Here is a 60,948-nt window from a genome sequence, read left to right as displayed (position 1 = left end):
AATGACCAGATTTTATCTGTATAAATGGGGCTGGCATTGGGAACTAGTGAAGATGTATGTAACCCTGGTCTCAGCAGTCTGGGCACCAGCTAGCTCGTCGCAGGTCAGGGGCACCGAAGTCCATGGCCACAAAGAATGATCCAAATCCAACAGCAGTTTTTCTAATCACACACACTGAGCTGAGATGGGCGTGGGTGCACTACTCGGCGGCTCTTGCCTTAGCCTGGGTCAGCACACAGCCAACAGCGGCGAACCCCACGCGTCTCCCGCTCCGGGAGGTTTAGTCACAGTTAGAAGTTTACTCACAGTTAGAAGTTCAGAAGAGCTGCCCTGGGATGCAGAGACTCCGTAGTTCTGAGTGTTGCATTGTTGTTTGGAAGTAGAAGTCTAGGTCGCAGGTATAGCATACACAGTGTGGTGTTTTGATGAAGAGCCTCTCTTCAGTCGATAGCAGCAGGTGACACTAGCGAGTCCGGATCAGGATTTTACTGAGCCCGGGAAGACACTCAAGCTGGAACCGGCGCCCGATCGACTGTACGCAGCGTACTCCAAGGCAGTGGGACTACATCTGCGCCCAGATCTTGGGGTTTCGTCTGCCTCCTGGGCTGCACTCACTGTGACCTCCGTGGATGGCGTAGAGCCGCGGCGTCAGTCGCTCACCGTTCAGGTCCTTGTGACACGGCTCAGGGACCCTATGGTTTCTCCCCTCGGCCGTCTCTCCGATCCTCTGCCTCGCGCGCGCCTCTCCTCTCTCTTCCCCACTCCGTCAGTCACGGCAGGGCGCCAGCTGCCTGGCGTTCACTCCGAACGCTGTCTGTGTAGGGGCACCGCCGCTGCTGGACTGCAGGTGGGTGTCGGTGTCGACGTTCAAGCAGTGCACTCCAGGGCCCCGGTCTAGGAGGGAGCCGCTTTCGTGCCGACCCGACTGTGAGGCCCGTCATGGGACAGTTTCTGGATGCTCATGCTCGGGTCGCTCCCAGGTTTGGGCCGCCCCCAATCCCGCTCCCAAATGAGGCCGGCGGGGGTCAGATTCGATCAGGCTGGTCAGGCCAAGATGCAGGGAGGGATCGTCGGTCAGCCTCCAGCGCCGATTCGTTCGGAGGTGCCCGCCGGCTCAATGGAGAAGTCAGCTCCTTCGAGCAGGGACTGTCCTTCTTTGTTAAACTGTACAGCGCTGCGTAACCCTTGTAGCGCTCTAGAAATGTTAAGTAGTAGTAGTAGTAAGTCCCAACGGCGGGCCTTCGTGTGTGGGTCCGATGGCAAAGCGGTCTCGTTCCTGGCTGCGTTCCAGCCTGGGTCCCTGGAGCTGCCTCAGCTCCGTGACCCTTAGTCGGCAGCCATGCTACTAGATGTACACAGTGCTGTACACAATATATGCAGGCACTTTTCTCTGTCCATAGAGGACTCACAATCTAAGTTTTTGTACATGGGGCAATAGAAGGTAAAGGGGGGACTTTTACGAAAGCTTAGGAATAAAATGGGCCCTGCTGCAGATAACTCGAGCTAAGCTTTAGTAAAAGACCTCCTGAGTGACTTGCCCAAGGTCACAAGGAGCTGCAGTAGGAATTGAACCAGATTGCCAGGATCAAAGCCCACTGCACTAAGCATTAGGACGTTGGTACATGTGGTCAATCCAACCTTAGTTTTGCTCCTCTGATCGCAGCAGGATTTGCCTTGGGACAGACTTTAAAAGCCATTTTCACATGTGATTTTGGGTGCACAACATGGGCAGTATTTACCTGTCAAATTATCCAGAGACCTTCTTCTTTTTCCCAATGAAATATTATATTCTTTTATTTCAGGCTATAAACTGGGGGCTGGTATCAAAATAATGGAGTCCCAAGATCCTAAGAACTACTGGTTGTGTTACAAAGTATTATTGGAAGTTGATTCCAAATTAAGTTGCTGGAATCTCTGATGTGAGGCTTTTCATATTTATGAATTATGCTTACTTTAACAAGCTTAGGGGTCCTTTTACTAAGGCGCACTGAAAAATGGCCTGCACTGGTGTAGACGTGTGTATTGGACGTGCGCAGGTCCGTTTTCAGCGCACCTGCAAAAAAGGCCTTTTTGGCCAAAAATGGACATGCGGCAAAATGAAAATGGGCGCACGTCCATTTTGGGCCTGAACCCTACCGGCACCCGTTGACTTAGTGGTAAGGTCTCACGCATTAACCAGGCAGTAATCGTCAGCATGCATACAATGCTGATTACCACCCGGTTAGTGCCATGCGCCAGAAAACTTTCTGGCACGAGTAGTGGGTGCGCATAAAATATGAAATTACCGCCCAGGCCACACGGTAGCCGGGCAATTCAATTCTGACACGCGTAGGACGTACGTACGCGCCTACGCAGCTTAGTGAAAGAGTCCCTGAGTGCCTGGTCCAGAGGGCACTCATAACTCCCTATGGAATGAGTTGATTTTACTTTAAGCTCTGTGATTTATCCTGACACAAAGAGCACAGTCACATGCTGCGTGATTTCTGCAACTCCAAGCTATAAGGTGGAGTGCCACTTGCCCAACCAGCTGCTGCTATGCATTCCAAAGTCATTCGTATTGCACAAAGCGCTTCGGGCTGTATTTTTGCTGGCTTCCTGTGTCACCCAATTTGCTTCTGAAGTGTCTTGACTTGTTACACTGTAAGTTTCATGCTTGGAGGTTCCAAATATTTTTCTTGGTAAAGAACACTTGATTTTCATAGGTTTGCAATCTTTAGAATGCAAACTCAGTAGATTTGCTGATGATACTGTAGGAGTGAATAGGGAAGGGAAGCACCCTTGTGACCGAACCCAGGCAACCAAAGCAAATTCATGACATGTATATTTCCGTGAGTTTTGTTTTTTTTAAATAGGAGGGGAAGAAGAGCATCCTGAATCTCTGGATATGTTCTTAGAGTGTTAGGTTCTTTCCAAGCAAAAGACGTTTAAAGTCTTCAACAGTCATTTTTTTTAAATAATGCCATTTATATACAAGCAAATGTGATATCTAATAATCAGATCATGAACTCTTGTGTCAGGAAAGGACCTGAGAGAGAACCAAATTAGGAAGTTCCTTTACTTCTTGCAAAACATATGAGGTTCCATTGAAATACCCAATCAAGTAGGATCGTTTCTTACAGTCTTGACTTTTAAACTTAAACTCCAAATGAGTCTTAGTTTTACAGTTATACGCTAACTAGAAACGTGAGAGCTACACATTCTAGAATTCCTTGGAGCCTTCTTCCATATGGCTGATGACTGGGAACAGCAAGGGCAGAAAAAGCAACACATTAATTAATGTATTTTAAGGTTTTTTTTTTAAACCAAACTGATGATATCCAGCCAGCTCATTTTCAAAAGTGATCGCCGGCCATCTTCCGACACAAATCGGGAGATGGCCGGCGATCTCCTGAACCTGGCAAAATCGGTATAATTGAAAGCCAATTTTGGCCGGGTTCAACTGCTTTCCGTTGCGGAACCGTTGAAACATCAAGGGGGCGTGTCAGTAGGGTAGTGAAGGCTGGACGGGGGCGGGATGGGGGCGTGCTAACGAGGTGGCCGGCTTCGCCAAATAATGGGAAAAAACCCAGGCTTGACGAGCATTTCGCCGGCTTTACGTGGTCCCTTTCTTTTCACGACCAAGCTTCAAAAAGGAGCCCCAACTGACCAAATGACCACCGGAGGGAATCGGGGATGACCTCCCCTTATTCCCCCAGTGGTCACCAACCAACCAAAAAAAAAAGTAAAAAACATTTTTTGCCAGCCTCTGTGCCAGCTTCAGATGTCATACCCAGCTCCCTGACAGCAGTATGCAGGTCCCTGGAGCAGTTTTTAGTGGGTGCAGTGCACTTCAGACAGGTGGGCCCAGGCCCATCCCTCCCCACCTGTTCCACTTGTGGTGGTAAATGGGAGCCCTCCAAAACCCACCCCAAACCCACTGTACCCACATGTAGGTGCCCCCCTTCACCCCTTAGGGCTATGGTAATGGTGTAGAGTTGTGGGGAGTGGGTTTTGGGGGGATTTGGGGGAGGGGCTAAACAACCAAGGGAAGGGAGCTATTTTTAATTTTTTTTTAATTTTTAGAAGTGCCCCCTAGGGTGCCCAGTTGGTGTCCTGGCATGTCATGGGGGCCAGTGCACCACAAATGCTGGCTCCTCCCATGACCAAATACCTTGCATTTCGCCGGGTTTGAGATCGCCGGCATTATTTTCCATTATGGCCGAAAACTGATGCCAGCCATCTCAAACCTGGCGAACTCTGACATTTGGCCGGGCCCAACCATATTAGCGAAGAAAAAGATGGCCGGCCATCTTTTTCGAAAATACGGTTGGCTCCGCCTGCTTGCGGCGCCGGCCCCGGAGATGGCCGGCCAGCTATTTGGCCAGCGCCTTTCAATTATGCCCCTTCAGGTCAACTAAGTGGATGGCTTCAGTCTCTCCTTAATGTCCAAAGTCTAGGGCAGTATTTTTGATGTGGTCAGTTTCACTTAATAAATAATACTTATTATTTGTATAGTGCTACCGAATGTATTGTACACAGTGCTGATAAATATTCAGATATTCAATCCCTTCCCCAAGGAGTTTAAAATCTAAGGGCTAGACTCAATAAATGGCACCTAAAATTAGGCGCTGCGATAATCCGTGCTAAGGTCATATTCTATAAAAGGCGCTCTGTGTGATGCATCCTTTATAGAATGCTAATTTAGCATGTATTTTGCGCCTAATTTGGGGTGCAGAGAAGGGCGATGAAAATGATAAAGGGGATGGGATGACTTCCCTGTGAGGAAAGGCTAAAGCGGCTAGGGCTCTTCAGCTTGGAGAAAAGGCGGCTGAGGGGAAATATGATAGAGGTCTATAAAATAATGAGTGCAGTTGAATGGGTAGATGTGAAGCGTCTGTTCACACTTTCCAAAAATACTAGGACTAGGGGGCATGCGATGAAGCTACAATGTAGTAAATTTAAAACGAATCTGGGAAAATGTTTCTTCACTCAATGTGTAATTAAACTCTGGATTTCGTTGCCAGAGAATGTGGTAAAGGCGGTTAGCTTAGCGGAGTTTATAAAAGGTTTGGATGGCTTCCTAAAGGAAAAGTCCATAGACCGTTATTAAATGGACTTGGGGAAAATCCACTATTTCTGGGATAAGCAGTATAAAATGTTTTGTACATTTTTGGGATCTTGCCGGGTATTTGTCACCTGGATTGGCTACTTTTGGAAAAGGATGCTGGGCTCGATGGACATTTGGTCTTTCCTAGTATGGCAATACTTAAGTACTTATGCACTTACCCCTGCCAAAGGCTGGTGTAAACGCTATCGCCCAAATGAAGGCAGTTAGGTGTGCAAATCCAGGTATTCTATAACATCATGCCTAAAGTCTGGGAACAGCCCTGAGCCATCTATGCCCCTCCCCTGGCCACACCCCCTTTAGATTTACACACTATGAAATTTAGGCATCCATGTTACAGAATATGGCATAGAGCAGATCTCTGCATAACTCCTAATTACTGCCAATTAAGTGCTTAACGCCAGAAATTGATTGTTAGCAACTAATTGACTAGTTTTGTGAAAATCTGGGATCCACGCCACCTCTATAGAATCCAGGGGACACTGGGCACGTGAGGCCATGGTAGACAGAGCAAGAGTCCCATTTGCTTACAGCTTCATTAGCAGGGAGTCCAATAAATGATCTGCAAAAATCTGCCCTTTCTCCTAGTCACCCTGACAATTATCACCAATTGGGTATTTTAGAGGTGGCTCCCAGTTGACTGTAGCCATGATGACTAAGAGAAAGAACGATGTCCACCAGCTCCATGATAATAGAAATCTAAGGAAGTTTTTTTTTTTAAGGATTGATTTCAAACTAGCACAACTTACAGTTGTGAGTGGTGGATTTTGGAAACCTGCCTATCTGTGGAAGGCTGATTAAGGAGCCTTCATCCAAAATTCCATTTTCTGGCAATTCAAGCCTCCTCAAACCCTTTTCCCAAGCTCAGGCTCACATAAGCTATACATAACTTATCTACTCGTGCCACCATTAAATCTTGGTGCGATTTAACCCTCATGGAAGGCAAGGCATTATCCACCTTTTATAAAATATATAGAGAGAAGAAATATGACTCTCCTATTGATCTACATGAGGTATGCGATGCAGATCTTACTGATGCGTCTCTACAACCCAACTGGATAACTCTACAGAACAATGTCAACCGACCATTATTATCAACAGGATTAACTCAGACCCTATTTTTCTTCATTCACAAGGCTGTATGGACTCCATGACAAACGTGGAGAGCAAAATTACTACAGCAAGCCACTTGCTGGCACTGCTCAAACTCCATCGGCACTCTACCTCACATGACTTTTGAATGTCTTTCAGTTCGTACCTTCAGATTGGAAATCTGGTCAACAATTAAGCAAATTACTCAATGCTCTTCCAACATCTCATTTGACATTATCATCCTATGCTCTCTTCATCCCTGCATGCCTAAACTAATTGATGTTCTCCTTGCAATTGGTATACAACAAATTTTCAAACATGGAAAAATGCTACATTTCTCAAAGAAACATTTTGGTGGAATACAGTCCGCCTTTACAGATGATATGAGCTGCATGCTGCTGAAAAATTGAATACATACAGGACCTTTTTTTACTAAATGGAACGGTGAATTTGCCGCACCGGGAATCACTAGTGCGGTTTAGTAAAAGAGGCCCTCAATATCTTATCTATAACATGGAAGCCAATTGAAGATTTTCTTCATTCCTCCTTGAAAGATGGCAAGAACATTGATCACTCCAACTCCTCTTAAGAGTTAATTATTTTGCTATTCAGTTATATGACAATTTGTCATTTTTTTGCAATGTTTTACATCACTTTATACACTTGTAATTCATGTTTACTTATCTCTAAATACCAATAAATAAAGGGAACTAAAAAAAAAAGTGTAAATGCTGATAAGGAAATTTTCAAGGATATATGTATTGTTTTAAAATACAGAATATGTGATTACATTGAAGCAGAGGCAGTGGAATGTCTTTTAGATTGGAGGACCAAAGAAACCAATCCCTAGCTCTTCCCCGAAGATCTTTAGCTGCTGTTATTGTATTGGTCAAAATATTTTGGGCCACGGGCCTAGTGGCCCTTCCCATTTGACCGCTTATGCCTTGAAGGTTCACCTAGCACAAATGTAATACATAGAGAGGCATATTTTCAAAGCACTTTGGGAGGCTAAGTTCCATAGGTTTCTATGGAACTTTGGGAGGCTAAGTGCTTTGAAAATGAGCCTCAGAGCCTCCTACAGGTCTAAATCAGTTTTTTACACATGTAAATGGTGCCCAAACCCCCTACAATCACCTCCTGTATCACTAAGCTCTTGTTAAGGTCTCTTTCATTGATCATCTCTTTGGTCCAAACCTGAGGCCTTGAGCATACAAAATTGGTATTAGTGATCATAAATGAACATGAATGTTGAGTTCATTCATGTGTGATTTGGTTACCTGAAATTCCTTAGGAATTCTGGTTCACAGACTAAATCATCAGACATTCTTATGATCTTGAAATAAAAATATTGAATGTAACTAAGGTTACCTTACTTACGCACCATAGTTCACACCCAGCCCAGTATTTCCCCACTCACTTCCATCAAGGGTTATTATTGCTTCATTTAAATACATCATAATGAGCGTGAATACCAGATAGATGTCTGAACATGTCTTTCGTGTCCCTGAAGTATTTTTTAACTCAGTGGTTTTTTGAGTTCATTTTAGAAGGTCTGTGCAGGCATTTGTTTGTGTAAAGAGCAGGTTTATAGATGCAAATGATCCTACGATTCTAAACAATGATTTTAGAAAAGCCATTGCATGTTGGGATGGGTGACCAAAATGATTACAGGGATGGGACGCCTCTCATATGAGGAAATGTTTAACAGGTTAGAACTCCAGCTTGGAAAAGAAATGGCTGAGGGAGAATATGATACAGGCCTACAAAATACTTATGGGATCTTTTACTAAGTTGTGCTGGCATTTTTAGCATGCACTAAAACAGGCATGCGCTGAATGCTAAAGATGCCAATGTATTCCTATAGGTGTCTTTAGCACAAGCCTCTTTTTAACGCATGCTAAAAACGCCAGCAAGCCTAAGTAAAAGACCCCCTAACTGGTGTAGAATGGGTAAACGTAAATTGATTGTTTACTCTCAAGAAAGATATAGTAGAACTGGAAAAGGTGCAGTGAAGGGCGACTAAAATGATAGCGGGGATGGGACGACTTCCCTATGAAGAAAGACTAAGGAGGTTAGGGCTTTTCAGCTTGGAGAAGAGACGGCTGAGGGGAGACATGATAGAGGTATATAAAATAATGAGTGGAGTGGAACAGGTGGATGTGAAGCGTCTGTTCACGCTTTCCAAAAATACTAGGACTAGGGGGCATGCGATGAAACTACAGTGTAGTAGATTTAAAACAAATAGGAGAAACTTTTTCTTCACCCAACGCATAATTAAACTCTGGAATTCATTGCCGGAGAACGTAGTGAAGGCGGTTAGCTTGGCAGAGTTTAAAAAGGGGTTGGATGGTTTCCTAAAGGACAAGTCCATAGACCGCTACTAAATGGACTTGGGAAAAATCCACAATTTTGGGAATAACATGTATAAAATGTTTGTATGTTTGGGTAGCTTACCAGGTGCCCTTGACCTGGATTGGCCGCTGTCGGGGACAGGATGCTGGGCTCGATGGACCTTCGGTCTTTTCCCAGTATGGCATTACTTATGTACTTATGTACTCTTTCAGACAGTACAAAGACTAGGGGACACTCAAGGGAGTTACATGATACTACTTTTAAAATGAACAGGAGGAAATATTTTTCCACTCAATGAATAGTTAAGCTCTGGAATTCGTAGCGAGAGGATGTGGTATCAGTGATTAGTGTATCTGGGTTTAAAAAAGGTTTGGAGAAGTTTCTGGAGGAAAAGTCCATAGTCTACAATTGAGATAGACATGGTGGAAGCCACTGCTTGTCCCTGGGTTTAGAAGCATGAATTCTGCTACTATTTGGGATTCTGTCTGTGACCTAAATTGGCCTCTGCTGGAAGCAGGATACTGGGCTAGATGGACCATTGGTCTGACCTAGTAAGGCTATTCTTATGTATAAGCAATGCAGAGACAGCTTACATAAGTATTGCCTTATTGGGAAAGACCAAAGGTCCATCAAGCCCAGCATCCTGTTTCCAACAGTGGCCAATCCAGGTCACAAATACCTGGCAAGATCCCAAAAAAGTACAAAACATTTTATACTGCTTGTCCCAGAAATAGTGGATTTTCCCCAAGTCCAATTTAATAATGGTCTATGGACATTTCCTTTAGGAAACCATCCAAACCTTTCTTTAAACCCCGCTAAGCTAACTGCCTTTACCACATTCTCTGGCAATGAATATTGGGTCCTGTTTACTAAGCCGTATAATAGATGCGCTAATCTTTTAGCATGCGCTAATTCTAGAGACACCAAAGTTAGTGCGCTTACAGCGTAGCTTAGTAAACAGGGCCCATAGTGTTTGTACACTGTGCCCATGAAAGTTAAATTACTCCTTTCTATATGTAACTTTAAAAGGCTGGTTCATTACAAACAAATGCTTCTGAAGGTATGGACAGCTGTCAGTCACAGCAGCCTAAGCCCTATTTTCAAGAATAAACCACCCAGTCATTAACAGAGCCTAATCAATTGTTCAGTTGCTGACAGAAAATATATACCAATATACAACCTCCCTCTATGGAGCCCAATTTCTGCCAGTTTCTCCAGCTGTAACTGTTCAGGCTCGGGCCTCATTCTAAGCGTGAATAGCCTGTCAGTTTCCAATTATGAGCCTTCCCTGGTCCTCTGCCCAGTGCAAGATTCACACATTGAGTTTTGATTTAATTCCATGGTCAGTGGCAGCAGTAATTACTTTTGGCAGTTTGCCCTGGTTCACTGATCAGTACCTCCCCAGTCACTCACCCGAGGGAGCAGGATGCCTTCCAAAACCACCCAAGCTGGACCGCAGGACCAGCATCCCAGACATGCAAGTGCATTCCCTAATTCTCACTGGTTGATCTCCTCTGCTGCTGTTGCAAACCATGTGGTCCCACAACCAAAACCCCTTAGCGACAGCAGCAGTGACCCAGACCCACTCCACTGGCAAGATTCCCAGCACAGTGACTGGACTCTCAACAGCATTCCCTGACTTCTGCACCTCCGCAAGCCTACCCAGCCCAGCCTCCTCACTGAAAAACAGCCCTGGAACACCCAGTAAGCTTTCTAAAAAAACATGTTACATATACAAGTGATTTTCCATTAAAGCTTTCATTATCCCTAATCTTGACTGAATATACATATTTCTCTAGCTAATGACAAGTAAAACATTTAGGGGTATTTCAGTACAGGCTGCTTAAAGTTAGGTGCTGAGGTGCTGCTTGCTAAGCACAAATTCTATATGCTCAATGATGTGCAGTGCAGCGGCCCTACCATTAGGCCAACTAAGGCAGGGACCTCAGGCGGCACTCTTCTGAGGCAGAATCACCCTCACTCTTCCTTCCCCAACCTCCTTCCTCGAACTTACCTTTGCTTTTCTTGTTTTTTTTTAAAGGTAGTGGTGACAGCGGCAGCGATTCCCATAGGCTGCCCTATGCAGGTCCTGGTCTCTTTTCTCTACTGCGTCCCGCCTCTCAGATGTAACTTCCTGTTTCCTCGGAGGCGGGCCACAGTAGAGAGAAGGGGCCAGGACTGGCAGCAGGGCAGCCTATGGGAATCGCTGCTGCTGCTACCACTGTTGCCGCTGCCTTTTTAAAAACAAGAAAAGAAAAAGTAAGTTTGGGGAAGGAAGAGGGGCGATGTCAGATCATGGCATGGTGTGGTGGGGAAGGGCAGGGGGGTGATGGCGGAGGAGCTGGGGTGGCAGCTCATTCCTCGCCTCAGGAGGCAGATTGTTTTGGGCCACCCCTGATGATGCGTGTAATTACAGAATACTAATGTCAATTTTACGAGTCAACATTTAGATGCGGCTGCTTATACCATGTCAATGGCTGGTGTAAATGTCCATGACTAAATGTTGCAGTTGCTCGTTTAACAGTCAGTATTCTATAACCTTAGAGCATAAATGCTGGCTGTACCCATGACTTGCCCATGCCCCTCCCACATCCACACCCTCCCTAGCAGTTAAGCACTCACGGATTTCCATGCTAAGGTTACATCTACGCATGAATATAAGAACATAAGTGTTGCCATACTGGGACAGACCGAAGGTCCATCAAGCCCAATATCCTGGTTCCAAAAGTAGCCCCAGGTCACAAGTCCCTAGAAAGATCCCAGAACTATAAAACAGATTTTATGATGCTTATCCTAGAATATGCAGTGGATGAAACTTGGATACATGACTCTAAAGACCCAATAATCCTAGAGCTTTGTCCACCAGGATACAAAATCACTCATTGGACGAGAGAAGGAAAAAGAGGCGGAGGGATAGCTATAATCTATAAATCCCAATTTACAATTACAACTACAGCCGAATCGATCCTCCCTCAACTCGAAATAGCCTCAGCCAGAGTTACACACCCGAACTTGCATGATCAACTAAATATAATCCTATTTTACAGACCCCCGGCTAAGTGGCAAGAAGCACAGATACACTTCATGGACTTCATATCCAGTACTTGTCTATCATCCCAGAATATCATTATAGCAGGAGACATTAACCTCCATCTTGAAGACACCAACTCAAACAACGTACACGAATGCAAGGAATTCCTCCAACTTTGGGAGTTCCACTGGCCTAATATGCAGCCCACCCACAAACATGGTCACACGCTGGACATCATAACTCACAAATTTTCATCAGACGCGAACCTCACAATCAAGGACACGAAATGGACAATCACACCATGGTCAAATCACTATAAAGCAAATACTTCCCTCCTCTGGAAAACAAAAGAGAAACAACAAAAACAGGAAAAAAGAACCTACACAACGAGAGGCAAAATAGACCCTTTAACATTTTGGCAACAAATATTTACTGCCGAATGGACAACAACCACAGAATCACCCCAATTCTTACAAGAATGGGATAATAGATGCAGAACAGTCCTAGACAATATAGCCCCACTCCAAACCAGAACCTCGCACAGGATCAGCTCAATCCCATTTTTCAACGAAGAGCTGAAAGAACTAAAAACACAGGTCAGAAGACTAGAAAGAGCATGGAGCAAAAAAAAAAGATGAACACACATTTAAAGAATGGAAACAGTTACAAAGAAAATACAAATACAGCATCAGACATACCAAAAGAACGTATTACAAACCATAATAGGACCAGATTACAAGGACACACACAAACTCTTTTCACTCGTAAACAATCTCCTAAACACCACACGGGTCACCTCGAACAACACAGACACCCCATCGGCAGCCGACCTAGCGAAGTATTTCAATGAAAAAATCACAAAGCTCCGACGCATGATACCAAGTAACACCATTGAATATTCAAGCATCCTTGAATGCTTAGACCCAATACCTGGGGAATACCCAGCTGATCGATCATGGACCAACTTTGCCTTAATTTCAGTAAATGAACTCACACACTGGCTCAATAAATACGCCAAATCTCAGTGCAAACTCGATATTTGCCCTACCAGCCTAATAAGAGCTGCACCCAAACAATTTAAAAAAGACCTCATGAACCAAGTAAACTATAGACTCCTACATGGACTCTTACCCACGGAAAATGGAAGCATACTACTCACTCTGTTGCCAAAAGATGCCAAGAAAAGCACAGTGGACTTAACCAACTACCGACCAGTCGCCTCTATCCCACTCACTACAAAGTTGATGGAAGGCATAGTGACGAAGCAGCTCACGGATTATCTGACCAAACACTCAATACTACACGAGTCACAGTCAGGATTCCGATCAAATCATAGCACCGAAACCGTACTAATATCTGCAATGAACTCTTTCAAAAAAACAATTGCAACCGGCAAGAACATACTCATATTACAATTCGACATGTCTAGTGCCTTCGACATGGTGGATCATGGAATACTATTACACATACTAGAATACTTCGAAATCGGAGGCCCAGTTCTCAAATGGTTTAAAGGATTCCTCACCACTAGATCCTACCAAGTTATAACGAATACTGCCAGATCACTGCCTTGGACACCGGAATGTGGAGTCCCTCAAGGATCCCCCCTTTCACCCACAATCTTTAACCTAATTATGATACCACTAGCCAAACTCTTGGCCAATCAAAACCTTAACCCCTACATATATGCCGATGATGTCACAATCTACATCCCGTTTAAGAATGACTTAAACGAAATAACCAACGAGATCAACCAGAGCTTCCAGATCATGCATTCATGGGCGGACTCATTCCGGTTAAACCTCAACGCAGAAAAAACCCAATGCCTAGTTCTCACCTCCCAATACAATACAAACAACTACTCCACTATAACCACACCTTACTGCACACTTCCTATCTCAGAAAACCTGAAAATTCTTGGAGTCACCATTGATTGAAACCTCACACTCCATACCCACGTGAAGAACACAACGAAAAAAATGTTCCAATCGATGTGGAAACTCAAAAGAATTAAACCTTTTTTCCCAAGAAACGTCTTTCGCACCCTGGTACAGTCACTAGTAATAAGCCACTTGGACTACTGCAACGCTCTGTACGTAGGCTGTAAGGAACAGGCCATTAAAAGACTCCAGACAACCCAAAACACAGCAGCCAGACTCATCTTTGGAAAACCTAAATACGAAAGTGCGAAGCCCCTAGAGAGAAACTGCATTGGCTTCCGTTCAAGGAACGTATTGAGTTCAAGATCTGCACAACCGTGCACAAGATCATTCACACAGACGCCCCACTCTATATGCTAAACCTAGTGGACCTACCGCCCAGAAACGCCAAAAGATCGGCCCACAAATTCCTCAATCTGAATTTCCCCAGCTGCAAAGGAGTGAAATACAAACAGGCTTATGCTACAACCTTTGCATACAAAAGCACACAGTCTTGGAATGCGTTACCTAAGGCCCTGAAAACCATGAACAATCTAACCAGCTTCCGCAAAGCTCTGAAAACTCACCTCTTTAACAAAGCTTACATAAGTCACCCTCAATGATACAAATCATTCCAAACCACGCAAACACTCCTAAAACACTTCTTACACAACCGATCCAACATCCGCCCATCTAAATTCCTCTTTCACCTCAGCTTATGATCAACTGTATTTAAATCATGTACCGACTTTATCATAACCTTACTCTGTAAGCCACATTGAGCCTGCAAAAAGGTGGGATAATGTGGGGTACAAATGCAATAAAATAAAAAATAAATAAAATAAAATAAAATTTTCCCAAGCCCATCTTAATAATGGCTTTTGGACTTTTCTTTTAGGAAATTATCCAAACCTTTTTTAAAACCCAACTAAGCTAACTGCTTTTACCACATTTTCTGGCAGTGAATTCCAGAGTTTTACATATTGGGTGAAGAAATATTTTCTCCAGTTTGTTTTAAATTTACTACTTAGTAGCTTCATTGCATGCCCCCTAGTCCTAGTATTCAAATTAGTGCCAATTAGAACCAATTAACTCGAATTATAGCTGATTATTATTAGTTGGTGCAAATTAGCGCTATTCTGTAACCTGCATGCACAAGTTTGCATGCTAAGTGCAAAAATATGCATAGAAGATTATAGAATGAGGGGATTTAAGTGTGAGTGTGTGTGTATACATATAAGACTTTGGCCATTCCCAGTGTATTTGGTGAGTGAGATTTGCTCTGTTCTAAACTCCACAATGAAACAACAAGTCAAGCGGAAGATATCCAGAAGGACCAGACTGAAGTCGCAGATGTTGACAGCCAAAAACAGATAATATTTGCCACCAGCCCCAGTCCAAGCACCCTACAGGTGCTGGGCCAAGAATGGGATATGGGGACTAGGGGTAGGACAAGGGAAGAGAACAGAGGTGGATGGGTAATCAGAAAGTGGCAGAGCAGCATAATATTATGGTTTATAATGTGACAGGAAAATCAGATCCTTGTTAAGCACTATCAGGTGGACGTCAAAATATTTCATCGTCGTAACTTCAAAGGTCTTACATTCCTAGACTGTTAAGTTACTTCTTAGTATTCTGACCATCGAGCCATTTATGCAGTGTCCAGGTCCTGAAAAATGTTCACCGTCAGGAGTGTCAGCTTTATCTGCTTTGTGGGTTATGATGTTGTTTATGAGTTGATGCTTGTCTTTAGCATCTGTCCGTTTTCTCTGATTTATATAGCACCTTTCTTCACATTTGCTGCACTTTGCAATACATATTATATTTGAGGAAGAGTATGAATATGATCCCTTTGTATTGAATGTTTTTATCCATGTGAGCAACTGTGGGGTCCTGTGATGGGTGAAGAACAATTTGCAGTTTGCTATACTGCGAGGACTCTCATCTTTTTGAGCTTCCGTTGGGAGTTTGCTTTTCACTCATTTTTGCTCCAAATTGGGTGCTTGTCAGACACCCAGCATTGGCGGAGCTGGGAATATCTCTTTCAGTAATTCATCCTCCTTGAGTAGTAGCTGTACCTCTTTTATGAGGCTTCTGTTCTTCCAGCTCTGGACAGAGACATAGCCCAAAGTGGGTGGGTATGACAATCCCGCCCACCACCTGGCATCATTTCTTCCCTCCCCCCCAGGGCCGTGCCAACACAGTAAGCGCGGTAAGCACCGCAGGAGGGGGCACCTGCCTTCAAGGGCGCTGCGCCATCGAGCTGTATTTTAAAAAAAAAACTCACTCCTCCGCTCCATCCCCGATTCTCCGGCGCTTTAAATTTACCTCGCCCCGCCTCCGACGTCTGCGCAGCGTCAGTGAAAGCGCTGCCTATCTGATGTCTCTCCACCAGCTTTCCCTTCGCTCGTTTGTTCCCTCTGTGTCCCGCCCTCAAGGCAATGTCAGAAGAAGGCGGGACACAGAGGGAACGAACGAGCGAAGGGAAGGCTGGTGGAGAGACGTCAGACTGGCAGTGCTTTCACTGATGCTGCACAGACGCGAGGTAAATTTAAAGCGCCGGGGAATCGGGGATGGAGCGGAGGAGGCTCAGGCCAAACCCATTTCCTCCATCGTGCCCCAGACGTGCCTTGGAGCCAGGCAGGTCCGGGGGGGAGGCGCCAACTGATGGTCTGCAGGGGGGCACCAGAGACCCTAGGCACGGCCCTGCTCCCCCAAGGCGGGATGGTCACTTAACTCACTCCCCAACCCCTTGGTAAGTTTAAATTCTTCAGGTCTTCGCCAGCAGCGAGTAGCAACTCATTTCCCTTGCTCGTGCCAGCTCCAAGCCTTCCCTCTGACACAACCTCCTGGTCCTACTTCATTGGCAGCAGTTACACGTGTAGGTTTGTAAAACGGGGCAGCTATATATGAAATTGTCAGCTCTTTACACATGGAAGTTGCAGAATTACCAGTTCCATGTCTAAGTGCTGACATTTCCACATGTAAGCTGCCAGGTCTGTGCCATTCATTTTTTTCAACGTGTATATTTATAAAATGACTGCTGCTGTTGCATGTGCCGCCAAATACACAAGCAGTCCTTAACGTGTTTTAGAAAAGACTCTACATTGGAAGATCATTTTCTAAAAAAACAAGCAGAACTGAGCATGTCCTGATCTGGAGGTTCCAATTCTGGTCTCTATGTTCTGTGGCTTCACAGATTTCTGGGTTCCTTTGTGATGTCACTGCCTGCATTTCATTGGTCAGAACTGGACAGTTACATCATTACATTCCAATATTATAAATTTCTGAATCATTCTTAGATTTGCTTTAATGGTTACTCAAATAAAGGTTGTTATAAGATGGTTAAAAAATCTAGCATAGGCCCATACATACTTGCACAGTCAGTGATCCCATGTAAAACTGGGTGTGTCTCAGGATAGCAGTATGATACAGATCAAAATAAAAAAAAAAAAAGATTTAATTTTTGTGGCTATAGCTTTAAAGCAGATGCTGAGTGTCAAGTCATGTTTTGTTAAGAACATGCTGTATAGTGTCTGGCAATGTTATACTGGTCGCAAACTAATTCTCAGTCTCACCACGCCCATAGCATTTGGTGCTACTGCAGGCAGAGACATGTCTATGAAAATGGAAATAAAAGAACAACCTTCCTTTGTCTGGAATGTTCAAGTTCTCCATGTGACATAAGAGCTTCATGCCAGTTATGTGCGTCTCCTTCACGTCGTTTTTTTAAATGCTAGTTAGAGGGGGGCTTGTTTTACAGATTTGTTGGTGGTAGAATGCATTGTATTAGGATATATTTTTGCATGCTATCACCTACTAAGGCAAATTCAAAGGGTCTAGGCTTCTAATTTTGAGAGTTAGGCTCTCTTTGAAAAAGGAGGCAGTGATTACATCCATGCTAATTACAATAGTGACAGTGTGTGGTAAAGTACAGATCCTTCTACGCATCCAATTTTTCCTTTCTGGGTAGCCAACTTTGGAATGCTCTTCCAAGACCAATCCGAACAATCCACGGCCTTTTGCCCTTCAGTAAAGCTTTGAAGACTCATCTGTTTAAGAAAGCCTACCCTAACAATTCAACTAACTAAAGCACGTCCACATGATCCTTATCAACATTTGTGTATACCTATCATGTTTTCCATACCCCTTATTGCTGTCCCTAATCTTCTCCTCTCCATCTATTCCTCTCCATCTTCTTACGCCTACCTCCTAACGCCCATTTCCTTCTACACCAATTCCTCCTATGTTCTATTTAATTCTACCCCTAATTCTCCTATGTTCAACTTACTTCCGTCAACCTCATGATTATTACGTTCACTACAAATTGTATGTTCACTCTTACAGTGTAAGCCGCATTGAGGCTGCCATGTGTGGGAAAGCGCGGGGTACAAATCTCTATATATAAAAGGCACCACCAACGTTCTAAATGAAGCCTCCAGCCGGAAGTGTGAAGGGGGAGAGATATCCGGTTTCCCCATGAGTGTCTGCCCCGCCCTCGCGCTCTCTGTAACACAAACAGTGAAGGAAAACACAGCAAAGCACGAAATCAAATCGCTCTCTCTGTAACAGTGAAGGACTCAGAGGGGGGAGGGGAGAGAGGGCAGAAGCCCTCACTATCTCTGTAACACAAACACAGCACAGCAGGAAACTTAACACTGAAGGACTCAACTCCGAGGGCGGAGGGGACAGAGAGGACAGACAGCACAGGGGAAGGGAGAGAGGGCAGAGGGCAGGGACACACACACTCCCACATGCACACAGAAGAAAACCTTGCTAGCCCCTGTTTCATTTGCATCAGAAACGGGGCTTTTTTACTAGTGTAATAATAATAATACTGTATATTAACTCAATGGTTATGTTTATTGTTCAATTGATCTACTGTGGTTTACAATACAAAATCATGCACACATCCCACCTGCTAGGGTAACACCGCCTGTAAGGCAACCCAATCAATGATGGCACCAATCTCTGTGTTGTGCCCACCAAGATCAAACATCTAACAGCTGTTTTTACTTTTTTATTTTAATGCCCCAGCAGCAAGCTGCATGACCTTCTCCAGAACCCCTGGCAATGCAGGTACAGACCTGGCCCCAACATCCCAGGACCAGCAGAAGCCCCTGAAATGCCCCTATTCCAACTGGAAGACTGACTGCTGGGGGGGGGGGGGGGGGGGAGGACAGAAATCAATGCTGGACCTGCACGGTGGGGTAAGGGGAGCAGCTGCCACTGGCACCAAGAAGAATATTCAGCTTTCTTTAGTGTTCTTGAGACGTCTGAAGCCAGCAACTCCTGAGATCTAGCTTTCTTTGTGCAGAACAGAGAGTTCATTTATGTATATTCATTTGTTATACCAGACAAAAGTATCAAAGCGGTGTACAAATTAAGGGGCCCTTTTACAGAGTGGCGGTAAGCCTAGGGTTACCATATTTTGTCCTCTGAAAAAGAGGACACATGTCACGCCCACACCACGCCCCTTTCACATCCTCGCCCCACCCTTTCTCACTCTCACCCTGCCCCCTGTCACATATTCCCCTCCCCCGGGTCACATATTCTCCTCCCCTGCCCCCGTCACGTCCCCTCCCCTGGGTCACATATTCCCTTCCCCTTACTTACTATCTACTGCCCTGGTGGTCTAGTGACCTCGTCGGGGCAGGAAAGAGCCCTCTCTTTCCTGCCTGGAGTGCTGCCCTTGCCCAGCATCCTGTTGATGTGACGGTCTCGGGATTCAAAATGGCCACCGAGAGTTGAAGTCTCGCAAGGCTGCTTCAACTCTCAGCGACCATTTTGAATCCCGAGACTGTCACACAGCAACAGGATGCAGGGCAAGGGCAGCACTCCGGGCAGGAAAGAGGGGGCTCTTTCCTGCCCCGAAGAGGTCACTAGACCACCAGGGCAGTAGATAGTAAGTAAGGGAAGGGGAGGGGAGGCTAGGATAGGTCCGCCACCCGCCCACCCGTTTGTCCAGAAATCCGGACAAACAGGCGGACTGGCAAAACCCGCCCGGACGCCCAGACATGTCCTCAAAAGAGGACACATCCGGGTAAATCCGGATGTATGGTAACCCTAGGTAAGCCCAACGTGGGCTTACCACTCACTCTTCCGGGATTGCTGGCAGCCCAACGCAGCTGCTGGCGGTTGTCCCGTCCCAAGTAGAAACCATTTGCAGGGGAAAAAGAAAACCCTTGGAAATGTTTTGCGCGGTGGTAACCCGGTGGTAATTGGGCATCACCATTGCCCTGCCCAGTTACTGCTGGGTTAGCGCAGGAGCCGTTATGAATGGTGGTAAGGGCTCCCCGCCAAATGGCCACGCGGTAAGAGTTCTCGAACCCAAGGAGGTTAGATTGAGAACAAGAGACGGTATGAGGCTATCTAGCCCATTAAATGGGTTGAAGCTAGTGGGCATAGCTTGCTGGTAGTAGGCGGCGTCACAAGTAAACCCCAAATAATAGCAAACGCTATTGAAAGCAATAGTAAAAGATTATTAGAAATAATGGACTGTCTATGTGTGGTCCATCTGTAAAAACTCAAAAGCTGTTCCAGTTGGATAGACAGTGCCTTAAAAGGTGGAGGACAAAAGATATATATATATTTTTTTTTTAATTATTTGACAGCTTTTTAATTTATTTTAAAGTGTCCCATATGTAGACATAAAAATCATGAAATCAAAACTGAGTATCACTAAAACAGCTTCAAAAATTATTGTAGCTGGTGGAAACAGCAATAATAAACGCTGTATTTTGTGCTAATTTTTCTACACTGTTATATACAATACATTAATACACGGCTACATTTCAGTGAGGATATCCCGTGTACTGATGAGTTCATCTTAACTGTTGTTGTAATCTGCCTTTTCATTGGGGCATGTGGAATCACATTTTCACCTCATCTCTGTTGTACAAATAGATTATTCTGTTTTGAGAATCTTTCTGAAACAAGTGGTTTTATAAGCCAAAATAATTAAAAAAAAATATTTTCTTTCATGCATATCTCTCATTTGTTGAAACATAACTAAATGGGCTATAAGCTCCTAATAAAGTCCATTGGTTTTCTTATATTTTGTCCTTGTGATGACTTATACTGTGCCAAAACTGGAAATACAGTTTTGGCACAGTATAAGTCATGACAGTATAAGTATAATAGAATTCAGTACCATCCAAAACGTATTATCATTATAATTGTGTTCGCATTTGGGTAATAACTGAGAAAATGCTGTTGAAAACTGACTTGAAGAAATAAATATATATCACACATATATGGCACATTTAGACTGACTTTGGACTTCTGCATGAAGGTAGCTCTGCCCTAATTATTTAATATCTTTCTTTAAATGTATTTATTTGTTGCATTTGTACCCCACATTTTCCCACCTATTTGCAGGCTCATTGTGGCTTACATAGTACCGTAATGGCGTTTGCCAAGTCGGTTGATAACAGATACAAGGTTATATTGTGGTCTGACGAGGTAGGTGTTTGTCAGACACCATGAGGGTCAAAGAGAATGTAAATTGTGTATTGTCTCGTAGGATCATTGGTTCTGCAGTGTTGCTGGGAATAGTGATTTACGGTGGATCGGTGGGGTAAGCCTTTTTGAAGAGGTTGGTTTTTAGTGATTTCCTGAAGTTCAAGTGGTCGCGGATTGTTTTCACAGCTTTTGAGAGTCCATTCCATAGTTGTGCGCTTATGTAGGAGAAGCAGGATGCATAAGTTGTTTTGTATTTATTTAAGTCCTTTGCAATTTGGGTAATGTAGGTTTAGATATGATCGTGATAATCCGATTCTGTTTCTGGTTGGTAGATCTATGAGGTATGCCATGTATGCTGGGGCTATGCCGTAGATAATTTTGTGGGTCGGGGTGCAGATTTTTAAGATGATCCTTTCTTTGATTGGGAGCCAGTGCAGTTTTTCTCAGGGGGGGGGTTGGCACTTTCGAATCGTGTTTTACCAAATATTAGCCTGGCTGCTGTGTTTTGGGCGGTCTGGGGTTTTATTGTGCCATGGCGCACTGGTTCCCGGCTCTGATTGGGCTCGGGTGAGGCTCGTCCAGCTCCGTGTTCTGGCCCAACAAGGCTCGATGGGGCGGGGAGTCCTTCCGCAACAGTCGGGCGCTGCCAGCCCGATCTCGGAAGGTCAAGGGCACAAACAATATTAAGTGCATATTTGTAATATACCACTGCATTCCACAAAACATTCCAGGGCTCTGTCCTTTCCTGGTTCTCTTCCTACCTCTCCCTCCGCACCTTTAGTGTTCACTCTGGTGGATCCTCTTCTACTTCTATCCCTCTGCCTGTCGGCGTACCTCAGGGTTCTGTTCTTGGTCCCCTCCTCTTTTCTATCTACACTTCTTCCCTTGGTTCATTAATCTCATCCCATGGCTTTTCCTACCATCTCTATGCTGATGACTCCCAAATCTACCTTTCTACCCCTGATATCTCACCTTGCATCCAAACCAAAGTTTCAGCGTGCTTGTCTGACATTGCTGTCTGGATGTCTCAACGCCACCTGAAATTAAATATGACCAAAACCGAGCTTCTCATTTTCCCCCCCAAACCCACCTCCCCGCTCCCCCCGTTTTCTATTTCTGTTGATGGCTCTCTCATTCTCCCTGTCTCCTCAGCTCGAAACCTTGGGGTCATCTTTGACTCTTCTCTCTCCTTCTCTGCTCATATCCAGCAGATTGCCAAGACCTGTCGTTTCTTTCTTTACAACATCCGTAAAATCCGCCCCTTTCTTTCCGAGCACTCTACCAAAACCCTCATCCACACCCTTGTCACCTCTCGTTTAGACTACTGCAATCTGCTTCTTGCTGGCCTCCCACTTAGTCACCTCTCCCCTCTCCAGTCGGTTCAAAACTCTGCTGCCCGTCTCGTCTTCCGCCAGGGTCGCTTTACTCATACTACCCCTCTCCTCAAGACCCTTCACTGGCTCCTTATCCGTTTTCGCATCCTGTTCAAACTTCTTCTACTAACCTATAAATGTACTCACTCTGCTGCTCCCCAGTATCTCTCCACACTCGTCCTTCCCTACACCCCTTCCCGTGCACTCTGCTCCATGGATAAATCCTTCTTATCTGTTCCCTTCTCCACTACTGCCAACTCCAGACTTTGCGCCTTCTGTCTCGCTGCACCCTACGCCTGGAATAAACTTCCTGAGCCCCTACGTCTTGCCCCATCCTTGGCCACCTTTAAATCTAGACTGAAAGCCCACCTCTTTGACATTGCTTTTGACTCGTAACCACTTGTAACCACTCGCCTCCACCTACCCTCCTCTCTTCCTTCCCGTTCACATTGATTGATTTGATTTGCTTACTTTATTTTTTGTCTATTAGATTGTAAGCTCTTTGAGCAGGGACTGTCTTTCTTCTATGTTTGTGCAGCGCTGCGTACGCCTTGTAGTGCTATAGAAATGCTAAATAGTAGTAGTTGATCTAGGCACAGGAAAAAAAAGATTTTTAATAGTCCCAGTTTTCAACCCAATTCATGTTTAATGTGGGATATAACTATCATAAATAAGTAAATGAATACACAGTAACTCTGAATGTTGAGGACCTGATTCTAATAACATGATGTCTGTTTTAGTGGCCTTTTACCAGGGAGAAAAAAAAAAACCTCTGCAAGAATATATATAACACATGCTAGGCTGTCCCTATAACTAGCCCCTCCAAATGATTACGATTTACAACAAATTACTACTTTACCTATGAAAAGTTATTATACTTCCTCTTGTACATCCGTATGCTGCACAAGCTGGAACGTTTGAAAACATAAGTGAGGTTAAATAAAAACGCTACTACCAACAATAAAGAAGTTTTGTTTGCTTTGTTTTGAGTGTATGCAGAACGAAGGACGGCTGCGAGGGGAAGGGGGAAACAGAGACTAACCTAAGTGGCGTCAACGTTTTTACGTCATGCCTCCCCCCCCCCCCCCGTTCGCAATGTAACCTCCTTGTTCTCCAGTGTCCCTCCCTCCTCTGACATAGTTTCCGGTTGGGCGGAACGCGCCGGAAGGAGAGAGTTGTGCGTGTCAGTGTTTGGCGGGTGTGACTTTTTCAAGCATGAGTTTGAAGGTGAGGGAAACTGCCGGATCGCCGACGGGAGCCCCGTCTCCGAATGCGTCTGAGGGCAGTCACTCGTGTGACTTGGTATCTGTATAAATAAATGTCTGGGTTGCCTAGCAAAACACTTCTTCACCTTTTGTGCATGTTGGGGGTCTTTGTTTTGGTGTTCTGGTTACCATTGCAAAGGTATTTAGAAAAGGCAATGGCCGGTTAGAGTGGCTGTCCAACGAAGAAAAGCAGATTCTTAAAAATGAACCAAGCAGAGGAAAGAATTTAAGCCACATTTACCTGCTTGGCTAAATTTCCTACTTTGCTATTCAAGATCTTTAAAAACAGCAATTCAACACCTCAAGAGATGTGAAGGGGAGTCTGCCTGGTCTGACAAAGACTGATGGTCTAAAAGACTTAGAAAAAAAAAATCAGTTTTCCCTACTATGTAACATTGTTCACGTATTTATTTATGTATTTATTGCATTTGTATCCCACGTTTTCCCACCTATTTGCAGGCTCAATGTAGCTTACATAAGGCGGTAGAACGAGAGGACATGAAATGAGATTGAAGGGGGGCAGACTCAAGAAAAATGTCTGGAAGTATTTCTTCACGGAGAGAGTGGTGGATGCTTGGAATGCCCTCCCGCGGGAGGTGGTGGAGAGGAAAACGGTAATGGAATTCAAACATGCGTGGGATAAACATAAAGGAATCCTGTTTAGAAGGAAAGGATCCTCAGGAGCTTAACCGAGATTGGATAGCAGAGCCGGTAGTGGGAGGCGGGGCTGGAGGTTGGGAGGCGGGGATAGTGCGGGGCAGACTTATACGGTCTGCCAGAGCCGGTGGTTGGGAGGCGGGGCTAGTGCTGGGCAGACTTATACGGTCTATGCCAGAGCCGGTGGTTGGGAGGTGGGGCTAGTGCTGGGCAGACTTATACGGTCTGTGCCCTGAAGAGCACAGGTACAAATCAAAGTAGGGTATACACAAAAGTAGCACACATGAGTTGTCTTGTTGGGCAGACTGGATGGACCGTGCAGGTCTTTTTCTGCCGTCATCTACTATGTTACTATGTTAACATTGACATTCCAGGATATCAGAAACAGTTAGTATTGTGCAGAGATTAAGTAAGGGAAGAAGGAAGGAAGGAAGGAAGGAAGGAAGGGAGTGATTAGGGTAATTGTAGAAGGTGGGCTTTCATAACTGACTGGGTTGGTGAGGTGGATTAGTGAGGCTATAGGTTTTCATTGTAGGCCTTGTTGAAGAAATATGTCTTCAGAGATTTGCGAAACAATAATTGTCTATTTTCTAAGCTATTTCCATCAAGATCGATACATTGTAAGCCACATTGAGCCTGCAAAAAGGTGGGAAAATGTGGGATACAAATGCAATAAATTAAATAAATAAATAAATACGTGAACAATGTTAAATAGTAGGGAAAATTGATTTTTTTCAAAGTCTTTTAGACCATCAGTCTTTGTCAGACCAGGCAGACTCCCCTTCACATCTCGTGAGGTGTTGAATTGCTGTTTTTCTCAATATGGGTTCACAGGACCTCAAATATCTCCTTTACACTGCAGAGCAAGTCTTTAAAGGGATCTTACATTAAGATATCAATATTATAAATATAACCACATCCTCTGCCACACACTTCTACAGAGTGGGGTTGTCTTGAAAAACCCACAGTAATTGATGCCACAGAGACATTTAATTTCTGGAGCCACTCTTGTCTAACAGTGATTATGACCCTGGCTACTGCATCCTTTTAGTAGGGAGTGATTTGGACTACCTTACACTGATACATTTTAAAGAAGCAGATTAACTCTTAACTCTAAACCAGTCTGGCATTCAGACAATACATATGTATAAGATCTGTAAGCATGTACTGCTAGTGGTGTAATAATACCATTTTTATAGGCTACTGGACACACAAACACTGAACAGTTGTGATAAGTATTCAGGTACAATATATCCCTGTGCCAATTTAAGGGGGTACCTGAAGCAATGGAAGACGAAGCAATTTACCCAGGGTCATAACGTGTCAGAGGCAGAAATGGGCACTGAATCCTGATTTCCCTGGTTCTCAGCCCATTGCTGTAACCACCAGGCCATTTTCTAAATGCAGGGCTGGCCCAAAGGTATCCCAAAGGCAATCTGCTGCCTGAAGTGAGGTAAAGAGTTGGCCCCTTCAGAGCTCTGGTGGGGGAGCAAGGGAAGCGCATCCCTGTACTCTGACCGCTGGCCAGACAGATCCCCGAAGAAGAAAGCATACAGTTTGGTCCCAGGCTATGTAATGTAAATATAAGTTTTTCAATCGCTGGTTATACTCCTTGTTCATTTGTCCTATCACATACCTCCTTTGTTGATTCTGATGCTACAGATTGTATTCTCTTGTTACATTGAGCCTGCGATGAGCGGGAAAGCGTGGGGTACAAATGTAATAGATAAATACTGGGCTGAAATTGAAGCAGTTCAGTTATGTAGCCTAGGACTCATCTAGAAGAATACGGACTCCTGACTCTGCACACTGGGCTGTCATGGTGACAACTGTTAAATGTATAGTGTGCATCCACAGACATTTTCCATGTCCAGCAACAGGAGTTGATCAGAACTAGGACATTTTCCTCAAAGAGTTCACCATACAAAAAATAAATAAAAAGCTTGTTTCTATTTTCATCTCAGTACAGCAACATAAACCCCAGCTGCGCCAGGCAAATTATGAAGTAATAAAAAACAAAAGTCATCCAGGACCAGAACTCGCACAAGGAGCCTATTCAGGGAAGGGGAGCACTGTAAATATTACAGAGGTTCCCAATCTCTGTGTGGACCCATTCACAAACTCCTCTTTTCATTTTCATCTATGCCTTGTGTCCCTTCCATTCCCCATTTTACCTCACAGTCCAGCATCTCTCCTTCCTCTTGTCAGGTCTGCCCCCTCCCCTGATTGCTGCCGCCATGCTAATTTCACCCAGGCTACTTTGCAGCATGGCCTGGTGCTTTCGTGCACATATCTGCGGTCAAGGCCTACCATGTTCTGTCTACTCTGATGCTTTCCTGTGTCAGATAATGTGAGATGCAGCAGGCCTTGTCAGCATATATATATATTTTTTTTTTGTTACATTTGTACCCCGTGCTTTCCCACTCATGGCAGGCTCAATGCGGCAGGCAATGGAGGGTTAAGTGACTTGCCCAGAGTCACAAGGAGCTGCCTGTGCCGGGAATCGAACTCAGTTCCCCAGGACCACTAGGCCACTCCTATGTTTGTGCAACTGTTCTGCGCTGGCACTGTTTCCACTCCTAGAATTGTGCTGCTCTTGATATCTGCCTACTGGTAAGGCTGTTCCTGCCCATCTACTTCATGCGTGTTTATATAATTTTTTATATTCTTAACCTATAAAGGCTACAGTGTGGTTTATGACAGCATGTCATACAGAATATAAAAAGCTTACAATGCAGTGTAGGTCGTGGTATGTCATTAAAAGGTTAACGATAATATAAAAATATTGTAATCCACAGTAAAAGGTCAGTTGAAGGCCATATTAAACACCTATATTTTGCAAATATTTCAGAATGCTAAATTATTAGATATAATTTAATCTCATTAGCATTAAAAAAAAGTCTATGAGAAAGAAACTGTAAAAACTAATTTGCTACTGCTGTTGCCCAGACAACATTTGGGGGCCTTGCTTTATTATGCTGAACTGTTGTTTTGATTTACATACCACCTTGGTGCAAGATTCATTTTGTGAAGTAGTGCTATGCTTTTGTTAACCACTACACTTAAAAACAGGTTTTGGTACACATTTATTACATTTGTATCCCACATTTTCCCACCTATTTGCAGGCTCAATGTGGCTTGTGCCGTAAGGCGTTAGCCAACTCCTAGGCTACATAACTGAACTGCTTAATGCTGCCATAATTTGCAGACCATTTTTAAACTCCATTGGGTATAGAAGTTTTCTTTAGTGCACCATTCTAATGCATGGCTTATTACATCTGTTCCATAATGAGAAAATTCAGTGTCTGTAACTAAGATGCCCTTACCCTGATATATGCCCCCGTCTCCTGGTCTCCACATGTTCAGCCTTCAAGATTAGAAGCTGGTATTTTCCTCTGATTAGGCCTTTAATTGTGCCGTTTTCTGCTGCTCCTGTACTCAGGAGGTAGACTGTGCCACCACATGAAAATACCCCAGTGGTCTGGTGTATCTCATGTTATATTGTTTTACGCTTTCCTTTTTTTTCACAGAATCATCCATAATTGGTTTAATAGACTTCAATCATTGTAGTTGCAGTTTTTAAGTTCTTGGCAGTCTCTCGTGGCTTTGTCCGCAGGCCGAACACGACTATGATGAAATTGCTGCTAGTAAAAGGGAAAATACTTTTTCAGTCTGCATGAACTTAAGATACAGAAACTACCCCCCCCCCCCGCCATTTAATTAGAACATCAAAATAAGGGCCCTGTGTACTAAACTGCACCAATGATTTGCAGTTATGATGTGGTAATTGCTAGGATGAATGCACAGTAACTGCAAAACCTTTCAGTTAACTGTTGAACTTTGCTAACAATCTTCCCATTTGGTTAATGCAATTGTATGCAGTTAGCTACACTTCTTGAGATTTTGTTAAACTGCGCTGCATTATCCACTACATTAAGGGGCTCATTTTCAAAGCGCTTAGACTTGCAAAGTTCCATAGCTTACCATGAGGCATATTTTCAAAGCACTTAGACTTATAAAGTTACATACCGTAGCAACCTATGGAACTTTGTAAATCTAAGTGCTTTGAAAATGAGCCCCTATGGAACTTTGTAAGTCCAACTGCTTTGAAAATACGCCTCTATGTAACTTTGTAAGTCTAAATGCATTGAAAATAAGCCCCATCTTAATGCGCAGTAACTACCTCTTTGTTAACTGTAAAGTGCAGTCTTCACGCGGTTCATATCCCATCCTGAGTTGCTATGCATTACTAGCTAATGCAGCTTAATAAAGATTCCCACTGCAGTTCCTTGTGACTCTGGGCAAGTCACTTAACCCTCCATTGCTCCTGGTACAAAATAAGTACCTGAATGTTTGTAAACCACTTTGAATGTAGTTGCAAAAACCTCAGGCGGTATATCAAGTCCCATTTCCCTTTTGTCTAAGGGGCTCATTTTCTGCTTTGAAAATATGTATTAAAGCATTACTGCAAGTGTTAAAAGCTCACAGTTTTAACAATTCTTTGATATGTTTATTTGCCACTTTTTCTTTAGCCTATGAGCACATCACTTAAGGAGCGACTAAAGAAGACCCGACTTTCCTATTTTGCTGTGGCAAAGCGCCTTAAAGTAGACAGTGAGGAAAATGACAGCGCCGTCTCTGCAGATGCATCTTTGGGAACGGATAGACCCGGATGTAGTTCTGCTGAAGGTGTGGAAAACTTTGGTAAAAGTTCTGATGTAGACACCAGTGTACAAAGTCCACTACGCAACGAGGGCGCCAAGGTGTCTACACTTGGTGCTTCCTTGCAGAGCTCTGCACCAGCTGTTTCTTTGGATGCTAACCTTAATCTACAGGAACTATTGGAAGAGAAAAAGAAGTTGATTCAGCAGGTCAAGGAGAAGGAAGAGCTAGTTCGAAGACTAAAAATGGTTAAAATGTACAGATCAAAGGTAACAAACTTCCTAATTGTCATATTTACTACTACTTAACATTTCTAAGGCGCTACCCGGGTTACGCAGCGCTGTACAATTTAACAAAGAAGGACAGTCCCTGCTCAAAGGAACTTACAATCTAAAGGACAAAAGTGCGGTCAATCAAATTGGGCAGTCTAGATTTCATAAGTGGAGGTATAATGGTTAGGTGCCGAAGGCGACATTGAAGAGGTGAGCTTTGAGCAAGGATTTGAAGATGGGCAGGGAGGGGGCTTGGCGTATGGGCTCAGGGAGTTTGTTCCAAGCATAGGGTGAGGCGAGGCAGAAAGGGCGGAGCCTGGAGTTGGCGGTGGTGGAGAAGGGTACTGAGAGGAGGGATTTGTCCTGTGAGCGGAGGTTACGGGTAGGAGCGTAAGGGGAGATGAGGGTAGAGAGGTAGTGAGGGGCTGCAGATTGAGTGCATTTGTAGGTTAGTAGGAGAAGCTTGAACTGAATGCGGTACCTGATCGGGAGCCAATGAAGAGACTTGAGGAGAGGGGTGATATGAGCAAATCGGTCAAGGCGGAATATAAGACGGGCTGCAGAGTTCTGAATGGATTGAAGGGGGGATAGATGGTGAAGTGGGAGGCCGGTGAGGAGTAGGTTGCAGTAGTCATATTTAGAGGTAAAGGAACAGAGAATCAGGGATAGTATAATAAATCACTGTTTATGTTAGGTTTTACAGATTATATAGGGATGATACTACAGACACCTTCATGGCCTCTCCATGTTGCTCTTACTCTACAACATCTGTGTGATCTAGGGGTGGTGGAACCTGATTCGCAGGAGGAAAGAGACCTGGGAAGGTACTCCATCTATTTCATGGTCTCAGAGAAGGGCAGTTCTTTTTGCCCCATTCTGGACCTCAAGGGAGTGAATGGCTATCTGAGAGTCTAGCACTATTGCATGAAGACTCTCTGCTCAGTCATCGTGTCGGTGAGGCCAGGGCAGGTCCATCTTCACATCCCCATCGCAGCTTGTCACAAGAGGTATCTGCACTTCTGTGTGTTGGGATAGCATTTTCGGTTTCAAGCCTTGCTGTTTGGCTTGGCTACTGCGCCCCCACATGTTTTCCAAGGTAATGGCGGTGGTGGCTGCACACCTCCGGCACCAGGGAGATTCATCCATACCTGGACAACTGCCTGATTCCACCACGGAGGCCAGTTTGGTCTCCTCTCAGGTCATTTACCTCCTGGAATCTCGGCGCTGGGTAGTGAACCGGCCCAAGAGTCATCTGTTCCCGTCTCAGCCCCTGGAGCATCCCGCAGTCTGTTTCAACACGGCCAGGGGGAGGAGTAGGCAGAGAAGCTCTGTGTCAGCAGCGCAGGTTCTGCGAGCTCCCGGGGCCCACTGTCCGAGATTATTTGCAGCTACTGGGCTTCATGACTGTGATGCTGGAGGTGGTGCCCTGGGTGAGAGCTCATATGAACCCTTTGCAGCAGACCCTGTTGTCACAGTGGGCTCCAGGCTCTCAGGACTTCCATCACCCTCTACCTCTTACGCCCAAGGTGAGACTGTCTGGCCTGGTGGGACAATCTGAGGCATCTGCTGATGGGGGTTCCGCTGGATCCCCCTCAGTGGGTGGTGGTCATCACAGATGCAAGCCTCCTCATTTGGGGAGCTCGTTGCCTAGGTTGCCCAAGGAACCTGGTCGAGCCAAGAGGCGACCTGGTCCATCAGTTGTCTGGAGACCCAGGAGTTTTGGCTGCTCCTTGAAGGGAGAGCATTCAGATTGATGTTTGGACAGTGCCATGGCTGTGGCTTATATCCACAGGCAGGGCAGTACCAGGAGTCAGGCAGTGGCCAATATTCAGTCGGCAGGAGGCAGCCCACATAAGTGCCGTAGTTGGCGCTGACTCCGGATATTCAATGCTGGGCTGTTTCTGGTGACCGGTATTGAATATCCGGTTTCAATTTTGGCCTCCGGAACTTAACCGGTTAAGCTTAAACCATGCAGGTGTAAAATGGGCTTGTTGACATTTAGCATGTGCTAATCCCCTTAGCATGCGCTAAGCTTTAGTAAAAGGGCCCTTAGTCTGGTATCTGCTTATATAAATACTTGTACTTTTAACTTTCCATAGTGGCTGCCTCTCCCAAAGACATACACCTTTCTAAACAAAGGGTAGCCCTTCCCAGCTACGTATGGGAGATGGGGAGGGACCCGGGGACACCCGAGTTTGACACCCCCAGAGGCTGTAAAAGAAAGAAAGGAAAAGAAATCCCTACCTGACCAGCGTCTAACAGAGAATTCCTAGGCACAGAAGAAGAGGTAGCATTATTAACCTCTAAAAGAGAAAGATAGAGAGACTAATGGGCTCGCTTCCTACCTACTGGGAGACTGAGAAAATACTGAGGCTAAGGTCACATGGCCAGGGCTCCTATTGGCTCTCTAGAGTCAGAGTTTTTTCTCAGTCTCCACCTGCTGGTAGGCGAGCACAACCCATCAGTCCAATCCTGGTCCGGTCCGGAGGGACGCTAAGGAAGGGGTCCTTTTACTAAGCTGTGGTAAGCACTAATGCGTCCCGCCGTAAGTTTTGCATATGGGTGCACTACCCATGTGCTAAAAAATAAAATTTATAGCTCTGGGGGTGGGGAGAGTGCGTGTTCTGCACTAATCGGTTAGCACAGCTACATTGCCGCATACTAACCAATTAGTGTGTGCTTAGCATGTGAGCCCTGTCTACATAATAGGTGGTGGTAGGGGCTGACACACTAATGAGAAAATTAGCACATGGCCATTAATAGGGAAAAGAGAAATACCCCGGCTGTAAAAATGGACTTCGTGGTTGGGACTGACCCACATAAGGACACACCAAGGCTTCTCCTTACCGCAGTTGGTAAAAGGGCCCCTAAATGGGTACCTGAGGCAGTGGGAGATAGTGATTTGCCCAAGGTCACAAAGAGTAGCAGTGGCAGAAGTGGGAACAGAACCCTGTTCCTCAGTCCATTGCTCTAACCTCTCTGTATTGTGGTGTGTTGTGTAAGCATTTCTATTAAATTTACTCTCTCTGTTGCAGAATAACTTGACGGAGCTTCAGTCTTTGACGGAAAAATGGAGGAGATGCAGTCAACAGGTGCTCTATGAACTACAGATGGCCTTGTCTACAGATGGCAAGAAGCTAAGTCTTACACAACTGATAGACAGCTTTGGACTAGAGGATGATTTGTTGCACTATAACCGGGCAGAAGAAGATTTTACTGATCCATAGGCTCCGAATCATCACTAAAATTTATTACAATAGGAGGAAAGACCACACGAATAAGGGGAGTCTCCTTCCTTTTCTTGGCAAGCAGTTGGAGTGGTCACATGTATTTGGTTTAATTATTTTATTTTAATATTCCTATACTGTTCTGCCTCTGGCTAACTTGTGTACATTCAACTGATGAACCCACAGCATTAAGAAGTAATTTTTCCATGGGATTCATGCCTTAGAGGAGGTTATGGCACAGTGTTGCGAAGGTGTTAAACATGGTACTGGATGCAAATATTGCTATTTTACATCTTTACTTCTGGTCTTTGTCAGATCTTTTTCTCTATTTCATATTACCTAACTGTGCCTTTGTTGATGTTTTGTCATAGGCTTATGGAGAGCACATTGCTATTCACTTGGGGTTTAATGTCATAAGCAAATTGAGAATATAGGTACTTATAAACTATACATATAAGTTTCAATTTTTGGCTACTATCTAGTACATGGAGCTTATTTTCTGAGCATATCTTGAGCTACAAAATGTATTTATTTATAAATATCACTTGCACACGTTTTTATTTTTGGATTATTGAACCATTGATGATTCATGAGGCACATGCATAAATGGTGTGTCCATGCCAGACATATAAGCTACATCTAGAAAACAAATATTTGCCATGTCTACGTAGCTTACACATGGATGCACCAGTATTTGGCATTTGTTTTTAACCTGTATGTAGAAGAAAACATCTATGCATACTTGTATATTCAGTGGCTTTCACTATATATTACCGGTGACTATACAAATAATTTGAAACGATATTTTGCTGAAATTTGACTGCACAGTACCTGCTTTTTTTGTGGCGTAAGCAAAGATGGCCCCACTGGCAAATACGTAATAGTTACTTGTGCCTTGGAGCTGGTTTAACTGTGCAGGAGCTTTTGGGTAGTCTGTTCTCTAAAGCAGAGCTTCTTAACCCAATCCTTGAGGCACACCTGGTCCCATCAGGTTTTCAGGATATCCACATGAATATGCATATGAGAGATTTACATACCAAGGAGGCAGTGAATGCAGGTCTGTCATTGTCAATATCCTGAAAACCTGATGGTACCAGTTGTAAGGACTGGGTTGAGGACCACTGTTATAAAGGCACATATGTATGTGTGTGTTTTATAAAAGTGCTGATTCCACCCACGGGGCCACCTTAGAATATTCACAGCTATAGAATTTTATTGAATAGTAGAGGACGATCTACAGAGCAATATCTCTTCCTGCGTATAGGAAGGTTAATTTCCTGATCGTCTTCTCCAGACCATTCCCAATGAGCGGTTAATATGCACTCCTACCAGCAGAGGGAGTCTGAGAACTATTGAGTAGTGCACCTGTAGAAGGGACTATGTAACCCTGACCTGCATAGTTTTCAGTCTCCCAGCAGAGGTAGGTGATTCTGTGTAGCCCTGCTCCGTGTTAGTGGGTGCGCCAGTTTTGGCCCCGTGTTAGCCTTGTGGTCTGGGTCTTCGTCGGGGTCCTAGGCTTTTTGGGATTTTACTTAAAAAAAATAAAACACAAAACCCACAAACATTCTGATGAGCAATTTCTTAGTCTTCAGGAGAGGGCAGCTGCATTTGGTCTCGGGCTTCGGGCCCCTGCACCTTTGAGGGTGTACACTCTGGGCTCCGGGTCCTTTCCACTTGCAGCAAAGACACCCCACTACAGTAAGGAGGTTATTTCTGGGGAGCCTATCCCTCCTGTCTGCGGTGCACCCAACGCAGTTTTGGCAGGAATGTCCACCGTTGGCTCCAAATGCTCCAAGCCTCGATCTGGGAGAAGGGCCGCCAGTGCTCTCTAGGCATTTTTCCCCAGAATTCGTCCTTTTGTTACACCAGGCTTATTGCCTGAAACGGGCTCCCACTGGATGCTTTTGGAGGGGTGGGGGGGGGGGGGGGCTGCTGGAGCCTCAGGCACAGGATGGCTCGGTAGGGGCCCTTTGGGCCAAGAAGCCTCGTATGGCTATGATGGATGACCTAGAGGATGTTCTTTTCCTCGGGTCGGAGCATCCACTGAAGGAGGAGGTGGACAGTGGGGAACCCTGGGAAGCAGGGCCTCTAGACAAGCCGCCTTAGGTTCCTCTGGGGGAGGACCCTTCCATGATTTGTATTTTTAAGTGTCAGGAATTGCCGACCTTGTTGTCTGAGGTCCTCCAGGCTGTGAAGCTTTCGGAGGACCCTCCTCTGGTGACAAGGAAAGGGGATCTGCTGTTGAAGGTCCGTCTGCCGCCCCAGACCTTTCTCTATCATGAGGATTTGAAGGTGCTGGTGGAGGCGGAGCGGCTGGCCCCAGATTCTCCTTTATGAATTGGTCGGGCCATGGCTCACCTCTATCACCTCCCCCTGGTGGATCTGGAGTCCTTTCAGGTCCCTAAGGTGGATGCCCTGGTAATGACAGTTATCAAGAAAACGGCGATCCCTGTTGAGGGTGGGGCGGCCCTTATGGATCCTCAGGACCGTCGGTTGGAGGCTCTCCTGAAGCGCTCCTTTGAGGTGTCCGCCTTGGCCTTGCAGGCAGCCGTTTGTGGTGGTTACATAGCTTGAGCCTGTTTTCAGTGGGTTAAGCGTCTCCCAGACTCGCTGCCTGTGTCCTCTTTGCAGTCTGGTTCGGATGCTATTAATTTGGAGATGGGTACTGTCTTTCTCTCGGATACCATGTACGATTTAGTTTGGGCTTCTGTGAAGAATGTAACCCTGGTAGTGGCTGAGTGGTGCCTTTTATGGCTCAGGAATTGGTCAGTGGATGTGGCTTCCAAGGTTCGTTTGAGTCAGCTTCCCTTCCAGGGCAAGTTGCTATTTGGAGATGAGTTGGAAAAGCTTTTTAAGAGTTTAAGTGAGTCTAAGGTGCTACCGTAAGATAGGTCGGCTTCCCAGTTCGCAGACCGTGGGCACCGGCGGGAGGTGCAGAGATACAGGCTGGGTATTGGAGTCAGCTCCCAGTGTGCTCAGTTCTGGAATAGAGGCCAGTCCTTTCGAGGTAATCGGAGAGGAGGTTGTGACGGGGGATGCGGGGGTGCTGGCAGTGCCAGAGCATCCTAATAAGGTTGTGGGGGCCTAGTCTCTGGTTATACCCATTGGCGGCAGATTGCAGCTGTTTTACAGGAGGTGGGTCCACGTAACTTCGGACCAGTGGGTCCTAGATATTATCAAGCACGGTTATGCCCTGGAATTTCGTCATCCTCTTCCAGACGTCTTTCTCGTGTTTCCTTGCAAGTCCCCTTCTCAAGGTGCGAGCTGTCCGTCAGACCTTGGAACGACTTTTGGGTGTGCAAGCCGGTTCCTGTTCCTCCGGCCGAGGGGTTCTGGGAGGAATTCCATTTACTTTGTTGTGCCCAAAAAGGAGGGCTCCTGGTGTCCGATTCTAGATCTCAAGCAGATGAATTGGGCCTTGCGGGTTTACCCTTTTGCATGGAGACCCTCTGGTCAGTTATTGTGGCGATACAGCTGTGGGAGTTTGTCACATCCTTGGATCTATTGGCAGTGTACCTTCATATTCACATTCTCTGGGATCATCAGAGGTGATACGGTCCTCTCATTATACAAAAGGCTTGTCCTTTAACAACGAGATGGTCTGTTATACCTGATGTCTTTTTTTCTCCACTTTTGTTGTATTGCCAAATTCTGATCTGTTTGACTTGTCAACTATTTGTAATCTTGGTAGACAGAGGTATTTATTGATTATATATTCTACCTATTCCGGTTTTTGAATTGAATCATCAGAGGTGTCTCAGTTTGCAGTCTTGGGAGAGGACGTCTAGTTTCAGGCAATGCCCTTTGGACTGGCTACAGCACTGCGTACTTTTCCAAGGTAATGGTACTAGTGGCAGCCCAGCTTCGTCAGGAGGGTGTCCTGGTGCATCCCTACCTGGACGACTGGTTAGTCTGGGCGAAGTCTGTGTAGGAGAGCTGGAGAGCCGTGGATTGAGTTGTTCAACTGCTCCAGCATTTAGGTTGGGTGAGCAATGTGCCCAAGAGTTCTCTTGTCCCCCGCACAGTCCTTGGAGTATATGGGGGTGCGTTTCAACACCTGAGATGGCATGGTGCATCTTCCGGCAGCGTGGATCATGAAGGTTCAGTCCCAGATTCGTCTGCTGCTTGCGGCCAGGACTCTGTCCGTGTGGGAGATTTTTTAGGTTCTTGGATCCATGGCAGCAACCATAGAGGTGGTGGTGTGGACAAGGGTGCATATGAGGCTGCTCAAGTCTGTCCTCTTGGCGCTCTGGCCACCTCAGGTGGAGTCTCTCTCTTGCAGGGTTTGGCTCCAGTGGCCAGTGTGCCTCGGCCTTCAGTGGTGGCTGGACCAGCATCATCTGAGTCTAGGCGTGCCTTTGGACCACCCCCCACCCCCTGGACCTGGGTTGTAGTGACAATGGATCAAGCCTGACTGGGTGAGGTGCCCATTGTCAGGGGCAGGTGGCCCAGGGACGTTGATTAGCGAAGGAGTCCTCTTGGTTCATCAACCAGCTGGAGATTCGAGCGATCTGTCTTGCTCTTTTGGTGTTTCAGCAGTTGCTGCACTTCCGGGATGTTCACATCTTCTCCAACAATGGGACAGCGATTGAATATGTCAGTCACCAGGGGGGTACCAAGAGCTCTCTTTTGGCCCAGGAAGCGGCGTTGCTCATGGTCTAGGCAGAGCAGATTGTCCGGTTACTCTCGGCGGTGCATGTAGCAGGTGCCAGCAATGTGGTGGCGGACTATGTCAGTTGTCATTGTCCGGATCCGGGAGAGCGGAGTCTGGTTCCATTCGTATTCCACTCATCGTCAATCACTGGAGTCCAGATTATGGATCTCACGGCCACAGCAAAGAATGGCAAGGCTCTGAGGTTTTTCAGTCACCGGAAGGAGCCGCTGTCAGAGGGCCTTGACGCGTTGGCACAGCCCTGGCCTCGTCAAGGTCTGTTGTGTTTCCTCCGTGGCCGCTGATCTGTTGTGTTCAGCACATTCAGGTGCACAACAGTCATGTGATCCTGGTGGCTCCCGACTGGCCGCGGTATGCAGATTTCATGAGGTTGCAGGTAGGCGATTCGTTTTGTCTTCCCTTGAAGGACGGTCTGTTCAGTCAGGGTCCCATCCTAATGCCCAACGTGGCTCAGTTCTTGCTTATAGCTTGGTTGTTGAGTGGACATGACTGTTGAAGAAGGGTTACTCTGTCTTACCCTTTTGAGTTCCAGGAAATGGTCCACTTCCTTGGCCTACGTGCGAGTCTGGCATATTGTTGAGGCCTGGTGTGAAGAGAGGGAGGTGCAGCCTTTACAGACTTTTGTCAAGGTGGCTTGGAAAAGGGTTTGTTCCTGTCTTCCCTTCAGGTGAAGTTGGTGGCGCTCGCTTGTTTTCGGGGTCCACTTCAGGAGCAATCGTTGACCCTTCATCCAGACATCTTTTGTTTTTTTTCCAGGGGGTTAAAAGGTTGAGACCTCCTCTGCTCCCAGTAGTCCCTCCTTGGGACTTGAATTTGGTACTGTCAGCCTTGGTTAGGGCCCCGTTTGAGCCTCTGCAGCAGGCCATCCTTAAAAATCTCACTCTCAAGGTGGTGTTTTTGGTGGCTATCACATCGGCGCAACATATTTCAGAGTAGCAGGCCTTGTCGTGTCACGAGCTGTTTCTCGTCTTCTATAAGAAAAAGGTTTTGTTGAGGCCGGTTCCTTCCTTTTTTCCTAAGGTGATTTCCCCGTTTCATATCAGTCGATGTCCTTGCCGGCCCTTCTGAGGGATGAGACTTCTCGGTTGTATAGGCTTCAGGTTTTTTTTAGAGCGCTGAAGTTTGTATGCCAGACAGCAGAGTTTCAAAAGTCGGACCATCTCTTGGTTTTGTTTAGGGTTCCGCAGAAGGGAGAGGCGGTGTCTAAGGCCTCCATCGCTCGTTAAAGAGGCGATTACCTTCGCATATCTGCTGTCGGGAAAGGAAGTTCCAGCTGTGCTGCGAGCACATTCCACGCATGCCCAGGCTGCTTCTTGGGCAGAACATTCTCTCATTCCTCCTCAGGACATATGCAGGGTGGCAACCTGGTCCTCTCTGTATTCCTTTGTCAGACACTACAGGTTGGATGTTTAGTCTCGGCAGGATGCTCCTTTTAGGGCGTCTGTTTTGCTGCAGGGAATTTCCTATGCTCGGTGAGTACTGCTGCTGCCCAAGAACAGTGGGAGGATGAATGGGGTGCCTATTGGTTCTGAAGCTGCATCTACATCTGTGAGTTTGGTTCTGGTATTGCTTACTGGCATGGTGCACTCTTCCTTCTGGGGTTTCTCCGGGAGCTTAGTGTATAGGGGTGTGTGTTTGTATGTAGATAGATATATATATATAGAGAGAGAGAGAGAGATTTTGTTCGATTGTAAGTTTCTGCTTGGCTATTCGAAATTCTGAGCAGGTCAGAGTTGCACAGTCCCTTATACAGGTGCAGTACTCAATAGTTCTCAGTCTCCCTCTGCTGGTAGGAGTGGTGGGAATTGTCTGGAGAGACTCAAGGAAAGCAAATTAGCAAGTAAGATCTAATTTCTCCTTTATAACAAGGATCCTAGGGAGACATAGGCACGCACGTATGTTGCACTTAATTACAAAAGGTACCATATCTGCCTTTATAGGGTAGCTTGTCAAAACGTTCTGCACAGTTAAACCAGCTCTAAGGCATGAGTAACTCTGCATTTATGTGTTAGCAGAAATCTGTGTATATGTGACCTTTTTGTAATTAAGCACGTCTGTACCTACATGATTTCGTTGCCTAGACTTCTTGTAATGAAATTACCCTTCCTATATGCAGTGAAGAGCGCTCTGCAGAGCGACATCTACCATTCAACAAAATGATATAGCTTATTCTTCCTGGTAATTACTAAGTGATTATAAGAGCTCTTACATTACGTTAAATTGCCAAAATATTTGTACTGTGAGAATGTCACTTGGAAAAGACGTCATTTGAAGTTTAGTTTGTGTGACTGCTAGTGCTGTGCTTAGACAATTTTCATTGATTTTTGCTTTGATAAAATGAAGCATATTTATAGTGCTGTCCTCCACCCCATGCAAAAACAAAGGAAAAAATTCTGTTCCCTTCTGCCACCTCTTGCCCCCTTACCTTCCTACATGTGCTCCTTCCTCAGTCTGTCACTCTCCTGCTCCTGTGTGCTGGGACCTGGGTTATCGCATTAACGTAATCACCCAACAGACCAATGGAGCAGAACCTTCTGGCGCCGGGCCCCTCCTTGAAGACTGGGCCTGAGGAATCTTGCCTCCCCTGCTCCACCCCACTAGGCCTCTCTTATCCAACCTGGTAGAATGAAAAAGTGGGCACAATTGATGCCTAAGCTCTCCTGCCCCACCAGTGCCATTCCCAAAATGACACTGACAGCTATTTTCAGTGTTTGTCATACCACCTTTTTACTGTACAGTAAACATTGAAACCTGCACCAGTGTTAAGCTGGCTGGTGCCATTTTGGAATAAACACAAAAGCAACAATGGGTTCAGTTCTGTGGGGTTTTTTTCCTTTTATTTTGAAAACAAAATACAGAAATGTGTTCCTTTGAAATGAAAGTACATTCCTAACGCATGTTGCTGGGGTTTTTTTTTTTTGTTATTTTGTCTCCTAAAATACTGAAAGGATTAAAAAAAAATCTGTTACATGGTGGTAAAAATAGCTTATTCAGCTCAGGGTTTGTTGTCCTTGCTTATGATATCAAACATTTTATAGATCATTGGTATCAAAGATAGAGAAGAGAGCCAGCAATCAGATGGCCAGTGTTGGAAGCAATAAAGCAGCTACATCTAGGGACTCCAAGCCTTTTACTTTCACACGGTGACATTTAATGATTATGGATTCTGAAAATAATCATATTTGACATGTCTAATAATTTATTTAAAAGTTTATAAATCTGGGAAACTATTAAACAGTAAAACAGAAAAAAAATTGTTCTTTTCTTTATTCCAGTGTCAAACATACATTTCACCTGCTCAACTTACACCTTATGGTTTTATTCTGGCTTTTCACCATCTTTTTTTTGATATTTAGTATTCTAGCTGCACAAGGACAGGAAATGTTTTCATCCTTAGCCTTTCAACTTCTGCTCGGAGGAGTGTTACTTCATGGGTCTGTATTTTTACAATGTCTAACAACTTCCGTCGATCTAAAATGTCCTTGTATCGATCCTTGAGATTCTTCTCCTTGCACTCTTCTGTACCTGTTTCCAAAAACAAAGCAAAAGGGCAGAACATTAAACTAATTGTTGATTGCTCTTAAAATAAAATTCCATTCAGGCTGAAGGCCCCTTTCTGATCTACAGACCTGCATGGGTGAATGAGGAAATCAGGTTTACTGGACATTTATGTAGCTTTAGTTATTTGCTTGTGTAACCCAGGTTTTGCCCTTTATTAGCTCAGGTCTGCAAAAACCCCGACTTGGGTCACAGGGAAAAGACAATTTATTTTCTCTCTCTGATCACGGTGTCATAAGGGATTACTCACACACTGCACTCCAATCCCATATCACCTACAGTCGAGCTGGGAGTGGGTAAATGGTTCGGAATAGAGAGCCAGGGAGCTGAAAGTATATCTGGATTTGTCAGGGTGTCGCTTCTCTTAGTCCAAAGGAACACGCAATACTCCAGGCAGAGACGTAGCCAGACCTCAAATTTTGGATGTGCTGTAGTCTCCACAACCCCCCACCCCCCCAAGTCAAAGGTAATTCTACCTGTGCTGGTGGGACTCTCCCAAGTCCCACCAGCTGCAGCGGTCCTCTGGCAGCAAGAACGGCTCCCTTGCGTTTTTGCTCCAAGTGGTAGCACTGTCCACATGCTGCTGCTGCTACCCCGCCCCCCTGCGCATTCTTGTTTTTCTCGTGTCAGAATTGAGCATATGTGGCAGGGGGAGGCCAGTGCTAGCCACTGATTCCAGGAGCTTATGAAAAGGCTTCTCCAACTTTACTGTAATTTCTGCAACCAGTTAATAATGTGTCAAACCTCTTAGATATTTACAGTTGCATTCATCCACTGCTGGGATGAAATGATTCACTCTGCTTGTTTCCAATTTGTTTCACACTGTACATATTTACATATGTTCCTGTCTTTCTTTGTGATAGGAAATAAATCCCAGGCTGTGTCCAATACTCCTACTTTCCACTCCAATTCCTTGCAGGCACAGTACAGTCCCTCTTGGCTGTCCTTCCAGCAGTGCCCCTCAGGGCTATACTGGCCTTGGACAGACTCCCCCCATCTCGATCATGCTTCCAGGCTGGACGCCCCTTTGTCCACCTGAAGGTCAACTTCCCCAGTTGCCCAACAGTCCTAAGGGCCCTGGCGGGGTACAAGCAACCAAAGACCTTGTGTACCTCCTTACTTCTTTTACAAAACCCAATCTCCACCCCTGCTGTCGCCACATTCTCTCTGCAACTAATATCAATACCACCTCCCACCCCGGGACATCTCACCAATCCAGCCCTCTGGCAGGGACCTCCCTCCTCCCAGGGCCTCTGGAAAGACTATCACCATAAACTTAGTAATACCCATTCCATGGGGTATTACACTCTTCCCCCCCCCCCCCAGTTAGAAATTCCTTGTCCTCAAGGGACACTCGCTCAAGGTTTTGTTCTCCCCTTTGGAGCAATACAAACCCCACATAACACTTTTCAACTTTATTTAACATTTCAAAATCATCTCAACCCATTTGCTCTTTGTATGATTACTCCTCCTAGTGATCTTTACTTCCATACTACCCTTATATTGTGGACACTTTATTACTCCATACTCTTCAAGTAAGTTTACCATTTACCCAACATCTTCATTTTTTTCCACTCATCAATCACTGGACATGTTATCAATGAATTTTTCCCACAGCGAGCACTCTCCACCCTTTTCCTCCACTACAATCTCCTCCTTCAGGGAGAAATGCTCGTTTTTCTTTATTTTACTTCCCGGGATGGACTCTACCTCTAACCTACACAACTTTAAACAGGATATCCAGGCAACCACAGGGTACCAACCTCTACTCAGGTTTATTTTGTTTGTTTATTTATTTGCTGCATTTATATCCCACATTTTCCCACCTATTTGCAGGCTCAATGTGGCTCACAATATAATACAACGACAATCACATTGATGGAATCAGAATATATATAACAGATACGGTGCATAAGAATATCATGGCAATCATAGTAACGGAGTAAGGATTTCAGAATTGTTGCAATTAAGGTGCATAAGAAAATTATAAGAGGTGGATAAATAGATAAAACATAACATAATGATATCAGGACAAGATATAATATTCAGTAATTGGGATGTAAATTAAAATAGACAAATTAGAAAAGTTCCATTATAATTGTATATGGTGAAGTTTAGGTGTCAGTTCATTATGGGGGATCCTTTTTGAACATCTTTTTGAACAAGACTTCAGTAACTTCCGGAAGGTCGCTAGGTCGTGTGTTGTTCTTATGGTGGTCGGTAATTCATTCCATAGTTGTGTGCAGATGTATGAAAAGCTGGATGCATGTATTGATTTGCAGTTGGGATAACAGAGTTTTAAGAAATTGCGTGATGAACTTTTGTTATTTCTCTCTGGTAAATCTATGAGATCTGATTGAGACAGTCTTGAAGTTGATGCATCCCCAGCATCCAATACAACTCCAAGACCTATGAAGACTGATGTAACTAATGCTGATGGACCAACTGATCTTATGAGGTAAAAGCTTTTCTCTACCACGGATCCCTCTCTCTGACATCTGTGAATACAGAATACAATGAGAGGGATCATAGTTGGGTTCCAGGCACTGTAGGCACTATCTGTAATGGATATGGTTCTGTTGCACTGAGAACACCTTCTGAAACTGTTGGAGGTCTTCTTTTGGAATATTCTATCCAGAAAAATAGCCACAGTGAAACCAAATGATTCAATGGTAACAAAAAATATCTCAGCTAGGACATCAAGGCCTACAAACAGCCCACTCTGAACTGATGTGAAAAAAGAAATAGAACATAAAATTCACCAAAAACCTGACTATGGAACTACTGCATACTCACGAAAAGGCCACTATACAGCGACAGGATTTCTGACCTTGGGAAATTCATTTAACCCTCCATTCCCACAGGTACAAAGTAACAGAGTTACTAATGTGTGCTACTGCCATTAATATGCATTATTAGTAATTACATACATGTGGTAGAACATATTAATATCTAGCTAAATTGTAAGTCCTCTGAAGGCAGTGAAGTACTGACTGTACGTGAATGAAATTCACTGAACTACTACTGAGAAGGTGTGAGCTAAATCTAAATAACAAAAAGCTAGATGGACTGATTCAACGACAGGTGCTATGACCTACTGCAAAATGTGCCTAAAAAAACCTATGTTGTATGAAATGATTGTGTACAGCTTCATTGAGTAATTTGTGTGTTTGTCCCAACACAATGGCGCTTATTTTCGAAGCCGAAATGGATGACCATGTGCTTGAAACGTTCAAGTATTGATTTTGGAAGGCAGAAAAGGGAAGTCCAACACAGCAGTACATTCAAATAGTGAGGGGGCATGTTTTGGGTGGGATTAGAGAGGGCCTTAAATCTGGACGTCCAAGAGCGATTACCGAAGGGGAAGAAATGTCCCTGTCTAAAAAGGACACCCCTTTTCAGGCACAGCCAGGTACAAAAAAGGAGCAGCTGTCCACTGTAGGGATTAAAGCATGACACTTAATCCTCCAGAGACTGCTGTCCCCCTCCTCCTCCCCTGAAAGTGAAACCAAAAAAGGATACCAGGCTCTATGATAGAATCAGGTAGTATGGACATTCTTAACCAATGTCAAAACTATCAGTTTGCAGTCATAGAAGGGATTATTATTAACTCTGGTACACAAAATATTAAACAAATGAAACCTCAAAAGCGGTGGTGCTCAAACTTTCAATCACATCTACTGATCTTCAAGGCTCACCAGTATTATCATCGGTTTCAAATAGCAGGATGAAAACGGAAAATCTTTAAAAATTCTGATGGGAGAAAAATGACTATTCCCCAACAAACCTGCTACTCATAATATAAACCCTGAATTGTAAACACAAAACCCTACTACGAAAAAAATCACAATCAGTGCTTGAAAGTTTCTGATTGAAAGTTCAAGAGTAAGGAGTACCTCCTGATGCAGATTAGCGAAACAAGGTTCCTTGTTGGGGTTCTGACTAGTGCACTTTTCTTGGATGAAAACTACTGAAGTGACTGAACGGAAACAGAGCAACACATTTGAAAAAGGTAAGTGTTTGCACCATGCAAGATCTCTTTGGAACAATTTTTTGAAATATATATATTTTTTCATAGTAGGGTTTTGTGTTCAGGGTTTATATTATGAGTAGCAGTTTTTTTGGGGAATAGTAATTTTTCTTCAACTTTCCTTTTTTTTCCCTGCTATTTGAAACTGATAATAATACTGATGACCTTTGAAGGTCGGTGGATGTGATTAAATGTTTGAGCATCACCTTGAGGCTTTGAGGTTTCATTTGTTTAATATTTTGTATACCCAAGTTAACACAAATCCCTTTTATGACTGCAATCTGATTGTTTTGACATTTGGTATTTTTTTCACTTTGTTTCTCTATTGTGATTTTCTCCATTCTTAACAAAAGAACAAGTCTGAGGAGTGGCCCAGTGCAGTGGTGTGCAGTGGCCTAGTGGTTAGGGTGGTGGACTTTGGTCCTGGGGAACTGAGTTCGATTCCCACTTCAGGCACAGGCAGCTCCTTGTGACTCTGGGCAAGTCACTTAACCCTCCATTGCCCCAGGTACAAATAAGTACATGTATACAATATGTAAGCCACATTGAGTCTGCCATGAGTGGGAAAGCGCAGGGTACAAATGTAACAAAAATAAAATAGATACTATTGGAGATTCTACATGGAATGTTGCTATTCCACTAGCAACATTCCATGTAGAAAGCTGCGCAGGCAGGACGTCAGACTCACAGAAGCCGGCCACATTGGTGGAATAGCAACAGTGGAGGAGTGGCCTAGTGGTTAGGGTGGTGGACTTTGGTCCTGAGGAACTTCAGGCACAGGCAGCTCCTTGTGACTCTGGGCAAGTCACTTAACCCTCCATTGCCCCATGTAAGCCGCATTGAGCCTGCCATGAGTGGGACAGCACGGGGTACAAATATAACAAAAATAAAATAGATACTATTGGAGATTCTACATGGAATGTTGCTACTATTGGAGATTCTACATGGAATGTTGCTATTCCACTAGCAACATTCCATGTAGAAGGCTGCGCAGGCTTCTGTTTCTGTGAGTCTGATGTACGTGCAGGACGTCAGACTCGCAGAAGCAGAAGCCTGCGCGGCCACATTGGTGATCTGCAAGGGCCGACTTCTAGTGGAATAGCAATATTCCATGTAGAATCTCAAATAGTAGTAACAGTGGAGGAGTGGCCTAGTGGTTAGGGTGGTGGACTTTGGTCCTGAGGAACTGAGTTCCATTCCCACTTCAGGCACAGGCAGCTCCTTGTGACTCTGGGCAAGTCACTTAACCCTCCGTTGCCCCATGTAAGCCGCATTGAGCCTGCCATGAGTGGGAAAGCGCGGAAGTACAAATGCAACAAATAAATAAATAAAGGTACCAGGTTCCCATTCCCACTACAGCTCTTTTCTTCTATTTTTATTATTTTTTTGTAATTGTGAGCCCTCTATATAAGCCACCTGCAAGTCTAAAAGGCTAAAGAAGTGTATATTTGGGTATAGAAGCTATGTTGCTGTTCCAGGAGGACTCACAATTACAAATTAAGGGGACCTTTTACAACGCCATGGTAGTCATGCGCCACATCGGGACTATTGGCCCGGTGGTAGTTCCCATCCACAGCATGTGCCATTTCTGGCACAACAAAAATATTTATATATCTTTTGTAGTGCCAGGGCTTAGCACTGATGCCACCGCAGGCCACCTTTTACTGTAGCTTGGTAAAAGGGGCCCTAAGAGAGTTAGTAGGATTTGACCCTGAGTCCCTTGATTCACAGTTCACTGCACTAACCCCTAGGGTGCCCCTCTGGTTTGCCTGGACATCTGTGTAGCCATTTTCAAAGAATGCTGCCATACAGACATCCATGTCCCTTGTTTTCTCCCGTTCATAATTAGGATGCCCCAGTTTGTAAAATGGATGTTCATGCTGGACGTTTCCAGCGTATGGACATCCATTTAATCTTGATATATTTCCTGTTAGAAAATACATGTGCGATGTACGTCCATTTGGATGTTCTGACCTGGATGTCATTATTCTGACTCAGATGTCCTTTGAAAATGCCTCTCAAAGTATCTTAATCGGCTAAGGATTCATTTTTCTCTAAGATCAAAATGGTCATAAAACTCTGTATTACAGGGACAGGAAATAAGGCTCTTATTTTAAAGTTTCACTTTGGTCTAGGTCATTGTGACGTTTGGGGCTAGAAGGTCAGCTGTTAAATTTGTGGCATCAGGTAGCAGACCTTTTTGCAAAGTATAGTGCTTTCCAAACTTTGTGTCACAATCCCAAAGGGGGTCACGATTATGACAGCAAAACAAACAAAGTAAACCAAGGTACCACACTGACAGTCTGCATAGGCTTAACAGGAGGCAACAGGCTATGGCAGTATCACTGCTAAAGCTACATTTAGGTCTGGAGCAGTAACACAGGAAAGATGGTTGGGCTGCAGCTATGTGCTTATTTGCCCTGTTAAAATGGACTTGTAGCACTATAAATTTTGAGAAGCACTGTAATTGTATATGCATAGTTAGAAACATCACAATTTAAGTTTAGGGTATAGTTGTTGTTCCATCAAAATGTTAAATGTAATTACTTGCCCAATTAAAAATTTTGATTGTAGTTAATCACATTTGTAATTGCTGTCCTGGTGGGAGGGCCTTTGGAGGGGGTGGATACTCTGGATGAGGGTCTTTGGGAGCCCCCACTTCCCTCCCAAAGTCCTTCCCTCAGAATATTCATGCCCTTCCAAAGACTCCACCATGAGCACCCCCTTTTACTGAAAAGTCCCCCAAAAGAAACCATCGTGAAGACCCCCCCCCCCAAGCATTTCCCCTTCTAAAGAGCTCTCCCCTTAAGACCATCCATCCCCTTGTGTAAGCCCCTGGGTCTACCTTAAGGATGCCCTGGTTATCTATGGTAGAATGGCAAGAGCGATCCTCAGTTGCTCCTGCCTGTGCTGACTCTAGGCTCAAAATAGTGGACATTAACTCTAGTAGTAGTCTTGCCATACTACCACTAGGGGTCATGATCCTAGCACAGGGGTTCTCAATTCAGTCCTTAGAACACACACAGCCAGTCAGGTTTTCAGGATACCCTCAACAGGGCCGCCGAGAGGGGGGGGGGGGGGGGGGCAGGGGGGGGCAAAATTCCCTGGGCCTGGGCCTCCAAGGGGGGGCCTGGCGCCGCAGTCCTATCCACCCGCCCCCCTCCAACCACCACCGGGCTGGGCCCCCCTGAATTCAAATCATAGCGCCTCACCTCGACCTCGCTCTGTGTGAAAGAAGCACAGCAGCGGCAGTCTGCAGATCGCCTCCCTTCGGGCCTTCCTTCCCTGTGTCCCGCCCTCGAGGGAAGGCCCGAAGGGAGGCAATCTGCAGACTGCTACTGCTGTGCTTCTTTCACACGGAGCGAGGTCGAGGTGAGGCGCTATGATTTGAATTCAGGGGGGCCCGGCCCGGTGGTGGACGGAGGGGGGTGGCGGCGGGGCCACGGGCCCGGCCCAGTCTCTCGGCGGCCCTGACCCTGCCTCCACTGCACACACATCTACATTATGCCTATTTATTGTGGAGATCCTGAAGCCTGACTTGCACGTGTGTCCAGGGTGAGAACCCCTGTCCTGGCAGTAGAACCATAAGACTACCACTCAAGGTCAAGGTTGCTATTTTGAACTCAGATCTGGCACGGGTAGGAGTGACAGAGGATCACTCATGTTCACTCTACCCTAGAACACCAGGTCATCCTTAAGGTTGGCTCAGTGGGGGTGATCTTCAGGAGGGGGTGGATGCTCTTGGGAGGGGGATTATTCATGAGGGGGATACTCTGGGTGGTTGCTCAATTCCATCTGGTATGGGCAGCATTAGTGGCATTAATAATTTTAGTCATCATTAAGATTTGTGCATTAACATGATCGTTAATAGTGACTAATAACAGCACCAGTTTAGGGTTTTCCTCACTTGAAATTACACTGTTTTAGGGAAGACATCTTTTAACATATACCATTGGTGACAAAAGAGAACCTATATTCTGATACCTATGGCTCATAATTTAGGATTTGTCTAGTTCTTTTTTTATGTAGCCTCATGGACTTACTCGTTATATCATAAATTTGTTTTCTTTCTGCCACAGACACAGATAATTCTTCTAGCTCTTCATCAAGCTGTTTGTTAATCTGGATCTTCTGATTTATATGCCTTTCCAGATCTTTGATGATCTTCTTACGGTTCTTCACATCCTGCTTGTGGTGCTGGGCATTTGAGAGAGAAAGGTGCATGAGATTTATTCAGGCTGTTCTATAGATGCCTTCCAGTAAATATTTAAACTCTGGGGGCAGTTTTTTTTTGTAAATGCTGCTGCTGTGTTTAAATTAGTCATGGATATCCATCACCACTATCCAAATCGTGTGCAGTGCTGAATATCCAGCCAGAGTGGTCACTTAGCACAAAACTATCCAGATGGCAGTGAAACTCATGGCCTGATGAACAAAAGCAGCCCTAAAATATGGCTGTCTCACTAAAATTTAGTGACTCGCGAACAGTGACTGATGTACAAAGGGGATCGCTTGCAAATGCTGCACAGATTCCCTTTCATACATTGGTCGCTGTTTGCGACTCAAAGCTGTCAAATGCATTTGACCTTCTGATATAGACCCCGACACACCACCCCAACCCCCCCCCCACCCCTCCCGACCCTCCCCCCACGAAAGCAAGAATAGCCCTGGTGATCTAGTGACCTCGATCCCCCAACCTCCTCTAAAAGCAACAATAGCCCCGGTGTGTGTGTGTGTGTGCGTGTTTGCTTCCTACTTGCTGTAAATTCATAACTCACCTTCTCTTGAGTCTTAAGAGTTTCCTCCAATATTGAAATCTGATGGGCGAGTCTGCTGTCATAGTTTGACACATTTAGAAACTATGGAACAGGAAATAATCATGAAGTGAATGCAATAAGCATGAAATGTTTGGTTTTTTTCACTGGTATATGTGCTGTCAAATGCCAAAATCACTTGACAAAAAAAAAAAAAATATATCCATTTGTGACAGAAATGTGTATGTTTATTAAGTTCTTGAGATACCGCCTTTCACAATCAAATCAAAATGGTACAATAAAATCCTTGATTAACACTCGGAACTTGATTTATTAGAACCTTACTCCCATTCCTATGTGGGAAAAGTTAAGTGAATCAGGCCTTTAAACATTTATTTTATTTTGCTGCATTTATATCCCACATTTTCCCACCTATTTGCACAATATAATACAACTACAATCACATTGATGGAATAGAGAATCAGAGTATATATAACAGATAAGGTGCATAGGAATATTATGGCAATCATATTAATGGAGAAGAATTTCAGAATTATTGCTATTAAGGTTCATACGAAAATTATGTTGATTAAGAAGTGGATAAGTGGATAACAACATAACATAATGATATCAGGACAGGGTATTATCAGTAATTTAATCAGTAATTTAACACCAAATCTGATTTTGCTTCATTCTGAATCACATTTCCAGAATTATTTAGGGTGTCTTTTACTAAGGTGCGCTAGCATTTTTAGCTTGTGCTAAAAATCAGCTGACGCTAAACGCCGAGACACCCATTATATTCCTGTGGGTGTCTCAGAATTTAGCACCAGCTGATTATTTTGCACAAGCTAAAAACGCTAGCGCACCGTAGTAAAAGGCCCCCTTAATGTAGCATTTAAGAAAGTATCAGATGTCAGTGGAATGTGGCTTTCTTTATTGTGAGGAGAAGGGAGTGAGGTTTAGCTTATCCTGTAACCACCCCACATTTGTTGAAAGAATTCATTATTTTTGTCTTTAGTAATAATCAAATACTGTCTTTCTTGGCTGTGTTGTAAACTTGGCAAAATGGTAAACTGCCTCCTGGAAAGCATTAGGGGCCAGATTCTATATATGGCGCTTAAAAAATCCATGCGGAAAACATTTCCACCTAAGCAAAGTCTATAAGAAGTGCCTAGATTTAGGTGTGGTATGCAGAACACACTTAGTCGATATCCTAGCGCCTAAAACTAAGCACATCCATTTACACCAATGAAAATGTGGCGTAAATCCTGGCGCATAGATTTAGGAGCAGAGGGCCATATTATATAACAATGCATGTAAATTTTGGAATGCCCATTTCTCCACCCATAACCACGTCCCTTTTTGCCTGCGTGCATTAAAATTTAGGTGCAGTGCGTTACAGAATACACTTAGGGAGTTTTGCACATAAATTCTAATTATTGCCAATTAGGCACATTGCTTGTTAAGTGCTGTTAACAATACTGATTGGCTTGTTAAGCCAATTAAATTACGCGCATTGTTATAAAATACGCTTGGATTTCGGAGCAGAATGCTAGGCACGTTATACAGAATCCGGGGATAGATGACTGCTGAACCATTCCAGGATACTCACAGATACTGTATTGTAGGGATATCTGACTAAGAGGTTCTTTTATTAACATGTGGTAAAGATTTGAGTTACTATGTGGTAATTGCCAAGCTCCTGAGTAACTGTTGGGGACATACCCAGCATCTGCCCATATACAGTAGTTATCGCAGAGGAAAAAAGCATTTACCAGACTAAGGGGCTTTTACTAAAGAGTGTTAAGTCCTAATGCACGTTTATCATGTGAGAAAATGCTTACTACAAAATGCATTAAAGCAGTAATGTCCCCTTTTCTGTGCCTTAACCCTGTGTTATTTATTTTACAAATTTATTTTTGGAGGGTCACGTCAGAGGTGTGGAAACATTATTCAGGTAGCGTATTCTGAATAGCACACACTAACTGGATAACACAAACGTAACACAAGAGTACTTAATGCCTCCTAATAGGAGGCGATAAGTGTTTCCGTGTACATTTTTTGCAGGTCTTGTATGCTAATGGACACGCTTGGAACCTGCAAAAAGAAAAAGCCCTATGTTACTGTCATGTTAAAAATGGTTATGGTTATAGTTAAATTTGATTTGATATACCACTATTCATAGTATACAGCATGGCGGTTTACAATAAAATAAATGGGCTTAGCATGCAGGAAAGTCCCATGTTAAACGCATTTAAGTAAAACAGCCCCTAGGTGCATTGACAGTGCCCCCTACTGAGGTAGTGTTAAGTGATCTGAGCTATCTGCTGTAGTGACACTGTGTGGTAAGTTACCATGTGCTAAATGCAAAACATAGTCCACACTCATTTCCCCACCCATAACCTGCCCCTTTCCACATTATGCATGTAGCAATTAAATTTTGCTTAGTGTCATGGCTGCGTGGTAAATTATCGCAACCATGCACTACCTGCTTAATTCACTTTAGTAAAAGGCACCTTACGATAGCTAGAGGTTTTACTTTAAATAAAGCCTGTGAAAAATGTATTTTACCATATTATTGTATAAGATGTGGTCTTCTGCAGTTTAGGTTAGAGGACCAGAAATATAAGAAATGCAACACTAGGTCAGACCAAAGGTTCTTCAAGCTTGAATTCAAAAAAGTAGATAGATTCCATGGTCTTTATTCCCAGGGATAAGCAATTGAATTTCCCAAGTCTACCTTAATAATGATTTATGGACTTCTCCGGGAGCTTGTCCAAACCTATTTTAAACCCAGCTACACTAAAGGCTTTTATTACATCGTCTGACAACAAATTCCAAAGTTTAATTTTGCACTGAGTGAAAAAATATTTTCTTCAATTTGTTTTAAATTGCCATCTTAAATTTTTCCTGCTTTCTATAGGTTGCTGTGAAATGTTCAATGATAAATATAAAACTAAATAAAGACAAAGTTATAATAGAATATACTACCTAGTAACTTCAATGTGTGTGTTCCTTAATCTTTGTACTTTTTGAAAGAGTAAATGACTGATTCACATTTAACTGTTCCACTCCACTGATTATTTTATAGACTTCTATCACATCTCCCCTCAGCTGTCTCTTTTTCAAGATGAAGAGCCCTAACCTAAAGATGTAATAGCCAGTGGAGGGAAAAAATTCCAATAGTGAAGTAGGTTTTTTTCTCAGGTTTGAATCTATTGCATAGAAAAAACACTAGATATGACCATGATACTGGTTGCTTCTCATGTTGGTCGGTGACTACAAAACTTTTTAAACTGTAGTTTGGGACTAACATTCAGGGGTGTTCTTCAGGGATGGCAAGCCACACAATTGTTCAGTTCTGGTCACCGCATCTCAAAAATGATACAGTGGAATTAGAAAAAGTGCAGAGAAGGGCGATGAAAATGATAAAGGGGATGGGACGACTTCCCTATGAGGAAAGGCTAATGCGGCTAGGGCTCTTCAGCTTGGAGAAAAGACAGCTGAGGGGAGATACGATAGAGGTCTATAAAATAATGAGTGGAGTTGAACAGGTAGACATGAAGTGCCTGTTTATGCTTTCCAAAAATACTAGGACTAGGGGGCATGCGACGAAGCTACAAAGTAGTAAATTTAAAACAAATCGGAGAAAATGTTTCTTCACTCACCGTGTAATTAAACTCTGGAATTCGTAGCAGAGTTTAAAAAAGGTTTGGATGGCTTTGTAAAGGAAACGTCCATAGACCATTATTAAATTGGACTTGGGGAAAATCCACTATTTCTGGGATAAGCAGTATACAATGTTTTGTATTTTTTTGGGATCTTGCCAGGTATTTGTGACCTGGATTGGCCACTGTTGGAAACAGGATGCTGGGCTTGATGGACCTTTGGTGTGTCCCAGTATGGCAATACTTATGTACTTATGTAATACCATCTAGCCCAGGTGATTTGCTACTCTTCAATTTGTCAAATTGCCCCATTACATGCTCCAGGTTTACAGAGATTTGATTCAGTTTCTCTGACTTGTCAGCTTTGAATACCATTTCTGGCACCGGTATCTCTCCCAAATCTTCCTCGGTAAAGACAGAAGCAAAGAATTAATTTAATCTTTCTGTTATTGCTTTGGTCCAACTGATTCTTGTGCTGGCTTCTTGCTTCTAATATACCAAAAAAAGTTCTTAGTACGTGTTTTTGCCTCCAACACAATCTTTTTTTCAAAGTTTCTCTTTGCCTTTCTTATCAGCGCTTTGCATTTGACTTGCCATTCCTTTCGCTGTTTCTTATTATTTTTAGTTGGATCCGTCTTCCATTTTCTAAAGGTTTTTCCTTCACCTCACTTTTTAACCATGCCACTTGTCATTTGGCCTTCCTTCCTCCTTTTTTAATACATGGAATATAACTGGCCTGGGCTTCCAGGATGGTATTTTTGAACAGCATCCACGCCGGATGTAAAATATTGACCTTCGCAGCTGCACCTTTAAGTCAGCCAGCCCACTCTTGCTTATTTAAACCATGCTGAGTGAGTGGGTTGTTGATAGTCAGCAGCACTGCCCTTTTAAGTGATGATGAATACCAGCTGTAATTGCACTATCCAAATCTGGGTAGTGGAAGAGCTGTCCAGGGGCGTAGTCATGGAGGAGCCGAGAGTTATGTGGTTACCAGTGGTATTCAGTGCCAGTACCCACATAACTAAGTGCCCTGAAAGGACCGCACAAAAGGCTGTCTTATCTTTGGATACTTAGCTATGTGGGTGCTGGCACTATCTGTTGGCATCTGTGTAACTTCTAGATTGCTGGTGTTACCAACATCACACCCACTCCGATCCCCCTAAGCCCTCTCCTGGTTCTGATCCCCAACCAATGTGATCTGTCCCATCTATTACCCCCCTCTCCATTACAATCCCCCCATTCCTCCCCCCTCGGACCCCCTTCAACACCCAGTACTTACCCTGGTGTCTAGTAGGATGGGGTCTAATAGGATGGGGCTGAAGGGGTCCCTTCTCTGCTCTTGCCTTGTCAGTTCTAGATATCAAAATGGCAGTCTTGCAGTACTAGCACTAGGGGTCAGCTTTCCATATAAGGGGTGATTGCCTCCATGGTATAAATGCACAAGAGTTAGGCTTTTTCTATTGAAAAGAAGCTCTGAAACAAGGAGGTACAGGATGAAGATGAAAGGGGACAGACTCAAGTAATTTAAGAAAATATTACTTTATGGAAAGGGTAGTGGATGCGTGAAACAGCCTCCTAGTGAAAATGGTGGAGATAAGTGAAGAAAAGCAGAGGGATGAACAAGGAGAGAAATGACAAGACAACTCAAGAGTTCACCAGGATTCGGATTCTGATTCTATTGTGACATCAACGGGTAGAATCACAAATTCAAAATGACCCAACGTGGCCATGTTTCAGCGCAATCCACCTGCGTTAGGGGTTGACAACTGTGATACACCAAGAAAACATACAGTGGGGGAAATAAGTATTTGATCCCTTGCTGATTTTGTAAGTTTGCCCACTGACAAAGACATGAGCAGCCCATAATTGAAGGGTAGGTTATTGGTAACAGTGAGAGATAGCACATCACAAATTAAATCCGGAAAATCACATTGTGGAAAGTATATGAATTTATTTGCATTCTGCAGAGGGAAATAAGTATTTGATCCCCCACCAACCAGTAAGAGATCTGGCCCCTACAGACCAGGTAGATGCTCCAAATTAACTCGTTACCTGCATGACAGACAGCTGTCGGCAATGGTCACCTGTATGAAAGACACCTGTCCACAGACTCAGTGAATCAGTCAGACTCTAACCTCTACAAAATGGCCAAGAGCAAGGAGCTGTCTAAGGATGTCAGGGACAAGAATCATACACCTGCACAAGGCTGGGAAGGGGCTACAAAACCATCAGTAAGACGCTGGGCGAGAAGGAGACAACTGTTGGTGCCATAGTAAGAAAATGGAAGAAGTACAAAATGACTGTCAATCGACAAAGATCTGGGGCTCCACGCAAAATCTCACCTCGTGGGGTATCCTTGATCATGAGGAAGGTTAGAAATCAGCCTACAACTACAAGGGGGGAACTTGTCAATGATCTCAAGGCAGCTGGGACCACTGTCACCACGAAAACCATTGGTAACACATTACGACATAACGGATTGCAATCCTGCAGTGCCCGCAAGGTCCCCCTGCTCCGGAAGGCACATGTGACGGCCCGTCTGAAGTTTGCCAGTGAACACCTGGATGATGCCGAGAGTGATTGGGAGAAGGTGCTGTGGTCAGATGAGACAAAAATTGAGCTCTTTGGCATGAACTCAACTCGCCGTGTTTGGAGGAAGAGAAATGCTGCCTATGACCCAAAGAACACCGTCCCCACTGTCAAGCATGGAGGTGGAAATGTTATGTTTTGGGGGTGTTTCTCTGCTAAGGGCACAGGACTACTTCACCGCATCAATGGGAGAATGGATGGGGCCCATGTACCGTACAATTCTGAGTGACAACCTCCTTCCCTCCGCCAGGGCCTTAAAAATGGGTCGTGGCTGGGTCTTCCAGCACGACAATGACCCAAAACATACAGCCAAGGCAACAAAGGAGTGGCTCAGGAAGAAGCACATTAGGGTCATGGAGTGGCCTAGCCAGTCACCAGACCTTAATCCCATTGAAAACTTATGGAGGGAGCTGAAGCTGCGAGTTGCCAAGCGACAGCCCAGAACTCTTAATGATTTAGAGATGATCTGCAAAGAGGAGTGGACCAAAATTCCTCCTGACATGTGTGCAAACCTCATCATCAACTACAGAAGACGTCTGACCGCTGTGCTTGCCAACAAGGGTTTTGCCACCAAGTATTAGGTCTTGTTTGCCAGAGGGATTAAATACTTATTTCCCTCTGCAGAATGCAATAAATTCATATACTTTCCACAATGTGATTTTCCGGATTTAATTTGTGATGTGCTATCTCTCACTGTTACCAATAACCTACCCTTCAATTATGGGCTGCTCATGTCTTTGTCAGTGGGCAAACTTACAAAATCAGCAAGGGATCAAATACTTATTTCCCCCACTGTATACACTAATTTGTGATGATCCTTGGCCTTTTTCTTAGGGCTCTGCTTTTTTGCACACAAATGTACAGCATAAAATAGCAACTCGTTACTGAAGTCTCACAGACATTTGTCTTGTCATTGCTCTGTTCGACTGTCAGTACAGCTTTTCTTCATCTTTGTTTCTGTGGGGACTTTTTCCTCTACTTCTTCTGTTGGATGGTGGAGCTAAAGACAATATTTGAATTGAAGAAAGTGTGGTACAAGCATAAAGGATCACTGAGGCAGAAAGGAGATAGACTATATAATTTTTATCTGTCATCATTTTCTACGTTTCTGTGTTTAATATTTTTAGAAATAAAATGCAGGTACTCTCCTTTGCAAACAGGATAGGTGGCAGTGCTAAATAGGAGGAATTAAAAAAAACATTTTTAGGGTAAACTTTAAATATAGAGAATAACTTACTATTTGGAGTTCCCTTGTGATACGTAGCATTTGAATATCCCGGATCTTTTGGTGAAGATCCTCCATTTCCATCCGCAGTTTTTTGTGTTCCCACTCTAGTTGAATTATCCCCTTGTGGAAATCTTTGCTTTCTATCATACTAGCAATTTTCTGTTCTCCAAGGTTCTGAAAAAAAAAAGTGTCGAGTTCAAGCAGATTAAAATATTTAAGACGATTTTGTTCAAGGAGCATCCAAACTATTATTTCTGGGATATATGGGTACTGGATTAAGTACATAGGTGGGGAGCCTTCTGTGATGGTGTGGTGGCACTGTGGCACACAAGTCCATATTGTAGGTATTTTTTTCATATCACTAAAATCATGTTTATTAAAAAAGTTCCATGCCTAATGTAAAGGCATTGATAACAATCAGTTTAACTGTAAAAATGACATAATATAACTGCATGGGGAAGGTGAAAATTATATACATCGATCCACAGACAGCATTCTACTGTTTTCTTTCAGGAAAGACTTCCTAGAATTAACTTTGGAAAATGATGTAGCAACAAAAAATGTAAGCAAGACATGCAGAAGCTTGACTTTCAAAATGCATTCCAAGTTAAGCCATGCTTTTGGTAAGTTTGATTTGATTTCCTGACTTTATATACCGGTTAACACAAGCAAGGTTTTAAAGTGGTTTACAATTAAAATAAATTGGCAAAACAATGCAAATGCTAATACAATATAAGCAGTAATTAAATCACATCAATCAGAACATTAGACAGTAAATAATTTATGTCAAAGCACTGAGCAGAAATGCTGGTATTCAATCAGCAATGAGCCCATAGCTCTTGGAGAGAATCGAAGGGGAGGTGTGGTGGAAGAGTTGAAAATGACTGATCCAAATTCGGTAGCAGCCAGGATCAGGGAACTTGGATGGAGCTGTACATTTCTTCTCCTCCTCTTCCCCCCACCCCCCAAGTTTTATGGTGGGATAGGAAAGAATTCTGGAAAGGAGTCATCACCAACAATTCAAATGCAATAATTGCCAGTGCTCTCTTCTATAAATCTATGTTCAAAAACATTTCCGAAGCTATGCCTCTGCATGCTTTTTCTACTTGTTTCTATTGTATCATGATTTCACTGGTAGTATATTTATTTCAAATTTCTTTATTTATTTAGTTACTAGTCGTTGAGCCCGTTAAAACGGGCTGGTATTAGGTTTTCGGAGGTCGACGCTGGCCCCTCCCCCGCGTGGTCGCCACCGCTCCTCCCCCCCCCGCGATGTCGGCGCTACCGTTCCCCCCCCACCCCCGGAGTCACCGCCGCCAGCCCTCCACCTGGCCCAGGCCCTCTCTCCGCTTCTGAACTTACATCCATTCGCCGGAACGCAGCAGGGCAGATCAGCTGAGCTGCCGTTGGCCTTCCTTCTCTGCCTGTGTCCTGCCCTCGTGTGACATAACGTCAGCGAGGGCGGGACACATGCAGGGAAGGAAGGCGGACAGCAGCTCAGCTGATGTGCGTGTTGTGTTCCGGCGAATGGATGTAAGTTCAGTACCGGAGAGAGGGCCTGGGCTGGTTGGGGGGAGCGGTAGCGGCGACCTCGGGGGGGGGGGGGGGGGGGGGAGTGGTAGCGACCTTGGCGGCTTTGCGCAGTTTCCCTCTCTGTCCCGCCCCCGTCATCATGTATTGACGCGGGGGCGGAACAGAGAGGGAAGTCTCTACTGCGCATTTGCGAGTGAGTCGGTCACTCGCCGTTTATATGTTTGATAGATCTATAGACTGCCTTCCTTGGCTTGATCAAGACCCCATACAAAATAGCGTACATTAATAAACACAAAACCGTCAAAACGACATACATCATAAAATGAAATAATAAAACAGATGCAAATAATAAATAACTAAAGATGAAGGCAAATAAGCCCCAAGCGTGAACTGCACCAACTTCTCTTTTATACCCCTAAGCTGAAGGGAAAAGGGAAACATCCCCATTCCTTCTGAAAAGGAGATAATTCTCTTACCATTCCATAACGAGCAGCAGTGGCAAATTTATTCAAGGTGCGTGTGTTGCGTATGCACCCCCTATCAGACCCGGCCACCTGTCCCCCCTATCTGTGCTCCAAGTTTTGCCCGGGCAGCAGCAGTGGTACTTATAAGCTGCCTGCACTGGGACTTTCTCTCTGAACCATCCCGTCCCTTCTGACACAATGTCCTGTGTTGTGAAAGGAAGGATAGTTCAGAGAAAAAGTCCCGGTGCAAGTCAAAGGCAGCATGAGTGCTGCTGCTGCTGCCGGACAAAGATTAGAGCAGAGGTGATTTTAAGGTACTGGAGGGGGCATGGGAGAAGCACCCCTTGTTAAAAATTAAATTCCTAGCCACTGACCAGCAGGCTACTATAGAAAAAGCCCGTACCCTCAAATGCCAGCCAGGTTTCTTTACTGAAGGCACCATCAGTAACATGTTTCGGGATGAATGCAGTATCTGTCCTGATTGATACGGATGTAATTTACTGCCGAGGTAAACTGGCCCCTCTTTCCATAAAGTATGAAAAGTGAATGTTTTATCATTTAAATTTAGCTCATTACTGAATAGAAAGCCAATGAAAAGTCAACAGAAATGGAGTTACTGCAGCATGTTTGGGTGTTTAAGCACAGCCCTAGCAGCCATGGATTACCTATAATCTATGCATCAGCCTAGTAGGCAATTACACAATTAGGCTATTGCAGCAATTCAGCTGCGGAATCACTAATGCCAGTGTAAACGTTTTAGAGACCCCATCATTGAAAAAAGGCTGTAACAGATCAACCATCCTCAGTTTCAGAAAAGCCTGGAAAAGGCGCCAAGCACTCTCTCTTCAATATATATACATATTTTAAAGAGCATTAGATATATATATATATATATATATATATATATATATATATATATATATATATAATGCTCTTTAAAACAAAACTATTATGAAATAATTCATCTTAAATCAGGTTTTTTCCAATTCAATGAGTTCTGAATCAAGGGGCATAGCATCTTCAGTTCAGGACAGTGGTTCTCAACCCAATCCTTCAGACAGGTTTTCTGAATATCCACATGGCCTCTTTTGAATACAGATCTATCTCATGCATATTAATTGTGAATATCCTGAAAACCTGACCGGCTGGGTGTGTCCTGAGGATTGGGTTGAGATCACTGATCTAGGGAATCTACTTGTTGCCAAATGCTGTTATATATATACACAATTCTGTATGCTGTATATTTCTGGGATTTTTGTTTAACAGAAATAGTTAGGGGCTCTTTTACTAAAGGGCCCTAAGCCCATGCGCGAGAACAGGCTACCACAAAATGCATTAAAGAGTTTTGCAGTATTTTGCCTTTTAGCACATGTTTTCATAGAGGAGGCATGTCATGGGCAGAGAGTGGGTGTTCTCAAATGATCCAGTTAGCACATTGTGATTAGTGTGTGCTAACTGGATAACACAGAGCTAACAAAGGAGCAGCTAGCACCTCCTAAATAAGAGTCAGTAAGTGCTCCCTTGTTAACTGTAGGCAGGTGCCACGCACTAATGACACTGTTAGCACATGACCTCCATTAAAATATATTTTTAAAAAACCTCATAACTTCCGAGTTAAATCTGGGCTTAGCACATTGGAAAGTCTTGCATTAGAACATGCTAAGCCCAGATTTTACCACACTTTAGTAAAAAAAGGCCCCTTAAATTTCTGCAGAATAAAAAACAGAATGATTCACACCAATAGGTTGCTTCAATTGCTCCATTCCTCCTGTAATGAAAAGAAAATATATCAAAAAATGTTACCCGGATTGTGTTGTTTAAGTCCTCAATAACACTTCTGTGCAGGAGAATAGCATCAGAATACTCTGGAATTACATAAACGTTATCCATTTCCACTTGGCCTTGTTTCAGCAGAAACTGGACAGTGAGGTCAAGCTGAAATTTCATCTTCTCTTCCCGGACCCTAAAATGAAGATAAAGAATACTCACTAGAGCTCAAAAGTGTCTCAATCCTTTAGGGAATCTTTACAC

At 44.2% G+C, this 60,948-nt stretch overlaps 2 protein-coding genes across 2 annotated transcripts in view; one reads left to right on the top strand and one right to left on the bottom strand.

The window, feature by feature from the left end:
- The first annotated feature begins 23,480 nt into the window (after positions 1 to 23,480).
- Positions 23,481 to 33,447, top strand: SFR1 (SWI5 dependent homologous recombination repair protein 1). Its single transcript, XM_030202784.1, has 3 exons — positions 23,481 to 23,562; positions 28,790 to 29,188; positions 32,227 to 33,447. The coding sequence occupies exons 1-3, from the start codon at positions 23,551 to 23,553 to the stop codon at positions 32,416 to 32,418; spliced, it is 603 nt and encodes a 200-aa protein (XP_030058644.1). The 5' UTR covers positions 23,481 to 23,550; the 3' UTR covers positions 32,419 to 33,447.
- Positions 33,448 to 39,900: 6,453 nt separating this feature from the next.
- CFAP43 (cilia and flagella associated protein 43) overlaps positions 39,901 to 60,948 on the bottom strand; it is a 254,521-nt gene continuing 233,473 nt past the window's right edge. Inside the window, exons 34-38 of the mRNA XM_030202783.1 lie at positions 60,721 to 60,880; positions 56,930 to 57,094; positions 49,457 to 49,537; positions 48,722 to 48,875; positions 39,901 to 40,615 (exon numbers count right to left, since the gene is read on the bottom strand). Of these exons, the coding sequence (XP_030058643.1) occupies positions 40,443 to 40,615; positions 48,722 to 48,875; positions 49,457 to 49,537; positions 56,930 to 57,094; positions 60,721 to 60,880 (733 nt within the window). The 3' untranslated portion in view covers positions 39,901 to 40,442. The remainder of the gene's footprint in view (positions 40,616 to 48,721; positions 48,876 to 49,456; positions 49,538 to 56,929; positions 57,095 to 60,720; positions 60,881 to 60,948) is intronic.

This window comes from Microcaecilia unicolor, chromosome 5 (assembly GCF_901765095.1).
Source record: "Microcaecilia unicolor chromosome 5, aMicUni1.1, whole genome shotgun sequence".
Lineage (NCBI taxonomy): Eukaryota > Metazoa > Chordata > Amphibia > Gymnophiona > Siphonopidae > Microcaecilia > Microcaecilia unicolor.
The sequence above is the reverse complement of the archived record's forward strand: the minus strand, read 5'-3'. Positions and strand labels throughout refer to the sequence as shown.

Excerpts from the sequence above, each read along its gene's own strand:
- SFR1 (XM_030202784.1), top strand. Across the intron at positions 29,189-32,226 it reads TTAAAATGTACAGATCAAAG|AATAACTTGACGGAGCTTCA; the intron begins GTAACAAACTTC and ends TCTCTGTTGCAG.